A 68,608-nucleotide genomic window follows, 5' to 3' on the forward strand; every position below is an offset into this window, starting at 1 on the left:
TCCAGTTCTGAAGTGTTGACTCCTTAATCCCTGTGGGTGTTATCTTCATAAATGTTTTCAACTGATCTTTAGATTTTTAATCTTTTCCCAACTGTCTTGAAGATGCTTTAGTATCCTGGGTTTAGTGGTATTTCCAGGTCCTGTTTTTAAGTATGAATGTATCACATTACTAACAAGTCTTTCACAATTGTGAAATGTAGTTACCTATGTGAAGGCAAAAGCTCAAAACTTTCCTCTGAATGAAAGTGTCATTATAGGGGTGAGAGAGGGGACTACTCTAGCAAACCCCCAGGTAGGCAAAAATTAATCACATTCCACAGTGAATTTTCAAAACTGAAAATATTTTTAAACATACAAAGACACATTCTAGTGGAAACAAGACTTTAAAATGTGAAAATTAAGCATTTGCTATGTGAAGCTGTAATCATGAGGTTTTGAAGTCAGAGTGAACTATCTTCTAACTCAGAGTTGCTTATCAAAATGCAACTGATCAGTGGCTACAATATGTTAACATTAGCTTTTAATTTTCTGAGCAGAGATTATGTCACTAGAAGCTATTTTTAGTGGATATTAGGCTGTTTCTGCACTGAAATCAGTGTGTTCGGGATGTTTTTGTATACAGGTATACTTTTCTTGAACAGAAAATACAATTCTGAAGTACAGTTCTGATTATTTTTTATTGCTAGGGTTTAAGGGAGCTTATTTTTTAAATGACTTTAACCCAGCATTCTGAATTACACTAAAAAGATTGTTTAAACTTAGTACCTGCAAAGCATCTGAGGGATAAGTCTCGCCCCTGTCAATTTTAAAATAGCATTGTGTTCTTAAAATATGTATCATTCTGTTAATTATAGGCAGGTTGGATTTGTCTTTGTTGTACTATAAATTTTCTTATAAATAGGATAAAATGTAGACCTTTTAAAATATTCTCATCTCAAAGACTTTGAAGAGCTCTGAAAATGAGATGCGTCTAAAATCGATGTTGCATCATAGTTTGGTGGAAGCATTTTTTTTTTACTTGGTGGTATATAAAGCTAATGGTGCATATTATGACCATTGATGTTTTAGGTTTGATAAAAAGTGGTGGTTAACTTTTTGAAGGTGGTTGTGAAACTTACACTCACATAATTCTTTGATAAGAATGGTATACCTTTGTGATGAAAAAATACGTAAGTGGTGAGAATATACCATATTACTTGGAATTATAGACCTTTACCAGGTTTTTTTAGTGTCTCCTTTAGATCCTTTTTCTTTTTGTTCTCACTGCTATCAGTTAGATGCTTCACGTTAAACTTGTTCCCTATCTGAATCTCCTATTGAAAGATACTAGAACAATAAGAGAAAAATGGAGATCAAGAGAATGAGAAAAGGCATGGGGTGCAGGATGGGGTAGGAGTAGTGGGTAGGATCTCTAGGGCCAAGAGAAAAAAAAATGGGGAAAGGGAGGGCACTTCAGGGAAGTGGTAATAACATTTTCCGTTTATCCAGCTTTGCTTGTCCAGAAATCTTTACCTGCTTAAGTTTCTGACTGTAATATATTAGCTTGTGAGCTGCCCAGTAGTTAGCTCAAATCACTCCTAACGTATTCAGTCCATTCAGCTGATATAAACCCTTCTTGCTGAGGCCTTTGCTTATTCTGCAGAAGGTGCCCTGTTACCTCCTCCAGCATTCTGAGTAAATCATCTCCTGGTATCTTCTCTTATGTAGACCAAATAGAGTCTGTGTTCCTTCTTAATGTGCAGTCTCAAATGAATAATTAAAGGGAAGAACCACTTCTTATAGAATGAATTTTTCTGCAGGGTACTCTTACAGATAATGTACACAATCAAATTTGTTGGTTGGTTTTTATAGGAGGAATGGGCATATCAAACAAATACTTAACTTTAGAAAATGTCCCTGCCTTTCTGTTTCTTTCAGAATTTACGTAGAGATTGATGCAGTCTTTACCGTTTAGCATATTTGATTTTTTATTTTGAAAAGCAGTAATTTGTTTATTTATAATATAAATTCATATTGCATGTTCCTGCTTTAGCTTTCCATTCTGTAAACGAAGAACATATACTCTGGAGCAGTTTGTCCATGTTCTTCAGTAATGGCATGTTTTATTCTGCATTTAAAAAACAGTCACAAAGTAAATCTGGCTTACATACTCTATTTTAAGCAAACTGCTTTTAAAAATTAAAATTTAGCATTAGAATATAATTTAAATTTTCAGTATAAAACATGGATTGAGAGAACCTTAACATTTTTTCAAAAGGAACATTTGCATTATAAAGAGATTTACCCTTGAAGATTTTAAGCACACCATAGAGTTTTTTGTTTGTTTGTTTTTAAATACCCTGCAGATCCTTTTGGAAGCCACTCTAATTAATGCCTGGAGTAGGCTTGCCATTGTCATGGAAAAAGATTATGAAGAATTGCTGCATCCAGTTCTGAAATCCTCAGATTTCCAAAAGTCTCTTTCAGAATCTATACAAAAGTTTTGATATTCCTTTGCATTTTCTTGAGTTAAGCAACTTTTTAAAAGTCCCACATTTGGGGTGATTTCTTGAACTTACCCAATTTTATTATTTTATAATTTTTAAAATTATAATTTTATTTTCATGTCTTTTTAGCCACATTACACTGTAAAATTCTTTGAACTATCTTGGTCACACTAAAGGAAAATAAATTCATGGTACAAATAACTAGCTTATTGATAAAGTTATAGAGCAAAATCTGCCCAATTTGGGTGATTCTGTACTGTTTTTGCTTACTGTAATGCTTCAATAAAATAGAAATGAAAACGTGAGACAATGGAAGTAAAGGTAAACATTATTCAGTCATTTATGAATAGTATTTCAAATACACGTGCTGAGTTTTATGTATTTCTGGCGAAAAGATATGCCAAGTAAGGTGGAATCACAACTTTTTATCAGTTAGCATTCACGTAATTCTTTTTTCAATTTGATGGATAATTTTATTGTCCTGAATTCATTTTCTCTTTCTTCAGAGGATGTACTGAGTAAAGATGCTGGGGAATGTGCAATATGCCTTGAAGAATTGCAGCAGGGAGATACTATAGCACGACTGCCTTGTCTATGCATATATCATAAAGGGTAAGTTCACCAAGTTGGTATTAGAGTAAAAGATTGTTCTCACAGTTTCAGACATTGTAATTAGGGCTGAAAAGGAATCTTCGTTGAAACCACCCCCTCCCTGTCTCACACACACTTCTTAAAACTTAATGATCTTTTTTCTCTATTTGAACTAAGACTTGAACCCACATCTGTTTGTATCCAAAAGGCTACTATTTTTAAAGCATTTGCTATGACCCAGCTGTTGTCCATAGCTTCTTGAATAAATTATCTCATGTAAGCCTTGTAACCATTGCATTTTACAATTGAGAAAATAAGCTAAGGGACAGTATGGAATTGCCCCAAGGTTACAAGGCTAGTAAATGGCAGAGTTGAGATTCCAGTAGATTTGGAATCTGCTTGACTCCAAAACCTGTCTGCTTTCTCATATGGTCTTCTTGCTTTTAGAGTGATACAGGAAAAATTTGGGGTTAAAAAAAAAAAAGTTTAAGGTAACCACAAAAAGAAAACTATAACTTTCAACCTGATGAAAATACAGTACTTAAGTTAAGATGAGGTGGGGGAAAACTTAGAGAAAACAGAGGAAATAAAACAAAATATGGATACAAAAATATATCCAAATATATCAGTTATAATAAATACACATAGAACAAACCCACTGGTTGAAAAACAGATTGAAAGGTTGGGATAGGTAGTTGATAAACAACACATTTGAACATAAGTATACATAACATTTGAAAGTAAAAGGATAGAAAACTATATCCAGGCAAATATTAACTAAAAGAAACTACAAAGCTAAACTAGTATTAGACAAAGCAAACTTTACAGCAAAAAGCATTATTAGGGATAGAATTCCTATAGAATGACAAAAAGTATATAACATTGTATTTTTTTTTTTTTTTTTTTTTTTTGAGACGGAGTCTCGCTCTGTTGCCCAGGCTGGAGGGCAGTGACGTGATCTCGGCTCACTGCAAGCTCCGCCTCCTGGGTTCACGCCATTCTCCTGCCTCAGCCTCCCGAGTAGCTGGGACTACAGGCGCCTGCCACCATGCCCGGCTAATTTTTTATATTTTTAGTAGAAACGGGGTTTCACCGTGTTAGCCAGGATGGTCTTGATCTCCTGACCGCATGATGTGCCCGCCTTGGCCTCCCAAAGTGCTGGGAATAACATTCTATTTTTATGTATCTAATAACATCTCAAAATATTTATAAAACCCTCAGACGAAACTGACAAATTTATCATCATAATGGAACATTTCACTACGCCTTTCATTGAGTCAAGCCACATACACAAAAAATGAATCAAGACCTAGAAAAATAGAGCAATGCAGTTAAGTTTGATCTAACTGATGTGTATATGTATTTGTATCTGTGCCCATCAATTGATTAGAGAATACATATTTTTCAACCACACATGAAGTATTATAGAAATTGATCATGTCCTAGAACATAAAGCAAATCGCAGCAAAGTACAAAGAATTGGTACCATATAGGATGCTGTACACTGACTACTATTAGATGTCACTAATAAAAAGATAAATAACCCTCATACATACTTTTGAGTAACTTGTGGATCAAAGAAAAAATCATCATGGAATGAAGGAAATACTCAGAACTGAATAACAGTGATGTTTTTGGCAAGTACCTAGAGTGATCCTCACAAGGTTCATGTTACAGTAGAAAGAAAGGCTGAAAACCCAATAAGCCAAGTTTCTTACTTAAGAAATCAGAAAAGTAACAGGAGAATAAACACAAAGAAAATAGAAAAAAATAGTGAAGATCAGAGAAGAAAATAAATTTTAAAATGACACACTAGAGACCCACAGACCACCAGTTGGTTCAGAACAGGATTGTTCTGAAAAAATGAGGAATGTGAATTCAGACACAGAAGAAATTAAAAATAATGAGAAAAAACAGGCCTATAGAGACAATGTAACAATGAGTTCTACCAGATATCCAAAGAACACCATGCTAACAACCTTAGATTCTTCCAAGAAGTAGAAAAAGATGGAAGGTTCTCCCATTTATTTTATGAGAAAAGTATAAACTTGATACAAACTCAGATAAGGACAGTACAGGAAAGAAAATTAGAAAACAGTCTCATGAACATAGATATAACAGTCCAAAAACATATCAACAAACCCAACTCAACAATAAGTATCTAACAATATATATCTAAAATAATGCCTCATGACCAAGTTGCATTTATGCTAGGGAATGCAAAGAAACTGTAAGACAGAAAATGTATAGATGTAATTTACTACATTAACAAAGGAAAGAAACATTAACTCAATAAATGTGAGAAAGCTTTCAGTAAAATTCTATCCTTGCATATTAATGATTTAAAAATAAAAGCTAACAATAAATATTGGATAAATTATTAAAATTTGTGAGAGTTCAGCAGGGTTGCCAGATATGAGATCAACCTATGGAAATAAGTTGCATTCATATTGCAACAAGAAAAAAGGAAATATCTCTTAAACTATAACATTAATGTCAACAGAGACTAAAAGGACTATAAGGCTTATAAGGATTAAATTTTATAAAAGATATGTAAGACTTTAGATAAAATTTGAAAACTTTATTGAAAGATATAGGTAATCTGAAATTAATCTGGACATCTACCATATTGTGGATAGAAAGACTCAGTGTCATAATGATGTCATTTTACCTCAGATTGATCTATATAGTTAATACTACCTTAGTCAAATCTCAACTGGTTAGTTCATGTAACTTGACAAGTTGCTGCCAAAACTGCATGGGAACCAATGAGTGAAGGGCCAAGAACAGTTAAGACACTCATGAAGAAGAACACCATGTTGGTGGGACTTGTCCTGTACAGATTTATTATAAGACCATATTAATTAAGACAGTATGGAAATGGCACAGGTGAGCCAGTGGAACGGAATGGAGTCCATAAACACTTGTGCCTATCTGGAGAGACAGCATAGCATGAGAGTTAAGAGCATGGACTTTGAAGTCAAGACACTCAGCATTTGAATCCCAGCTCCTCCACTGATTCTCTGTGTGATCTTGGTCAAGTTGTTTTTTTCTCTCAAGTTAGTTTTTTTCTCTCTCGATTCATAAGATGAAGACAATAGAAACAACTTCATAGAGTATAAGGGTATAAACAAGTGCTGGCACATACATAATAGATGCTATATAAATGTTGAATAAATGAAAAAAATTGATTTGCCAGAGACGAAATTACAGTATAGGAGAGAAAGAATGAACTATTCAATAAATGGTGCTGGGATCAATTGGTTATTGATATGGAAAAACAGTTGAGTCCTTATCTTGCATTTGAAATAAAAGTCAATTCCAGGTTGACTAAATACCTGCCTCTGGAACCAAAATCTAAAGTGGTGAGGAAAGAAAATCGTGGAAATGTTTTTGACTTCTTGGTAGAGAATTATTTTTTGTCTGGGATACACTTCTCCCCAAAAAATAATTTCAAGATTGATAAATTTGGCTATATTAAAATTTAAAACTTATTTGTATCATGACCCAGCAAAAAAGTAAAAAACTAGACTTTATACTAGGATTGTTTTTCAACACACATAATAAAAGAGGTTTGGTATTGGAAATAGCGTTCTCCCTCTATGACTTTCTGTAATGCAGTGAACTCATTGCATTTGGTAAATGGGAGAGTGAAGACAATATAATAACAGGATCTTACTGGTTCTACATAAGATTTTCCAGCACATTAATGTTCTGCTTCATCAGATAACAGCAGATGAAAGTATATGCTAACAACGAGCTATATAAGAATACAGTATACCCATCTCCCCATGTTCTTACTCTTAGTTTAATTAGACCATGGGCTTTGCTGTGGAGTCCTAATATTTCACAGTTCTCACAATTTGTGCATTAGCTTTTTTCTTCATAACTCAGCAGTCTCAATCCTACCTTAATCCTCTTTCTGTAAGGCTAACTTCACCATTTTAAAAAAACGTATTTACAGTCGTGTTCTATTTATTAGGAATGAGCATGTCTTTGTTCTGGTGATAAAACTGTGTTATTTGAGTAGTCTGCCTTTAACCTGACTTTTCCCACAAGCCCTGTTACTTTAGCTTAAAGTTTTGTGGAAAGCAGTGTTTATCAAAAGCCTGTATATTATAACTGAAATACCTGGATAATAGTTTCCTAGAAAACTATCAGTTAATTCAGAAAAAAGGACCCTCAATTGGCCAATAAATAATACAAATAGGCATATTTGGTAGATAACCCTGTAATAGCTGTGTGGAGTACATATTCTACAACTCAGTAATTCCACCTCTACATATATGCCCTAGAGAAACTCTTGATCTTTTGCTCTAAGACAGTGCTACTATTCAAAGTACAAGTCCAGAAGGCAATAAAGAGTTTCTGCCAGTTAAATCAACACTATGCTTCTTTCATTGAGAAAGCCTTGCTGTGATTTTTTAAAGTCATTTGAAACAGTGTGATTAGTGAGGAAATTAACTTGTATTTGGGCGCAAACTCCTTATCTCAAAGAATGTTCATAGCATCATTGAAAATGTCCATCAGTGAAAGAATGTATATGTAAATTGTTTATATTTATATAATGGAATGTTGTACACAATGAAAATGTAAAAACAGGCCAGGCGCAGTGGCTGACACCTATAATCCCAACACTTTGGGAGGCTGAGGTGGGTGGATCACCTGAGTTCAAGACCAGCCTGACCAACATGGTGAAACCTTGTCTCTACTGGAAAAAAAAAAAAATTAGCTGGGTTTGTGGCAGGTGGCGCCTGTAATCCCAGCTACCCAGGAGGCTGAGGCAGGAGAATTGCTTGAACCCGGGAGGCGGCAGAGTTTGCAGTGAATTGAGATGTTGCCACTGCACTTCAGGCTGGGCGACAGAGCAAGACTCCGTCTCAAAAAACAAAAAGCGAAAATGTAAAAGCAAGAGACTTACTAACAATTGCAAATCTCAAATTGAGCAAAAAAAGCAAGTTACAAAAAGCATAATGCTGTTTTATGGTAGCATTTATATAAAATTTTAAACATGGAAGCAGTACTATATGTTGTTTTAGAATATACACATATATAGTTATATAGAGTAAGAAGATGCCTAGAAATGAAAAATACCAAATTGAGAATAGTGCTTTCCTGCTAGGTCTGAGAGAAGGGAATATAATCATGTAAATAACAAATGAATATAGCCTAGAATGGAACATATGTAGATTGACAGACGTTTATGTGAAGAGGACCTGGAGTTTTAAATGATTACTTTCTCATGATGAGCCAGAGTTACCTGGTTGTAAAATAAGGAGTACTCATGTTAGCTCGCAAATAGATACTATTCAGATATATTATGAATTAACACATCTGGAGTATTTTATTTGATGCTCAGAATTTTGTTTTAAGAGGTTTTCTGGTAGACACAGTGGAACTTCCAGGGCCAAGTGGTAGAGAGCAGGCTGAAAACAATGTCTTAAGCCAAACTGGCTATATATTTCGAGAACAAAAGTCTTAATGGCAGCTGAAATTCAGATATTTGAAAGAACCTGTTGATGTGGTACTCTACCTTTTTTCTTTTTAGTTTCATCTTATCACTTTTACCTACCAAACCAACCTATCTGGACATGAGGATGATAAATGTTAATTTTGCCCTTCAGTATATTAACCAAGTCTTGTAGCTTTGCGGCATATGCAAATTTGAAATATGTCACCAATGAAAATGTTGAACAGGTTGAATCCTGCTTGGATAACTTGCTAGCTGTTAGGCAAGTAATAGCTAGTTAGTAGACCTTGATTTTTTCACCTATCATGGTACTGTGAAATAGAACTTTCTACCATAATGGAAATGTTCTATATCTATGCTGTCCCCTAGAGTAGTCGTGAGCCATGTTGCTGTTGAGTGCTTGAAATGTGGCTAGTGTGACTGAGGAACTGGATTTTTTTATTTTATTTCAATAAATCTTAAATAACCAGTGTGTGGCTCTTGTCTACTCTGTTGGACAGTGCAGATCCACAATGACGATGATCATATGCACCCTAATATTTAGCTTCTAATAAAATAAGATCATAAAATACTTCCTAAATACAAATGATTAATGTATATTTATTTGTGTATGTATATGTATTACATGGTGGGATAGGATTTAAATATTCAATAATCACATATAAATATAGCTTTAAAAATGAAATATTGGCAAGGATTAAAATTTAAAAGCCGTTTTTTAATACATTTATAGGTGACATGAACAGGTTGATAATGTGCATAAATGAATAACTGTTTTGAAAAGAAAAATTATGCAAATTTGTTATTCAGTTTTGAATATTGGTAAAGTGGTAGTTCAGATTATCTTTTGGAAGTAGTTCTGTTTGAACTTTAAAGTACTTTATAGCATAATTTTGCAAAGGTTTTTTTCTTAATCGCTTAGAATCAAAATATAATAAACATTCTTATCTGTTGCTTATGTATGCCAAATATAATTTAAAATGCTCATTTTTTTCTGTAAAAAATATATTAAAGTCAAGTATTTTTACTGTGGCTCTCATTATATAAATAATTAGTATAAGTATCTCAATTTTTCTGGTTTTGTTCCTTTCTAGCTGCATAGATGAATGGTTTGAAGTAAATAGATCTTGCCCTGAGCACCCTTCAGATTAAGCGTCAGCTTCCTGTTTTATAGGTAATTTTTTTTGTAATTACTTTTTAAAGCGTTAGCCCAAATTATACATTCTAAACTATAATTTTTATTTATTCATTTACTCATTGAGGTGCATGAGTGTGTATGTGTATGTTTCAGACACTTAGGCTACTGCATAGAAAACTTACATTAAAAATATTGTATAATTCTAATTGTTGGCTGGGTATGCTGGCTCGCGCCTGTAATCCCAGCACTTTGGGAGGCCTCAGGCAGGTGGATCACTTGAGGCCAAAAGTTCAAGACCAGCCTGGCCAACATGGTGAAACTCTGTCTCTACTAAAAATACAAAAATTAGCCAGGCTTGGTGGTGCACACCTGTAATCCGAGCTACTCGGGAGGCTGAGGTACAAGAATCACTTGAGGCTGGGCATGGTGGCTCACACCTGTAATCCCAGCACTTTGGGAAGCCGAGGCGGGCGGGTCACGAGGTCAGGAGATTGAGACCATCCCTGGCTAACACGGTGAAACCCCGTCTCTACTGAAAATACAAAAAAAAATTAGCCAGGCCTGGTGGCGGGTGCCTGTAGTCCCAGCTGCTTGGGAGGCTGAGGCAGGAGAATGGTGTGAACCCAGGAGGTGGAGTTGGCGGTGAGCTGAGATCGTGCCACTGCACTCTAGCCTGGGCGACAGAGCGAGTCTCCTTCTCAAAAAAAACAAAAAACAAAAGAGAATCACTTGAACCCAGGAAGTGGAGGTTGCAGTGAGCCGAGATCATGCCACTGCACTCCAGCCTGGGTGACAGAGCAAGACTGTCTCAAAAACAACCAAACCAAAAAATAATAATTCTAATCATTTAGTATTATCATGTGCCAGGTGTTGTTGTAAGCATTTTACATCTATTAGTAACTTGTCTAATTGTTACAATAACCGTTTTGAGCTCAGTACCATTACTGTTCCTATTACGCAGATGAAGAAATTAAGTATAGAGAGGTTAAGAAACTTGACTTTTCAAGTTCAGATAACTAGTTTGTTGGTGGGGATGAAATTTGAACCCAGGTATTCTGGTTCCAAAGACTGTTCTTAGCAATTTTGCTCTTTTTAGGTAGGAACATTTTCTTCAAACAGTCGCATCATAAATTTATTCATTCAATTTAATCATTCACTTTTATATCTTTAGCATGTAATACAGTGCCTGTCTATATAGTAGGCAAAAAATAAAGTTGCATTTTACGACTGAAAAAAAAACTAGTTTTGTTCTACTGATTTAAGTTTTTCATGGTTCTGCATTATCTGAAAATGTTTAGTGAATTGAATGCTGACCTCAATTGGGTATTTTCATAGGGCTTTTTTTTTTCACATTTCACAAGTGCATTAAATTGACATCATTTAGCTTTGAAAAAATAAAGGTTAACTTAATTGCTATCTTCAAATATATGAAAAGCTTTTATGAAAAGACTTGGAGAGATGATATAAAGCATTGGATTGTTATATCAAGGCAGAGCATTTTAGCTAATCCTAGAATTGTTTCAGGAGTGAGAGTCTCTTTGTTCAGGGACTCAAGACAGTAACAGCCGGCTTTTCTAGGAGGCTGAGACTGATGGCAAGGAACTAGACCAGATGACGTCCAGAGGTCTAGTCCTGTGTGGTACCATTTCCTTTTATTTCAATAACTTCTCTTAAATTTGAGAATAAAAGTGTTGAGGTAATAAACACCCTCAAGGAATTCTGTTGCTGTATTGGTGGAAGATGATTTAAGAGTAGCAGATTAGAATATTGACAGAGAAGATTTGAGATAATAGCAGCAATAGCACCTGAAATGAGAACTGCAGTTGAGTGTCATAAGACTACGCATGTGCATGTGAAATGTGGAAGCCTTGGTAGACTGCAGAGTACTAAAAGACTGCCAATTTTAACCTTTCCTGTGAACTTACTTAGATCATGCCTTGACACATTTAAAATATGAATTGAGGCTGAACACTAATTGCTTGAGATAAGGAGTTTGAGGCTGCAGTGAGCTATGAACACACCAGTGCACTCCTGCCTGGGTGACTTAGCAAGTCCCTGTCTAAATAAATAAATAAATAAAATGTGAATGGAAGTAAGAATGCTAGGTAAGAGAAGTATAGTGGTGGAGTGGTATTTTGAATATATGTGCACATATGTTTTTATTTCACCATAGAAAAGGTTTGGAATGCCTTCATTGTCACCTTATGTTTGAGACAAAACGAAACTGTGGCTAAAATTATAGAAGCATTTTAAGGGAAGTACTGAAACTGATGCTAACAAAATGAAATTTTTGTCTTAGTATTTTACATGCCAAAGTAATACATCTAAATCCTTCATCTATAGATAAAATTTGTCTTTTTAGTCTTTCTTAGTGCATTTTGGGCTGCTATAACAAAATACCTTAGATGAGTAATTTATACATGACAGAAATTTAGTGCTCACAGTTCTGGAAGCTGGGAAGTCTAAGATCAAGGTTCCAGCCAGTAGATCTGGTGTCTGATGAGGGCTCATTGCTCATTTATGGCACCTTCTGTGTGTCCTCACGTGGTGGGATAACAGACTCCCTCAAGCTTCTATAAGGATACTAACTGCATTCATGTGGTCAGAGCCCTCATCACCTAATCATGTCCCAAAGGCCCCACCTCTTAATACTATAGCACTGCAGATTAGGTTTTAACATAGCAATTTTGGGAGTACACAAACATTTAGACCATAGAGCTGATAAGCTTTTTTTTTTTTTTTTTTTTTTTTTGGTGAGGTGGAATTATATTGTATAAATTTTTTTTCTTTCATCAGCTAAATTTTTCCTTTAGTGTCACAGTGAGCTTATGGGATATGTGGAGCATACATCTCATCTCATAGCTGAAATGCATATGTCTGTTGGTCTTCAACAACATTTCCATTTTCTTATGTTACATATGAGTGTTATATTTGCTTATTTGTTTGTTTTCGAATATAGAACCTGAATTTGAAACTAGCCTACTACATGGGCAGGGTGAACTCTGTTAATCAGGTGTCTACAGAAATCTGAACCAATGGAGTCTGCTTCTGTGGGTCTTGAAGAGTCATTTTTAAGAGTTTATAGACATGGAATATCTTGACTTGTACATTTTTGCTTCTGTCCTGACTGTTCTTATTTATCAAGTGATAAATTCTTGTATACCTTTTAATAGTCCTAGATTAAAGGTATATGGGTTTGAGGAGGATTCAGTGTTGTTAAAACATTTTGTAAGGCACTGTGTAGCCATAAAGCTCAACGTTTCTGATATCCTTCAGCATAAGAATTTAATAATCAACCCAAAATAGAGAGACATGAATATTTGTGGTCTTGATTAGTTAGAAAATTGCTGTACTTATTTTGGGGTTTTTAGTTATTTGGGAGAAATATTTTAAATCTCCGTGTGTGTGCATTCTTTACTTGCGTGTAGTCCTTATTGTGAAAGGGGGATGACTTTGTTATGTATTTTTTGTGACTAAACTTTAATTGATCCTTCTGTTTCTTAATCTGTTCTTCTCCAGATCACTGATTTTATGAGTTTTCAGAATAGTAAGTAAGGGTATGAAGACTTACAGTAACTAAAGCAATGTTCATGGGGAAATCTATTTTTACACAGGTTTTCTTGTCTTGACAAGATGCTTGAAAAACCAAGAGGATATGAAAATCTGTCTCTGGAGAAACAAAGACGCAGGCATACTCAGCCAGAAATCTGAGTTTTGTGAGACTTGGTAATACAGAGATGGACAATCGTACTGGGGTAAAAAAACCCTGCTGAAGAGAGGACAGTGACCACAGAACTCAGTGTACCAAACATGCATACAAAGGACACACAGGGATTTTGAAAATGCTGCACATCCCTTAATAGTCATCTACATAGGTAATACTGATAAACATTTTGTATTCAGACGCCAAAGTTAACTGATTTAAAAGTTGATTTACTTTTTATTAAGTTCTCCAGAGCTGCACAACTAGTTATGTTTTGATTTGTTTTGTTTTTTAATTTGGGGTCTCTTTGTTTTCCCCAACATAATGTTCATAATGTTTCTGCATTCATCTGTTCTTAAATTGAAAAACATATAATTTACTTCTTATAAATTGAAGTCTTAAATGTGAAACCAAGAAATGTAATCAAGCAGTAAAAACATCTGAATGTAGACCATGATCTCAAGTTCTTCCATTTTCTCCCCCACGAGTGGAAAATAGACTTCTACATAGGAAAGCTAAAATATGTTAATATTTTTAAATTAAAGGTTTAATATCAGAATGCAGTCCAAAGAGCAAATCATATTACATAATTACATTTTAATTAAATATAGAATATTCTACTGAATTGCAATTTATTAAATATTCTTATCCTCTTAAATAAAACTGCTCAACAGTTAATCAGCAGTGAATCATCTTGCAGCTATGCAATTTAAAAAAAATACAGATTACCAATTTCAAGTGCTGCCAGCTAAAATAACTGTTTTAACGGGTATCTTTTGTTTGTTCTTTTCACTTAATTATTTTATTGTGCTTTGCATCTCCAGGCAGTTCTCTCACATTTGGGTAAAATGTTTAGCAGGCTGTAAACTTAAGAAAAGGGTAAAATAAAATTTTCTGGAGAGGAACTTGGAATTTGAGGGAGATTTTATATACCTTTAAAAACTGTAATTTAATTGGGATGCCAGGTTTATAGCAATTTGCAACTTTAATTTTCCAGATAATCTGGAGGTTAGCATTTGATAAATGATTTTTTAAAGTAGATATGAAGATTTTGTTAATTTATAATTTATTCATGTGTTATTACTGTAATTGAAAATGTTATAGACACTTTTAAATTCAGTTTGTGTAGAAAGAAATGTGTTAAACAAAATTATGTTAATAAATATTCCCACATAATACATCTGAATGGTTAAAAATACTGGAAGAGTTGTCAGGGCTACAATAGTGAATGTCCTTTTTTTTAATATCAAAAATATCGATAAGTAGGTTTTGTGTTTTCAACGTAGGGAAAATGTTATCAGTGAATAGGTGGTGTACTTTACTTGGTATAATTTAAAGTTGCACAGTAAGTACTGTTTCCTTATTTTAATCTTTCTTTACTCATAATGTATTTAAGAATTTGCTGTTTTATTTAACGCTGCTACTCTTAATCTTCTCTAAATTTTTCCCCCTACTTTCTTGCTTCTGTTTCACATTTTTTAAAAGGGCAAGTACAGGAGCAACTGCTGCTACCCAGAAAAATGTGTGTATTATAAATAATTAAAGAGTTTTTAATTGCTTTCTGTATGATTCCAGCTCAGATAACATTTTCCCTGAAGTTATGCTGTGAAATGCCTTTTGTTATGCTGCAATTGCTAAAGGAATCCAAAACCTCCATTGTGACAGCTGAAGGCACAGTTTAATAGGTGCTTTTTTACTAGTTATGAAAAATATTCGTCCCTTAAGGAAACGATTCTTTTTCTGTTTTTTTCTGTTACCATGAAGTCTTAATTTGATTTCATTTTATTTCACATTTTTGATTTTGTAAGCTTTCATACCCTCCTGCTCAACCCCCTCAAGTAAAACCTCTTAGAATGTGAATAATTGGTTCATTTTCTATTGCTGGTATACTCTTGTGATGAGAATTATTTTGTTGTCTTCCATTCTTAAAGGAAGAGATTTATTACAGCTGTGGGGATTAACTGTATTCTCCTGGAAGTTGATTTTCTGATAGGTTAATGCAAAAGTCATTGCAAAAACTGCTATTACTTTTGCGCCAATTTAATAGTTCACTTGTTTACTTTTTAACCTATATTGGCTTAAATTCACTTTTTAGCCCCTCTTTGTCATAAGGTTCTGTGCTGCATTTGCTACAATAGAAGCTCCTATGGTTTTAAAGAAAGTTCAGTGTTTTGTCAGTGTCAAGTGCTACTTGATGATTATATTTGTCTGGAACAGTATTCACTTAAGTCTGTTTATAGCAATCCCTTTTTTGACAAAATTTACAAAGTTGGCATTTTTACTTTAAATTCCATCTCTATCAGTGACTTCCTAAAAAGAGCAACTTAGAAATTGGGGGAAAAATGTTTTTAAAGCCCAAATGCTCCAGTTTTTATTCAAAGTCAAAGTCGTTATTCTGGAAAATACAAGTAATGTTCTATATAATGTCACTTAAAATATTCGTAAATCTATTTTGCAAACACTGAATAGTATAAGTAAGATATAAAATCACAATAGATATTTAAATACTAAGCTGAAACTTCTGACAACTAATTATTATGGGGGACACAATAAAGATTGAAAGCCTAGGTTACCAAGTTGGTTTTAGCTTTCTAGAATCTTTGTAAATACTCACGTTCAAATAAGATCACACGTGCATATATAGAAAGCAATATGTTCTGAAATTTCACTTTAGTGCCACTGTTTGTCCATAATGGATTTATTGCCAATTTTGAATCCTCATCTTACTTTGATCTGGCTTTTTTTTCCCCCCCTTGCCAGAATGTTTAGGAGAAAGTAAAATTATTCCGTTTTACTTTGGCTTTTTGCCAGAGATACAAACTAAGAATAGTCTGAATATGTGTTTTTCAGATCTGGTTACAAGACGGATTATAGATTGTGTTTTAGAGCAATGTTGTGATTGAAATATAAATAATGGTATAACTTTTTTTGTGTTAGCAAAAACAACATTAAAAAGGTTATGTTACATAATATGTAGGTTTTGGTTTCTTAGTGCAAGACTTATATTTCTCTTAAATGTTGTATAATTATTTCAGTTTTCACTCACTAGCTACTTTACTAAAATGTAGCCCCAAAATGACGGGCCAGCCTCAGCGTATCTGCCATATGTATTTCAAAGATTACAGTCAGAATGAGTTAATGAAAATGGCAGGTTCCTTTTCAAAGTTTATTTGACTCACAGCCATATTGCTAAGTTTGGGTATAGTGAAGTTAACAACAATCACTTAAATTAATATCTTACAGCAAGATATACTGATACTGTTTTAAATGAAAAAGACTGTAAATTCAATGTAAATATTACCTAACTTTATGTACCAAGTTAGGAGAGTGGAAGAGGGGAATTTTTCAAAAAATAAGCTGTATTTGAACAAAGCATGAAACTTGTTGTTTTAAAATTTAAGAATAATTGAATTTACCATCTAATTGGCATCCGTACTGTGCATTGATAGTAATATCCAAATCATCTTATTCTTCCATAGAGGAAGCGCTCATATAAATCACATTGCTGAGAACTATATAAAACTACATAGAGGTAAATGGTGCTTATTAAATATGAGTATAGTTTGTTACTTGCTGGAAGTCTTCTAGTTCATTTGGACCATTTTCTTACCCTGAGGTGAACTCAATATCTGTTGGCAATGGGTGGTTAAATGTGAAGTGCCCTTGTTCAGTGTCCCTTGTTCTTGTACAGGTATTTTCTTAGTTTAAAAAAAAAATTCTAGCATGCCAACATTTGTCTTTGGCCTATTCCTTTTTTTCTGAAGTGTGTAACTTCTGATTTTTTCTTTGCTATGTTGTAAATAACAGTAGCTAAATTCTCTGTTTTACTATCTACTTTTCTTTTCTTCCCAGATCATTTCATTCTAAAATTAAATTGCTTGGTTTTCTTTAGAGGAAATTGCTACATGGTATACTTGTAGTAGTGATTCATATTAAAAAAATAGCTGGTAAATCTTTCTAGGTAGTAACTTATCCAAACAATACTTTGAGTATCATATTTTGTGAATGACTTGCTTAAACTGGGAAACTGAATATTCTTTTTAAATCATATAATTCCTGTATTAAATGTGAAACACACAGTCTCCAAAGTCACCTGATTCTCTGTGGAAAATGAAAGGCATTGAAGGAAACCAGATACATTAATACTTAGTTTTGGTTGAAAGTGCAACATTACTGTACTTAGAAGGGGCTTGGTTTATTTTTAGATATTTAAGCTATCATTAATTTTAGACCAATGGCTAATAATAAGAGAGATTTTTGGTTGCTCATTTATGGAGAGACAAAGAACAGCATGGCATAAACAAACATCCCAGAAATAAATGAAAAGTTTTAAGTGATAAAATTGTGTTTTCTATGAACCAGTGTTGTACATGAACCAACATTGTGTTTCTTAGCTCTGACCTGTACAGTGAGGTACCTGTCAGGACCCCTAGTCTTGGCACTGGAAATGACAAAGTTCTCCTATTACTAAATTCTCATGCCTTCCTTTTCTGACTTAGTAGATTGAAATTGGTAGGTACTAATGATTTATGTTTGATAAACTTAAGTTCTGCTGATATCCTGTTACTGGTAATTCTGGTACCAAAATTTCAAACGGTTTGATTATTAGTAGCATTTTGAGTACCTAGGTGCATATAATACAGTTAGCAGACCCTTACAGAGTCAAAAGAGATTTTGGAATCTGGTGATACTGTTGTTTATTACACTAGCCTATTACATTTTCTTTCTTTATAATAACTGTTTATGTGAGTTTCATTGAAAATCGTGGCTCTATTGCTTTATTCATGGTTTCCACAACTCTTTTTGTAACACCTTAATTTTCTCTCTTAGGTATTTTCCTGTTAAATAAGATATCAAAAGCATCAATCACAAGACAGAGAAAACGTATTAGGAAAAACTTGTATTAGTATATTCTAAACTGAAATGGAAAAACTCATTATTCATATTTTAATAAATAAAACTCCCAAATGATCTTGCTAAATTATCCCACTATTTAGAAGTAGAAAATAAGAGAAGAGTGCTTTCAAGGAAATTTGTCATATTCTCCCTTCTATCTAGAAGTTGACAATGAATTGCAATAAAACTAAGAAATAACTGAATGCTGAAAAATACCATGAATTAATGTTATGGCTTCTTTATTTTTGTATATCCATTCCCACAAAATTGAATTTAAGATTATTAATGAAAATTCTATATTAAGTAATAATGCTTGTATTAGTAATGGGTAAAGAAGTCTTTCTTTGTTACATTAACCGTTAGTAAAAGATGTACTTTGACATTTCTGATGTAAAACCTATATGTAAATATTGTAATTTAAATATGATTGGACAGCTGTTAAGTTTTGGGGAGGGAAGCAGATGCCAGCGTTCTCTGCTGAAAAGACAAGATGGCGCTTGACGGACCACAGCAGATGGAGCTGGAGGAGGAAAAGGCAGGCAGTGGACTCTGCCAGTATTATCTGTCCAAGATTGAAGAACTCCAGGGTCAACTGCAATATAAATTGGATGGGGGAAAGCCACAAGGAACAGTTCTGAACTCCAGGTGCATTTGCAGCTGATTTTGAATGATAAGACCCAAAACCTCTGGAGGCGGCAGGTGCACGGGAATGAACTAAATGTTAAAGTGTGCCTATTACAGGAGGAGCTACAGCTGCTGCAGGAATAGGACTCCTGTGTCAGGGAAGTAGTCCAGGCCATGGGTAAGAAGAAAGTGTTGGTCAAGGTGCATCTCAAGGACAAGTTTGTCATAGATGTGGACAAAAATATCAGCATCAGTGATGTGACACCCAGTTCCTTGGTGGTTCTAAGAAATGACAGCTACACTTTGCACAAGATCCTACCCAACAAGGTGGACTCATTGGTGTCACTGATGATGGTGAAGAAAGTACCAGATTCAGCTTATGAAATGATTGGTAGACTGGATAGGCAGATCAAGAAGATCAAAGAAGTGATCGACCTGCCTGCTAAGCATCCCGAGCTCTTCAAAGCACTGGGCATTGCACAGCCCAAGGGAATGCTGCTTGGAAGAGACTGTTGGCCTGGGCTCTGGCTCATCATAGGGACTGTGTACCTTTATTCATGTCTCTGGCTCTGAATTGGTACAGAAATTCATTGGGGAATTTCTGTGATGGCAGAGAAAATGCTCATCTGTCATCTTCATGGATGAAATTGACTCTTTTGGCTCCTCAGAGCTGGAGGGGGATGCTGGAGGGAACAGTGAAGTGCAGCAGATGATGCTTCGAGGGTGGCTTTGAGGCCACCAAGAGTATCACGGTTTATCACGGCTGCTAATACGATTGATATCCTGGACTCGGCACTGCTTTGCCCAGGGCACATTGACAGAAAAATTGAATTCCCAACCTGCAATGAGTAGGCCTGGCTGGTCACTTTGAAGATTCATTCTCAGAAATGAACCTGACCCAGGGGATCAACCTGAGAAAAATTGCTGAGCTTATGCCAGGAGCATCAGGCTGAAGTGAAGGGCATGTGCACAGAAACCGGCATGTATGCCCTGAGTAGCGAGTCCATGTCACTCAGAAGGACTTTGAGGTAGTCCAAAGTCCTATCTCATGCCAAAGGACAGTGAGGAAAAACATGTCCATCAAGAAACTATGGAATTGAGGGCACATCCTTTGTGTGTATCCCTACAATAAAACTCAGTGGGACAAGCAAAAAAAAAAAAAAAAAAAAGTTTTGGGGAGGGATGATCTGCTAGTGTATAATCAATAACTTTTAACATTTAGCTTGTATTTAGTAACATTTCATTGTGTTTTGAAAAAAAGTAAAAAATCTTTTGAAGCACAATTTTCATGATGTAAAAGGTATTGAGTTTCCTAGTGTAAGAACATGAATTCTGGAAACAGTCTTAGGGACACTGGGCAAGATAGAGGCCTCCACCCCTCCCCCCCCCACCAACTTTGTTTGTAAAAGGAGATAATACTGCCTACATCAGGGTTGGTGTGAGGATTAATTAGAAGAGTACATGTATGTAAGCACCAGACACATAGTAAGCACTTAATAATGTTAGTGGCTAGTATAAACAGTAAACATATTTGTGCCCATTTATGAATAATTTTAGTATTCGCTCCAGTCATGAGGTGTAGTAGTAATATCTAAGACCTTAACTGAAATGTTTAAAGAAACCTAGGTATAACAGAGAACATTATGGGTGCTGATTTCCACTCTCACTAAAAGCCAGTGACTTTACTATATCAGCAAGTATAAAGCACTACTTGACTCTGTAGATTGTATGGACCAAGAATGTAGATATGAGACAGCTGATCTCTACGAACTGAATTTTTAGTGAGTAAAGCAAGCAAGCATGTAATAGAGAACAATAAAAGCTCTGATAGACATATGTACAAGGTGTTGTAGAGGTACAAAGGAAAGTTATTCAGACTAGGCAAGAGAGTGATTAAACTTAAGTATTGAAGAACAAATAGATCATAGCTCTAGGGGATGTGGAACATACAAAGTGGAAAGTTTGGGAAGAGTATTCCCAAGGCAAAAAGCTTAGCACATACAAACATAGGAGGAAAGCGAGACACTCTTAAAGAGTTGCTATGCTTTGGGAGGTGGAGGCGGGCGGATCACGAGATCAAGAGATTGAGACCATCCTGGCCGACACAGTGAAACCCTGTCTCTACTAAAAATACAAAAATTAGCTGGGCGTGGTGCGCGCCTGTAGTTCCAGCTACTCAGGAGGCCGAGGCAGGAGAATTGCTTGAACCCAGGAGGCAGAGGTTGCAGTGAACTGAGATTGTGCCACTGTACTCCAACCTGGCAACAGAGCGAGACTCTTGTCTCAAAAAAAAAAAAAAAAAAAAAAAAAAAAAAAAAAAAGTTGGCCAGGCACGGTGGCTCACGCCTGTAATCCTAGCACTTTGGGAGACCGAGGCAGGGTGGATCACCACCTGAGGCCAGGAGTTTGAGACCAGCCTGGCCAACATGATGAAACCCCATCTCTACTAAAAATAGAAAAATTAGCTGGGCATGGTAGTGTGCGCCTGTAGTCCCAGGTACTTGGAAGGCTGAGGCATGAGCACAGGAGGCGGAGGTTGCAGTGAGCTGAGATTGTGCCACTGCACTCTAACCTGGGCAATAGAATGAGACTCTGTCTCCAAAAAAAAAAAGTTGCTATGTCTGAAGAGGTAAACAGGTGATAAATCATGAAGAGATTTGTGTCTGAAACTGTAATTGAAGGATTTCAAACAGGAAAAAGATAATCACATTTATACTTAAGATTAGAGAGGTATGATACTGGAGGCAGAGAGACCTGTTAGAAAATTTATACTAATTCAGGCAAGATGATGAAGGGCAGAACTAAAGCAATGAAAATAGGGAAAGCAAGTACAGAAGAACAAAACTTAAAGATTTAGAGAGCAGCACTGACCCAGCTGGGACAAGTTCTAGTTGTCCATTCTATTGCCAGTGCTGCAGAGTCCAGAGGCAGCACAGTGCATCATTTGGTGAGGGAGTTCACAAGGGAGAACCAAACTAGCTTTTATAACAGACCCATTTGTGGTAACTAACCCAGTCCCTTGATAATAACCATTAATCCATGCATAGATTAATCCATTTATGGGGACATAGATAGCCTTCATGACCCAATCACCACTTAAAGGCCCTACCTCTTCGTACTGATACATTGGGGATCAAGTTTAGCACAAGTTTCAGTGGGGGCAAACATTCAAATCATAGCAGTGTCTATTAGGCTGCAGGAGGTGTCTCTACCCAAATGTCGGTAAGTATGTGATAAGTGGGATAGTTGAGCTAGTTTAACGATGTCTAGGTTGGTTGGGTTGGACTTTTCCTCGTGTCACCTCCCTGCTTAGCTCTAGCTGCTTATTGGAATGCAGCCGTGCTTTCCTGGGTTTACTTAGGAAATGCTGAGATGCACTCTGAAGCATTCTTGAGGTTTTCCCTTTGGTTCATTTGTCCCATACTCTCTCCGTTATACCAGTCTTCTCAGATCTTCACAACACAAGTAAATCTGTTGGAAGCAAGGTCTTGTAGATGTAGACATATGGGAAAGATAGAGCCTGCTCTCCTGATGGATGCTGTTGTTGAGATAGGTTGGGTTGGCCTAGGTAAGAGGAGGACCAGAAGAGATTTATGATTTCTTGGAAGGCTATGAGTTGCTGCTGGCCCCATCATAATCTTTTTTGTTTAGCAGAAGTCAGGAAACGAATACTGGTACACTTACATTTCTTGGAAGAGCAGCAGAAACCTTGGGATATCCTTGTGGGTCAAGGAGGCAACTCTCCTCACGGATTCCCTGATTTGATAACAACATACTCATGGAAACACCAATCCAAGTTTTCACAAGTTTCTCTTAAAGTTAACTTAAGACTTCCTAGACCAAGAATTCCTACCACGCAAGGCCTGTGAAAATATTGTAAACTTAATATCCGACAGGGAGATATTCAAAGATGCCAAAGTACCTGTTTTTATAAATATTACCACATGGTTTAAGATTTGACTTCTCACATAAAATGAGTAAAAATAACAATGATTTTTCTGCAGTACCTTAATGATGCTGTAATTATGAAGCAGGGTTTTAAAATTCTGCCATGTAGTGCCTTATTTTTATAGTAATGTTTTCTATGAACCTTCTAATTTAATGTGTATTAAGAGATTTAAAGAGTATGTAATTAAAAAATATCTTTCCAACAAAGTCACCTTGAGATTTAATGCTTTCTAATTGGCTTGATCATTTGATGGCAAGATAACTAGTTGGGTAACTGAACATAGACTCTACAGTGTTAGCAAATATGAATTTATATTTCAGAAAAATATCAAATAACTAATATCAGAGCCTGTGTGCCTGCCTTTCAAGGTAGTACATTAACACTTGGAATATTAAATCTGTAAATACTAAGGATATTATCCAAATAGATGATATTCATCAAATGGTATATAAAGTTCATCCGTTGTTGGAATTCAAATGTTGCAAAGGCCAAAGGTATTTAATATCCAAACTATTGTTTTAGCATATATTTATTCTTTGAAATCTGGTGTGTATTTTACACTTACAGCCCATCTCTATTCAGGACTATAGCCACATTTTAAGTTATCAAGAGTCATATGTGACCAGTGGCCACTGTGCTGGCAGCACAGGTCTAGATGACTCTGGGAGACACTTCTACTCCTATCTCTCCTTACCTGAATATTTCTGAAGGCCTTCTAATTCCAACTTTGTGAAGACTCTTGGGTCTCTTTCAAAGTTTATTTAACTGCTGCACTTGAGCAGAACTTGTCCTAAATTATTACTAAAATTGAGGCAGTTTCCTCATATTTATTTATTTATTTATTTTTTAGAGACAGAGTCTCGCTCTGTCGCCCAGGCTGGAGTGCAGTGGCGCGATGTCGGCTCACTGCAAGCTACGCCTCCCGGATTCACGCCATTCTCCTGCCTCAGCCTCCCGAGTAGCTGGGACTACAGGCGCCTGCCACCTCGCCTGGCTAATTTTTTTTTTTTTTTTTTTTTTTTTTTTTTTTGTATTTTCAGTAGAGACGGGGTTTCACTGTGTTAGCCAGGATGGTCTCAATCTCCTGACCTCGTGATCCACCCGCCTCGGCCTCCCAAAGTGCTAGGATTACAGGCGTGGGCCACCGTGCCTGTCCCAGTTTCCTCATTTTTAAATGAAAGAGCTGGAAATACCTTTAAAAGGTTGAGGGTCTAATGAATCATCTTCATGTACATTCATAGATAGCATTGGCTTTCATTGTGATTATGGTTTTTGGTGAGGGCACATGGGCTTTTAATACCTGGTCAGTGATATAGTTAGGAATTGCAGTTTGTGACACTTTGGCCAAATAATCATCAGGAATTGTGAGTGATGCTGGTGAATAATAGCTGTAGTCAGATTTGTCCCTTGTGTTGAGTTCTATGGCGGCATTTTCATGGGTTTCAGACCTTCCAGCTAATAGTTGGCTTCCTGCCCACGTCAGTGCTTAAACTGTCAAACTTGTCCACCAAACCCTCAATTCATAAAGCTGAGTCTTCAAAATCCCGCATAAGAGGCACCAGTAGTCAAGTCTAAACTGTCTTCAGTAAGATGTTCCCTAGTTTGCCTAGAGATTCTGTGCTCAAATGCCATCTTGAATGGAGTCAGCAGGCAAGGGTTGGCAGGGAGGTTGTCTATAAGTTTGGCATACACCATGGGAAGATAGACATTACATTCGTCTTCTTTGGGATCCCTGTAAGCCAGTGGTTCTCAATACTTGGCTTAACATTAGGTCAACTCAGGAGGTAGGAAGGACGTATAGAGGCATCTCTTTAAATATATTAAGGTCTTGACCTCACCCCAGATATTCTGAGTTAATCTAGTGTGATTCTGTTGTATAGCCAGTGTACAACCTATCAAAGGTTTTCTCATACACCTCAAAAATAGGGGTTAAAGGGTGCCAAGAATGTCTCAGACCTCTGTAACTCAGCTGTAGCTATATTCCTTTCAATTTTCTTTCCTGCTTGATCAAACTCTTGACTCTTTTTGGATGAGAAAACTGCTCTGGCATCATTATGCATTCTCCCCAAATCTGGTTTATAGGACAATGCCTAATTCAGCCAGGCTCCGATCCTTAATTTTCACAAAAGAATTTGTAGATTCCCAAAAGCTCTTTTTACCTCCAGAATGGCTCTGACAAATCAAAAGCATTTGGCTTCCAGACACTTCTCTTCCTTTGGATTTAAAGAACTTGACTTTGACATTCAAAATAATATCTGATTTGTCCTCATTTTCTCTCCCTTCCGAAGCAGTGACCATCAATGAGTCATTGAATAAAATGCCATAAGCAACTAGGAACACAAACTAGGAATGAAAAATGTTCAAAAATAGTCTTCTGCTACACTCATATCAATCACTAGAAAGCTACTGAAGCCTAAATATATAACTAGTCTGATTTTCATTCTTACAGTTACCTGGTAATCTTCAGAAGTCTTATCTCCCTGAAGAAGAATGTGTATAGGAGTTACTTGAACTAGAATGCAGTCACTATCATTCATTCATTTAGCATTCATTCATTTAGCACATGTGGTTGGTTGTGTTGGTTCATTCATTTAGCACGTATTGAACGTTTGATAGATGAAAGACACTGTGTGAGACACTACATATACATTGATGGGGAAAATGAATAGTGCCTGCCCTAATGGGGCTTAATTATTTAGAGTATCACAAATCTATAAATAACAGGCTGTTTGAAACCTAGTTCTTGAATAAGTATTTGTGTCAGTTCTTATAAGGTATGAGGTTATTAAGGTCATTGGAAAACCCTTTATTTGACTCTACATCCGGTAAGACTTTTATACCTTGTACCAGACCTTCCTGTGTGTCAGTGCTACTGAAACAAAGGAGAAAGTAGGTGAAAGTACTTCAAACACTAGGATTGAGGTAGAGCCAGCCAGACACAGATTTCCTAACTTGTTTACATTTTTAGAGGGCTATTTCTTCAGTAAGAACAGTATTATGTTCCTAATCAGCTTTCTCTTCATTGCTTTGTAAAGGCAACTTTTTTTTTTAAATTAATTAATTAATATTTTTTTGAGACAGAGTCTCGCTCTGTTGCCTGGGTTGGAGTGCAGTGGCGAGATCTTAGCTCACTGCAACCTCCGTAAAGGCAACTTTATTAAGTTACAATTTACGTGCAACAAAAACATTATGCATGTACAGTCTGATTAATTTGGACAAGACATATGCACCTGTGTGACTATCACCACAACCAAAATGAGAATATTTTCATCACCCCTCAAAAGTTATTCAAGTCTCTTAATACTGGGTTCCCACCCATCAACCCACAGCCCTAGGCAGTCATTGATCTGCTCTTCATTGATCTGCTCTGTGTCACTGTGGATTAGATAAAATCATTCAGTATGTACTTTATTTGTGTAAATTTGTTTTGCTCAGCATAGTGTCTGAGAAACATCACAGATGCAATGATGTTGCCTGAATCATCGCAAGACATCGCTTGAATCAGTAGTAGTGTTCCATTAAATGAATATGCTACGGTTTGTTATTCTCCTATTGGTGGGTACCTGGGCTCTTTCTGGTTTGGGGCTACCCCTATGAATAAAGTGACTATGAACGTTTGAATATAAATCTTTGTGTGAACATGTGATTTCATTTCTCTTCAATAAATTCCTAGGGATGAAACTGCCGAGTCATGTGGTAAGTATTTGTTTAACTTTGTAAGATACTGCCAAACTGTTTTCCAAAGTAGCCGTGCCATGTTACATTTCCACCAGCAATGTATGAGGGTTGCAATTTTACCACATTATTGCCAACACATGTTGGTGTCCATCTTTTTAATTTTGGCCATTATAGTGGGTATGTAGTGGTATCTCGTGGTTTTAGTTGCAATCTACTTAACCACTAATGACATTAATCATCTTTTTATATACTCATTTGCCATTCCTGTAGCTTCTTTGGTGAAAGGTCTGTTCAGTTCTTTATACCATTATTTTTAACAGGTTTATTGAGGTTTAATTTACATACCATAAAAATCTACCTACTAAAAGTATACAATTAAATGGTTTTTCATATATTTTTGGAGTTGTACGGTCCTTAGCATAATCAGTTTTGGAATATTTATATCACCCTAAAGATACCTTATACTCATTAGCAATCACCCTCAATTTTCCCCTCCTCTAGACCTAGGCAACCACTAATCAGCTTTCTGTCTCCATTGACTAGATATTGTATATAAATGGTATGATACAAAATAGAGTCATTTGCATTTGGCTTCACCTAACATAATTATTTCTGAAGATCACCCATGTTTAGCATGTATAATTCTTCCTTTATTTTTTGCTGAATAGCAAAAATAATTTTTAAAAACTCATTCTATTGTATAGCTATACCACGTTTGTTTCTCCACTTGCCAGTTGATGGATTGTATCGTCTCCACTTTGGGGGCTTTTATGAATAATGCCTGTATGAACGTTTGCCTTCAGTTTTTTGTTTGGACATATGTTTTCATTTGTTTTGGGTAAGTATTTAGAAGTACAATTGCTGGGTCGTATGTGTGCAGCTTTACACACCATGCTCACTGTTATCTCATTCCCTAGGTCTGTTAAATTCCTGGCTGTTTTGCCCATCTGTGGCTTGCCCCAGCCATTATCTCAATCTAGGTATAATGTTGGCCTTCCCTGTTTGCTGTCCAGTTAGGTATTGTTTTCGACAACACTCCTGCATGTGTATTTTTCCCAGATTCTGCTCCATATCAGTTTAGCCTCCTCCAGCAGGGAGGCTGCAGACCTTGACAGCCTGCCCACCCTGGTAGAACTATAGTGCCACAGAACTTGAAGGACTGGGGGAGAGTGAGACGGGGGCAGCCTCAGACTATAATGCCACAGACTCTCACTGTTCTAACCAAGGTTCAGTAGGTTTTCTTGAGTAAATGTTTCTCAGCTTGTTGCATGCATTAGTGAGTTCTCAGAATTCTGAAATGAGTATTTTCACAGTTTTGTCAAGTTTTATCATTGCTTTTTTGGGAGAAAATTTGCCAAACTCATTACTTAGACATTCCTGAAATCTCATTGGGATGCTTTTTTTTTTTTTTTTTTTTTTTTTTTTTAATTATGCTTTAAGTTCTGGGATACATGTGGAGAACATGCAGGTTTGTTACATAGTTATACACGTGCCATGATGGTTTGCTGCACCCATCAACCCGTCATCTACATTAGGTATTTTTCCTAATGCTATGTCTCCCCTAGCCCCCCACCCCCCGACAGGCCCCAGTGTGTGATGTTCCCCTCCCTGTGTCCATGTGTTCTCATTGTTCAGCTCCCACTTATGAATGAGAACATGTGGTGTTTGGTTTTCTGTTTCTATGTTAGTTTGCTGAGAATGATGGTTTCCAGTTTCATCCATGTCCCTGCAAAGGACACGAACTTATCCTTTTTTATGGCTGCATAGTATTCCATGGTGTGTATGTGCCACATTTTCTTTATCCAGTCTATCACTGATGGGCGTTTGGGTTGGTTCCAAGTCTTTGCTGTTGTGAATGGTGCTACACGTGTGCATGTGCCTTTATAGCAGAATGATTTAATAATACTTTGGGTATATACCCAATAATGGGATTGCTGGGTCAAATGGTATTTCTAGTTCTAGATCCTTGAGGAATCGCCACACTGTCTTCCACAATAGTTGAACTAATTTACAGTCCCACCAACAGTGTAAAATTGTTCCTATTTCTCCACATCCTCTCCAGCATCCGTTGTTTCCTGACTTTTTAATGATCGCCATTCTAACTGGCATGAGAATGGTATAACATTGTGGTTTTGATTTGCATTTCTCTAATGACCAGCGATGATGAGTTTTTTCCCCATAAGTTTGCTGGCCACATAAATGTCTTCTTTTGAGAAGTGTCTGTTCATATTCTTTGCCCACTTTTTGATGGGGCTGCTTGTTTTTTTCTTGTAAATTTGTTTAGGTTCCTTGTAGATTCTCGATATTAGCCCTTTTCAGATGGATAGATTGCAAAAATTTTCTCCCATTCTGTAGGTGCCTGTTCACTGTGATGATAGTTTCTTTTGCTATGTAGAAGCCCTTTAGTTTAATTAGATCCATTTGTCAATTTTGGCTTTTGTTGCCATTGCTTTTGGTGTTTTAGTCATGAAGTCTTTGCCCATGCCTATGTCCTGAATGGTATTGCCTAGGTTTTCTTCTAGGGTTTTATGGTTTTAGGTCTTATGTTTAATTCTTTAATCTGTCTTGAGTTAATTTTTGTATAAGGTATAAGGAAGGGGACCAGTTTCAGTTTTCTGCATATGGCTAGCCAGTTTTCCCAACACCATTTATTAAATAGGGAATCCCTTCCCCATTGCTTGTTTTTGTCAGGTTTGTCAAAGATCAGTTGGTTGCAGATGTGTGGGATTATTTCCGAGGCCTCCATTCTGTTCCATTGGTCTGTATATCTGTTTCGTACCAGTACCATGCTGTTTTGGTTACCATAGCCTTGTAGTATAGTTTAAAGTCAGGTAGCGTGATGCTTCCAGCTTTGTTCTTTTTGCTTAGGATTGTCTTGGCTATACGGGCTCTTTTTTGGTTCTGTATGAAATTTAAAGTAGTTTTTTCCAATTCTGTGAAGAAAATCAGTGGTAGCTTGTTGAGATTAGCATTGAATCTATAAATTACTTTGGGCTCTATGGCCATTTTCACAATATTGATTCCTCCTATCCATGAGCATGGAATGTTTTTCCATTTGTTTGTGCCCTCTCTTATTTTGAAGAGGTCCTTCATATCCCTTGTGAGTTGTATTCCTAGGCGTTTTATTCTCTTTGTAGCAATTGTGAAGGGGAGTTCACTCATGATGTGGCTCTCTATTATTGGTGTATAGGAATGCTTGTGAATTTTGCACATTGATTTTGTATCCTGAGACTTTGCTGAAGTTGCAGTTGTATATCTTATTAATGAGTTGTAAGAGTTCTTTGTTTTTTATACAAGTCTTAGATACGTAATTTGCGAATGCATTCTCAATCTGTGCTTGCCTTTCCATTTTCTTAATAGTGCCTTTGAAAGAGCAAAAGTTTTAAATTTTGATGTCAAATGTATTAGTTTATTCTTTCCTGTTTTCTTGCCTTTTTTGTCCTAAGAAATTGTTGCCTAATACAAAGTCACAAAAGATTTTCTCTATGGCTCTTAGATTCAGATCTGTGGTAGAATTTGAGTTAATTATTGTCTATTGTGAGGATAAGGGCTGAGGTTCATGCTTAACCATATCACTCTCCGGTTTGTTCCAGGTCATTTGGTAAAATGAATACCTTTTCCCTATTGAATAAACTTTCCATCTTTGTTGCAAATCAGATAACCTTCTATGTGTAGACCTGTTGCTGAGCTCTATTCTATTCCATTAATTTATATGTCTATGTTAATATAACACTACCTTGATTACTGTAGAATTACAGTAAATCCTGAAATAATCACCTTCAGTTTTGAAAGAAATTTTTGTTAGGCCTAGAATTCTAGATTGTCTTTTGTTTTTGCTGTGTTTTCTTTCAGCACTTTAAAGTTGTGCTACTCTTTTGTCTTAAGTATAGCTTCAGACAAGAAGTTTGCCATTATCCTTTTTTTGACATGTTTAATATATTTATATGCCATAAAATTCACCATTTTGAAGTGTACAATTCAGTGTTTTTTTAGCATATTCACAAGATTGTACCACCATCACCATGGATTCCAGAACATTTACATCACTTTAAAAAGAAATCCTATGCTCATTAGTGGTCGCTCTCCATTTCCCCCTTCCCTCTTTGCCCCAAAATAACTAACCTACTTTCTGTCTCTATGGATCTGTCAATTCTGGACATTTTATTAAAGGGAATCATATAACAGATGGCCTTTTGTGTCGATTTCTTTCATTCAGCATAATGTTTTCAAGGTTCCCTCATGTTGTAACCCATGTTCGTACTTTTTTTTTTTTTCATGGTTGAATCATATTCCATTGTATATACCACATTTTGTTTATGGAAATTGGGACTGTTTTCACTCTTTGGCTGTTATGAATAATGCTACCATGAGCATTAGTGTATAGGTCTTGGTGTGAATGTGTTTTCAATTCCCTTGGGCATATACCTAGGAGTAGATTTGCTGGGTCATGGTAACTCTGTGTTTAACTTCCTGACAACTGCCAAACTTTTGACTCCACCATTTTACATTCCCAACAGCAATGTCATTATCAGGGTTCCAGTTTCTCCACATCTTTGCCAACACTTGTTATTGTCCATCTTTTTTATTATAGCCATCCTATAATAAAACAGCTATCAGGTTGCATCTCATGGCTTTAATTTACATATTCTAGTGACTATGTTGAGCATATTTTCATGCTTATTGGCCATTTATATATCTCTTTGGAGAAATGTCTATTCAAATTTGCTCATCTAAAAATTCTACTGTAGCATTTTAAGAGTTCTTTATATGTTCTAGAGTCACCGGGGGTGTCCAAGGGAGAGAATACAGTCGTGTTGTTAGTTTCTGTGTCTGGTTGGGTCAGTAAAGCCCCTTCCTCATCCCTCTTTTCTGCTTATCACTAGAGACAGAAACTAAAAACCATGGCTTCAGGCTGCTAAACTCTAAAAACAAAACAAAACAGAACAATAACAACAAAATAAGGTGGACTAGACAAAGTTGTATCTAGACCCTTATCATATATGTGATTTGCAAATATTTTGATTGTGTGGGTTGTCTTTTTACTTTTTTAATAGCGACCTTTGCAGCACAAATTCTCATTTTGATGAAGTCAAATGTATCTAACTTTCATTTGGCTGCTTATGCTTTCAGTGTCATCTAGGAACCATAGCCTAATCGAAGGTCATTAGGATTTGCACCTTTGTTTTCTTCTAATGATTTTATAACATTGGCTCTTATTTAGGTCTCTGATACATCTGCTGTGAATTTTTATGTATGGTACGAAGTGGGACGGGGGAGGGGTGTCCCACTTTAATCTTTTGCACATGGATGTCCAGTTGTTCCAGCACCATTTGTTGAAAAAACTATTCTTTCCTCATGAACTGTCGTCTTGCCTCTGTTGTTGAAAATCAGTTGACTGTAAATGTATGGATTTACTTCAGAACTGTTAATTTTATTCCATTGAGCTATATCTATTATGCTAGTACCATACAGTCTTGATGACTGCATCTTTGTAATATGTTTTGAGATTGGAAAGTGTTCTTGGGCTGAGAAATGTAAGAATTTTCCATGGTGTTTGACCTTGAGATTAGATCATTCCAGTTCATAAGTATTTGTATATGTCTTAGTCAGTTTTGTATTGCAATAAAGGAATACCTGAGGCTGGGTAGTTTATTTAAAAAAAAAAAAATAAAGCCAGGCCGCGGTGGCTGATGCCTGTAATCCCAGCACTTTGGGAGGCCGAGATGGGCGGATCACGAGGTCAGGAGATCGAGACCATCCTGGCTAACACGGTGAAACCCTGTCTCTACTAAAAATACATAAACTTAGCCGGGTGTGCTGGCACGTGCCTGTAGTTCCAGCTACTTGGGAGGCAGAGGCAGGAGAATCGCTTGAACCCAGGAGGTGGAGGTTGCAGTGAGCCGAGATCGCGCCACTGCACTCCAGCCTGGGCGACAGAGCAAGACTCCATCTCAAAAAAAAAAAAAAAAGAAGGGGGAGAAAGAGAGCAAGGTTAATTTGGCTCATGTTTCTACAGGCTGTACAAGAAGCATGGCGCACCAGCCTCTGCAACTAGTGAGGTCTCAAGCGGCTTCCGCTCGTGGTGGAAGGTGAAGGGTAGCCTATGTGTGCAGGTATCACAGGGTGAGAGAGGAAGCAAGGAGAGGGTGTGTGTCAGGCTCTTTTAAACAGCCAGCTCTTACAGCACCTAATAATACAGGAAGAACTCACCCCTGAAGGAAGGTATTGATCTATTTATGAGGGATCCACCTTCATGACCCAAACCCACCTCCCATTAGGCCCCCACCTACAACATTGGGGGATCATATTTTAATATCAGGTTTGGGGAGACAAACCAAACCGTAGCAATGCAGCTTTATATTTTTACATATAGTAAATGATGGTGATAATATCAATGACAGGAAAGACCTCAGTTGGGCATTCTTTAATAGGAGTTGATCACCATCTTGGCTTTAAAGAATTTTCATTAACTATACTGTGCTTTCCCTTGACTGACCAACTGAGAACTCAAACCGTGTTGATTTTTGCTGGTAAGTATTTGAATTGTTAGTTGACAGTCAAGCCAGTAGCTGTTTGAAAAACCTTTCTTTGGGACAACTACAAAAGCAAAAATATAAGTACCTACAAATGCAAAGAAAAATACTACTACCTGAAATCCTACTGTATATGGATAACCACTGTTAATATTTGATGAATGTGCTTTCACTTAGTGGTCTATGCAAATGCAATTTTACGTAAATGCTGTCATACCATACGTGCTGTCTTTCAACCTGCGCCCTCAAGAGAACATCATTAATATATTTGTCATTAAATGTGGGTCTACTTCATTATTTTGATGACAGCATTAAACCACTATTGAACTATACTATTTCATATAATTTCATTAATAGTTTTTTACTATTGAAATTTTAAGTTGTTTCTAGTTTATACTCTCACCAACAGAACGTGAATTAAAGTTTCCTCATACTTGAGGCAAAACAGAGTTTTGTCACCCTTTTACCATCTTTGCTATACTATAAGCAAAAAATAAGTTTCTGTTGCATTTCTTTTATGATGACTGTAGTTGAATGTCTTTCATTAGTGTCCTGGCCATGTGTATTTCCTAGTGAATTACTTGCTTATGACTATTGCCTGTTCTTTTTTTCCTTAGTGATTTATTTTTATATATTTTTAGTGTTAGACTGTTAATATATGTTGCAAATGTGTTTCTCAGTTTGCCATTTATCTTGGAATCTTCATGGCAGTGTATTTTCTTGTGGTGTTTTTGGGTATTTTGTTGCTGTCCAATATTTTTGCCTTCTTATAAAAGTAATCACACTTTTCAATCTTTGCTGTATGTTTTTGAACTTTGTGGTCATGCTTAGAAGGATTTTACCCATCTCAAGTTTACATAAACTTTCACTTGTATTTTCTCCTGGTACTTTTATATGTGGTTCATATTTAAAAACATTTAATCCATCCATTATAACAGCAGCTTTTTAAAACTGCAGAACTTTTTATTCTGCCCAATATGTTTGAGAGATTTGTGTCTTAGCAAGTGGATTTTTGCTTTAAAGTCCCATTGAACTAGTGCTGGAATAAGAACTAATAGTGAGATACAGTTTTTTGTATTATAATATTTATGCTCTTCCTCCACATCTTCATTTGGCTGGCTCTTTCTTTGTTCAGACCTCTGCATAAATCTCACACCTCAGAAAGGCCGCCTGTGGCCACCCCATCTTTATAAAATAGCCTCTCTCTGATCATTCTGTCTAAAGAAGAAGACCACCCCCATTGTTCTGCATCCTGTTCCCTGTTAAACTTCTTAGCACTTAGCACTGCCTACCTCATCATGTTTGTTTCCTTGTTTATCTTATCTCCCTTCTCCCACTAGAATGAGGACTCGATGAAAGCGAGATTTTTTTCTGTCTTGTTCATTGCAGTATCCCAGAACCCAGAAAAGATTCTGACACAAAATAGTCATCTATAAATATTTAAGTCAATGACTGAATATTTAGAAAATTATTGTGGTATTTTTTCAGAGTGTTAACTTCTTTTGAAGTGTTGTGTGAAAGACATCCATTAGTATCTCTGAAATTATGAATTAAAAAGAAGGCAATAGGCTGGGCGCAGTGGCTCATGCCTGTAATCTCAGTACTTTGGGAGGTAGGAGGATCACTTGAGCCCAGGAGTGCAAAAGCAGCCTGAGCAACATAGTGAGACCCCATCCCTATAAAAAATTTAAAAATTAGCCAGGCATTGGTGGGGCATGCCTGTAGTCCCAGCTATTCTGGAGGCTGAGATGGGAGGATCACTTGAACCCAGGAGGTTGAGGCTGCAGTGAGTCATGATTGCGCCACTGCACTCCAGCCTGGGCAGCAGAGGAAGATCTTGTCTCGAAAAAAAGGCAGTAGGCGAATATAATTCAATATAAAATAAAACTTTGTGGAGTCATCTAATGCCAGGGACATAGGTGGACCGCACCTAATGATGATGAAAATAAGACTATTAATGAAGCAGTTCACATCAGCCTTTTGATACTATGCTTTTATCAAGTTTGTGTAAATGAGATTATGCAAATAATAGTGATGGCTCTCACTTTGGAGCACTTATCTGAGGTCAGGAGTTCGAGACCAGCCTGGCCAGCATGGCAAAACCCCGTCTCTACTAAAAATACAAAAATTAGCTGGGTGTGGTGGTGCACACCTGTAATCCCAGCTACTCAGGAGGCTGGGGCAGCAGAATCGCTTGAACCTGGGAGGCAGAGTTTGCAGTGAGCGGAGATGATGCCACTGTACTGCAACCTGGGACAGAGTGAGACTCCATCTGCAAAAAAAAAAAAAAAAAAAAAAAAAAAAAAAAAAAAAAAAGAAGCAAAATCTGAATTTCACTCATCTTGAGTATGAACTGGCCCTAGTAACTTGTTTCTAACTAACAGAATGCAACAGAAGTGATGCTGTATGACTTCCAGGGCTTAGTTAGAATAGGTAATACAGCTTCTAACTGGCTTTCTCTCAGGAAGGTTCTCCGTGGAACCAAGGTTCTATGCTGTGTGAGAAAGCCCTGGCCACGTCAACCACCAAACATGTGAGTGAGGAAGCCTTCTAGATGATTCCACCCTAACCACCATCTGGCTAGAGCTGGATGAGAGACCTGAGGGAGAGCTGCCTAGCTGAGTCCAGTCAATCCCCAGAATTGTGAGAGAAGATGATATATGATTGTTGTTTCATCTCACTAAGTTTGGGATGGTTTGTTACACAGCGGTTGATAACTAGACCAGAGACCTTTCCTAGAAACGCTGGAGAACACGTGCCAGGATGGTCCTGGACATCTCCATTGTTTGCTGCTTGCTTCTCTACTGTGCCCATTGCCTGTGCTTTCACCAAACCCCCTATTAACCAGACATTGTCAGCTACCAGAAGTTTCCTGTCTTAGGATCTTGACACTTTTGAGACTCTTTGAAGTTACGAGACATGATGGACTTACTATCAAAAACTTGGCAAGCACAGTTACATCAGCAAGTGTTACTTTGTTCAAGTAAGAGGGGAAATAGTGCAGCATGGCAGTTAACCCTGTGCTCTCTAAGCTTTTACTGAATTTCAGTGGGTCATTCTAGAGACTTGGTAGCCACATGCGTGTCAGTTTGTTGATATTCAGTATTGATTATTCTCATAGGAGCTGTATATAATTGTTTTGAGCTTAAAACAAAGAAAATGATTAGTTTATGGTTCTAATCTTTTGGATTTTTTTTTTTTTTTTTAGACGGTGTTTCACTTTTGTCGCCCAGGCTGGAATGCAGTGGCGCGATCTCGGCTTACTGCAACCTCCACCTCCCGGGTTCAAGCGATTCTCCATCCTCAGCCTCCTGAGTAGCTGGGATTACAGGCGCCCGCCACCACACCAGGCTAATTTTTGTATTTTTAGAAGAGACAGGGTTTCACCACATTGGCCAGGCTGGTTTTGAACTCCTGACCTCAGGTGATCCACCCCCCTCGGCCTCCCAAAGTGCTGGGATTACAGGCGTGAGCCACCACGCCTGGCCTTGGATGTTTTAAAGTAAAATTTTCCCCACTGCAAAATAATAGATATGTGTTGTAGGAACTTTTGGAAACACAAGGCACAAAGGAAAAAATACCTTCATATTTCTCCTTTTCCCATCTCCCCAGAGACTTTTTTCTCCTTATTTGTTGGCATATGTCTTTCCATACTCTTCAATGCATATATATTCACAGGATAACATTATATGTGGTATTTTAGAACCACATTTCTAACATTCCATTTATCATGTTTTGTATTTGCATAGTATTCCATTTCGTAGTTGTACCATAATATCTTTAGACAATGCTTGTGGTCAAATAATTTCCCCCAATATTTTACTGTTACAAAAAATGTTTCGATGAACATTTTGGTCTAAAGTTGATGGATCAAGGAATATAGGGGTCATTATAAGTTAACAAATACAGCGTCAGATCATGGTACTACTCTGCTGAAAATCCCCCTTGGCTCCCATCTTACTCAGAGCCAAAGCTAAGGTCTTTACCATGACCTAAAATACCCTCAGCCATCCGGAGTGTGCATGTATGCATACACACAGACATGTACATGCCACTCACTCCTGCCTCTCTAGCTCATCTTCTCCTGCTCACCCCTGACTTGTTCCCCTGAAGCTATTCCTGGAATACACCAGGCAAGCAAGCCCCTGTGTCAGGGCCTTGGCACTTCTTCCTTCTGCCTATAACAATTCCTCCAAGTATCCACAGGCTTCCTCTTTCACTTCCTTTGTTGCGTTGGCTCAGATATCGCCTTATCTGAGTGCCCTTCCTTAACTATACAATACAAAATAAGTTCATGAATCTGCCCTCACCCCTACATTCCCTGTTTCCTTTACCTTGTTCTATTTTTCTATAACATTTACCTGACAAATCTTATGTTTGTTTATTGTCACTCTTCTTCCAGAATGTAAGCACTGTGAAGTCAAGGACTTTGTTAGTTTTGATCACTATTGTATCCATGGGTTCTAAAGCACTGCCTGGCACATAGTTGGCACTCAGTAAGCTAAGAAATAATAAGACTAACATATTGGGATTGTGGCAAGGAGGTAAGTATACTCCACTTTTTCAAGGGGATTATAAAGGGCATCATTTTTAGGTGGGAGATATTGGACATAGGAGTTTGTGAACCAAGAGACAGAGAAAGATGTTACTTGGAGATATGGAGGTTATAAGTATCAGAAGATTAGAAGTTCCGGGGATGTTTTAAAGTAAAATTTTTCCCATTGCAAAATAATAGATATCTGTTGTAGGAACGTTTAGAAATACAACTAAAGCACTTTTTGCTTTACTTGGAGTGGGTGGGACTGGAATTGGGAGGAGGGGCCATGGAGAGGCTGCTTTTTTTCATTGTGCATCTTTCTGTAAGACGTGAATTTATACCATGTACACCAATTACTTAAATAATAAGAGCATGTTTGGACTTCCAGTTTCTGGTGATGGCTGGTTATGAAAACTTGAAGAAACAAAATAATGGCTTTTTTTAAGTGAAGAACTAAAAAAACATTGAACTTCCAGGCCAGTTTTTGGATAAAAGTCTATAACCAGGGAGGGAAATGGAATACTGGAACAAAAAGCTGCCTGTGCTGAGACAGCAGTTGCTGATACCACAAACACTTGTCTGCTGTTTCTGTGGCCTGGCTGAGCCAAGAAAACATGTTAAAGCACAGAGCCCACGCAAGACAGTGTGCTTGCAGGAGACCCTACCAACAGGAATCGGATAACAAGGAGCTAAAGGTAAGGAGGAGTCAGAGCTGAACCCAGTGCCCTCTTCCCAGCAGTTGTAATGAACTGTGGCTACCTTGGTGCTCTTGGAGCAGGGAGGAAAAGAAATAGAAAATACAATTTCCCTGGAAGGCCTGTGCATATCTGCTTCCCTGAAGATTAGCTTCTCAAATATACATAGCTGGTTGGGCCAAGGATTCTCAAAATCTGAATTCGGCAGAAGCACAGCAAGATCTCTCTGGAAGAGGGCTCATCTCAAGCGTCAGGAGACTCCCGTTAAATACTTATTCAAGAATAATGTGTGGCAAGCGATAAAGATTACAAGTTACCCAAGCAACTTGAATATGAATGAGAATAGAAAATCACAGAAGCCCAGCTTCTTCCACTTAGCATAATCATTTGAGTCATCCATGTTGTCATGTGTATTCAGCAGCTTGGTCCTTTTAATTGCTGAGTGGCAATCCATAGTTTACTCATCCATTTACTAGTGGAAGATTTGTGTTGGTTCCAGTTTTTAGTGACAGTGGTTAAGCTGCTGTTAACATTCACCTAGAAGTTTTTTTGTTTTGTTTTGTTTTGTTTTTGAGACAGAGTCTCGCTCTGTCGCCAGGCTGGAGTGCAGTGGTCCGATCTTGGCTCACTGCAACCTCCGCCTCCCAGGTTCAAGTGATTCTCCTGCCTCAGCCTCCCTAGTAGCTGGGATTACAGGCACATGCCACCACGCCCAGCTAATTTTTGCATTTTTAGTAGAGACTGGGTTTCACCATGTTGGCCAGGATGGTCTTGATCTCTTGACCTCATGATCCGCCTGCCTCTGTCCCGCAAAGTGCTGGGATTACAGGCGTCAGCCACTGCGCCCGGCCTCACCTAGAAGTTTTTATGTGAATCAAAGATTTTGTTTCTCTTGAGTACATTCCTAGGAGTGGGATAGCTAGTTATATGATAAATATGTATATATACTTAGTAGGAAATTGCCAAACAGGTTTGCAAACTGGTGGTGCCACTTTGCATTCCCACCAAAAATGTATGAAAATTCCAGGTGATTGGCATCCTCACCAGAATTTGATATTGTCTGCAGTTTTGATGTTTTTGCTATTTTTTTGTTTTGACTTGGGTATACGGTGCATTTCATTGTGTTTTTCATTTTCATTCTCCCAATGCAAATGATGTTGTGTATTTTTTCATATTCTTCTTTGCTACAGGTATATTTTCTTTAGTGAAGTGTCTATTCAACCCTTTGGCACATTTTTGAAAAACTGGATTGTATGTTTTCTTACTGAATCTTGAGAATTCTTTGTATATTCTTGATACAAATCCTTTATCAAAAATATGGTTTTGGCCAGGTGTGGTGGCTCACGCTTGTAATCCCAGCACTTTGGGAGGCCAAGGTGGGCAAATTGCTTGAGCCCAGGAGTTCGAGACAAGCCTGGGCAGCATGGTGAAACCCCATCTCTACAAAAAAAAAAAAAAGTACAAAAAATACAAAAAATTAGCCAGGCATGGTGGTGGCACACGCCTTTTGTCCCAGCTACCTGGGCGGTTGTGGCTGTAGTGAGCCATGATTGTGCTGCTGCACTTCAGCCTGGGAGACAGAGTGACACCCTGTCTTTAAAAAAAAAAAAATTATATATATATATATATATATGTCAAATATATATATATATATGTCAAATATATATATATGTCAAATATATATATGTCAAATATATATGTCAAATATATACATATATATGTCATATATACATATATATGTATATATATACATATATATGTCATATATATAACATATATATGTCATATATATACATATATATGTCATATATATATACATATATATGTCATATACACATATATATGTCATATATATACATATATATGTCACATATATATACATATATATGACATATATACATATATGGCATATATACATATATATGGCATATATATACATATATATGGCATATATATACATATATGTCATATATACATATATATGTCATATATATACACATATATGTCATATATATACATATATATGTCATATATATACATATATATGTCATATATACATATATATGTCATATATACATATATATGTCATATATATACACATATATATATGTCATATATATATACGACATATATATATGTCATATATATATACATATATATATATGTCATATATATATACATATATATATGACTTGCAAGTATTTTCTATTTTCTCCCAGTCTGGCTTGTTCTTTTGTTTTCTTAGCAATGTCTTTTGAAGAGCAGACATTTAAAATTTTGATGGAAGTTCAATTTATTGGGTCTTTTTCTTTTTTGAATTGTGCTTTTGGTGTCAAATCTAAGAAATGTTTGGTAAACCCAAAGTTACAAAGATCTGTCTTCTAGAAAAGAGGTGAGCAAACTTTTTCTGTAAAGGGCCAAATAGAAAATATTTTAGGCTTTACAGGTCATAGTCACTGTTGTAGCATGTAAGCAGCCATAAAATACATAAATGAATAGGTGTTCAGTAAAACTGTTTTTACAAAAACAGATAAAGATTTGGCCCATGAGCCTTAGTTTGCTAACTCTTGTTGTAGAAGATTTAGGTATTGCAGTTAAGGTATGATCCATTTCTAGTTACTTTTTTTATGTGGTGCAAGCAATGGGTGGAGAGTTTTGTTTTTGTTTTTGTGTATGTATATACACTTATTCTAGCATTATTTGTTAAAAAGACTGTTCTTTATCCACTGTATTATCTTTACACCTTGTTTAAAATCAGTTATTCATGGGTGTGGATTTATTTCTGAATTTTCTTTTCTGCATCTGTGTCTGCCCCTTCTTTATGACTATACTGTCTTAATTACTGTGGCTTTGTAGTAAGTTTTGAAATTGGGTAGTGTGAGTCCTCCAGCTTTATTTTTTTTTTCCTCAAATGTTTTAGTTTTTATAGCTCCTTTGCCCCTCCATATAAATTTTGGAATCAGCCTATTAATTACTACCAGACTTCCTACTGGGATTTTGATTGGGATTGCATTGAACCTATAGATCAATTTTGACATCTTAACAATATTGAGTCCTGTTACCAGTGAATGTAATATATCTCACCATTTATTTCAGTTTTTTGTTTGTTTGTTTTTGTTTTTTTTGAGACAGAGTCTCTCTCTGTCACCCAGGCTGGAGTGCAGTGGTGCAATCTTGGCTCACTGCAACCTCCACTTCCTGGGTTCAAGTGATTCTCCTGCCTCAGCCTCCTGAGTAGCTGGGATTACAGGCACGTGCTACCACGCCCGGATAATTTTTGTATTTTTAGTCGAGATGGGGTTTCACCATGTTGGTTGGGCTGGTCTCAAACTCCTGACCTCGTGATCTGCCAGCCTCAGCTTCCCAAAGTGCTGGGATTACAGTCGTGAGCCACCACACCCAGCCTATTTCAGTATTTTAAAGTGTCTTTCATCAGCGTTTTATGGTTTTCAATATACAAATCTTTTACATAATTTGATAGGTTTATACTTGAGTATTCATGATTTTTAGTGCTATTGTAAATTGTAAATAATACTGTTTTAAAGTTTTTAATATTCAGTTCATTGCTGTTATATGAAACTGACTGATTTTTCTATATTTCCTTTTGTATCCTGTGATCTTCCTAAACTCACTTACTTGTTCTAGTAGCTTTTTTTTTTTTTTTTGTAGATTCTCTGGAATTTTCTGCATAGACAATTATGTTGTCCACAGATCGAAACCATTTATTCCTTTCTAATCTGTACGCCTTTTCTTTTCTTTTTTTCTCTTTTTATTGTTTGCTCCTCCTTCCCTTCATGTGTCACTTTCCACCTCTGTCCCTTCTCTCCCCTTCCCTCTCTCACTCCTCCCTTATTACATTGGCTAATATGAATAGATCTCACTACTAACAGCCGAGAGCCTTGCGTGTTCTTGAACTTAAAGGGAAAGCATTCAGTCTTTTGCTAAGAGGATTTATTATGACTGGATATTGAATTTTGGCAATTTTTTTCCCCATCAAATGAAATCATATGATTTTTCTAATCAGCTGATAGGATGACTTCCTTGATTAATTTTTGAATGTTGACCCAACTTTTTATGTATTTATGGATTCAATTTGCTAAAATGTGGTTGAAGACTTTTTATATGTATGTCTGTGAAGGACATGGTCTGTTGTTTTCTTGCAGTATCTTTGGTTTTGGTGTCAGGGTAATGGAGGGCTCATTAAGAAAGTTGAGAAGTGTTCTCTCCCCTTTCATTTTCTGAAAGAGTTTGTATAGAATGCTATAATTTCCTCTGCAATCTGTTGTACTGCTTTAGCTGCATCTCTCAAATTTTGATTTGTTGGTTGAAAAGAAGCCATGTAGGAATGTGGGGTCATCTGTATTGGGAGTGCAAATGATATGGTTTGGGTCTGTGTTCCCACCCAAATCTCACCTTGAATTGTAATAATCCCCACGTGTCGTGAGAGGGACCCAGTAGGAGGTAATTCATTCATGGGGGCGAGTCTTTCCCGTGCTATTCTTGTGATAGTGAAGAAGTCTCATGAGATCTGATGGTTTTATAAAGTGGAGTTCTGTACACGCTGTCTTGCCTGCCACCATGTAAGAGGTGACTTTGCTCCTTCTTGCCTTCTGCCATTGATTGTGAGGCCTCCCCAGCCATTTGGAACTGTGAGTCCATTAAGCCTCTTTCATTTGTAAATTACCCACGCTTGGGTATGTCTTTATTAGCAGTACGAGAACAGATTAATACAGTAACATACATCACAGTAGGTATGAGCCAACTACTTGTGCCTTGAGGTGGGCAGATTTCCTGAGTGAATGTAAACAGTTCTCGCAAATCAGTCTGGAGAATCTGAAGAGAACCAACTGACCATGGCCACAAGGCTAGCCCCAGTATTTGTTTCCACTCCTAGTAAGCTGTGCTAAAATCATTTCAGCAGAAGTATTTTGTTGACTTAAGGTTAGATTCCAAGTTTTAAAAGTTCTGAAGGTTGGGGCTAACAAATGTGAGGAAGCTTCGAATATGGGAAGGGACCTGTAGAAGAAAATCAGCCATCTAAGTTATTTAAAGTAACAGCTGTTAATTTTTATCAGTGAGGTCAGTTTAGAGATAAAAACAATCCAACACCTGTAATCCCAGCACTTTGGGAGGCAGAGGCAGGCGGATCACCTTAGGTCAGAGTTTGAGACCAGCCTGGGCAACATGGCGAAACCCCATCTCTACTAAAAATACAAAAATTAGCTGGGCGTGGTGGCGGGCACCTGTAATACCAGCTACTCGGGAGGCTGAGGCAGGAGAATCACTTGAACCCAGGAGGCAAAGGTTGCAGCGAGCCGAGATTGTGCTAATGCACTCCAGCCTGGGTGACAGAGCAAGACTCTGTCTTAAAACAAACAAACAAACAATCAAAAAATCCAGCAACAATTGATTTAGATTTGTAGAGCAGGAGCTATAGACTGAGAAGAACAAACGAGAATTTGCCTTTTTTACATGGCGTAGAAGGATCATGGGAGAATCAAATTATAACAGTGAGAACATGTAAACACAATCTGCGAGGCCTTTCGGTGCTTGCTAGGGGGCACCACAGTACAATAACATAAAGATCAGCAATAAGGTGGGAAAAATAAAGAAAAGCAGAGCTATCAGAAAAGTAATCTTGTTCTTCCGTGTTGGGTAGACGCCAACTACTTTGTGTCACCATCTCTTCAATCTGAGGGTCTTGGGTTATAGCGGCCTTCATCTATCTGATCATCTCCTCCCAGAGATTTTTAAGACTCAAGAGCTTCAGATCTCCTGAAAAGGTCCATTTCATCAAGACTCAAAGGGGTTTTTATTTTCTGATATTAAATGATTGTTTAAAATTTCTCATGTGATTTCTCAGATTTTATTATTCTATGTTTAGACAACTAAAAAGACTTTTTTCATAAGTTTTAAGGTAATTAAAATTTGGAAATGCCAAAAAAAAACCTAATTATTTCGTAGCTTCCTCCCCACCCCACACCCCCCCACCCTCTGTATAAAAAATGGCTTCTGGTATGTTTGTTTATTTTCACAGAAAAGTCTGAGAAGTGTGTTATGATTATTTAAAAAAAAAAAGTCTTAGAAAAGTTGAGGTTAGCTAAATAGAGTAGTAATAATTGAAGACTGTTTTCATATATGCCATCACACCCAAGGCTATCAAGAGGCAAATCTCAGGGTTGCCTTGTGGCCATTCTAGGATACCTGAAGAACATTTAGTTGTAAACCACACATTGGCAATTTTATTATTCTCAAGTTGGAAAAGGCAAAATAAGAGTTAACAAGCAGACAAAATATGAACATAAGTAAGAAGTACTAACTGCAGAAAATTTTTACAATATCATGAACACATAGCAACAGTAAGAATGATGGTGATAAGAAATTTAATTTTTTCAAAAAAACTTTATGTTAAAATGATTGAAGAGTGTGCTAGAGATTTCACACTTTTATTTTTGAAAAGAAACTCTTTGGGGATAGAATGAGATTGGTCATTTTACAGGAAGAGTATACTAATTTGAATTTGACTGTTTTGTTCTATCATCCAAATAATGATTTGCTCTGAAGGATTTTTCTTCCATGAATGTACCTTCCTAAATATTTGTTTAATGTAATATTTAAATATGTAATAAATTTGAAGTCTTAATTCAGGTTTAAAATACAATTACCTTTATGAACATATTAAGTAAAACAATATATATTACTGAATTTACCATCTTAATCAAATTGTTTCTCTAATAAACAGATAAGCCACGTTTGTTATCTCATGAGATACATATCTCATGTATTATTTTATAACTATGTTATTATCTTAACTGTTTTGTCAGTTACTACCTCAATGAAAATAACTCATTTCCTCTAAACACAGAGAACTGGAATACATACACCAAAAACTAGTTTTTTTCTCCATTAGTATACATTTTACATCTTATAAATCTTAAGATAGTAAAAATAAATTAATATTATCCAAAGGCAATTGCACTTGGTTTCTCTTTACTCATCCTTTAAAATAAAGGGGACAAGTATAAAACCAGGTTTCCTGACCAGTTTTGTATATTTTTCTTACTTAGAAATTGTCAAAGTATCTAAACATTGTTTATTAACTCTATTTAATATTAGTCTAAACTTGTAAAGTTAACTGTGGATCTGGAAACTAAAGCTCATATTAAGTCTTTATGGTTTGCAGCATTAATAAGAATTTCACATGATTAAATCTATTTGACCCATAAACCAGTGCAAGAATTTTAGAGATTTTAAATCCTAAAAACATTAAATCCAATTCTCATACAAACTAGCACTTTGTACTAACATTTTTACATGATGATAAAGTCAATAAGACAATATAGAGCTGTTTTTTAAACTAAAATCATTTCAATTTGTCCAAAGGGATATGATCATAAATGTTACATGAACTCTTTTAATAGAATTCATTCTAATTTTGATACATGATGAAACTATGTATTCATAAACCAAAATTTTAAATCATGTCAAAAGGTTTTAAGTTTCCTGCTTTTTGTATCTTCCAACCTAGTAACCAAGACCATTATTCAAACTAACAGTTAACTTTTTTCTCCTATATTAGTTTTAGGAAGAAAAATTTAAAGAACCAGTGCCAGTAAAACTTGACAATTTTTAAAAACTCGTTTGAATTTTATCTGGACTGTATGAGTATGTAAATAACATCATAATACTTTTTTATTAATTCACATGTTTTTCTAAGAGCAGGAGACAGAGAAGTAGAAGGCAGAAAATGAGAGCCAGCTATGGGAAGGTCAGACAGGGCAAAAGCTAACCTACCACCTGAAAATGTTACAGTTCTGAAAAATTGAATCTTTTAAATACAATTGTGGGATTTATAGTATTACCCATGTCAATTTGAAGAGTTTGTTTCTGTCCTACTATTAAAGATACTTATCTTCTTGGGCTAAGTGGATCGTTGGAATTTGGATGCTACAGTACCCGTTTGGTGACCCCTTTTATAATCACTCAGAGGCTTCTGGTTCTTTCTCTTCTTGACTAGAATGGAACCATTTTCCAGTGACTTTTTAAATTCACAATATGAAGTTTTTGTATCCTAGACCCACAAAAAGATGAGCTGCTTGACAGAGGTCAAGAAGGTTGTGGAGTGGGTGGGCTGGGACAGGATTCGGGAATCCTTAGCAGTGGCACAAAGTTCTGAATACAGCCTGCGTTAGACATGGACATATTGGGAAGTATTTGGGTCTTCTTCGTATGGAGACTGCCATTTTAAGGGACTTTGAGTTAGACTGTATATTTCAGAGGCTGGAGGAGGAGGAGGGAAGACGAGAGATACAAACAGAAAAGTGTGGAACAGTATTTGGGTGGATCAGCAAGTGAGGCAGATTTTAAGTATTTCTTATTTTATTGGCCTAAATGCAGTCTTCTAGGGAAGGGTAAAAGTCTGGATTATATTTAGAAGCCTCTTCATACCAATTTTTTAAGCTGTATTTTAAAATAAATTTTATACTCATGAAGAATTGCAAAAGCCAATACCACCAATTCCTGTGTGTCTTCACCCAGGATTCCCCAGATGCCCCAATGACAAGATCTTAGGTAACCTTGATACATTATCAGTACTAAGTAATGGGCATTGATTAATGCTGTTAACTACACTGCAGACTTTATTCGAATTTTGTTACATGTCTTTTTCCAGTGTATATTTATATGAAATTTAGTTATGTTATAGATGCATGGTAACTACTGCCATAATCAGTATACAGAATATCCTATCACCACAAAGTCTCTTATGCTACAGTTTTATAATCATACCTTCACAGATGTGACCCCCAGCAACCACTGATGTGTTCTCCGTCACTATCATTTGGCCATTTCAATAGTGTTAGGTAAATGGCATCATGCAGTACATAGCCTTTTAAAATTGGCTTTTTTTTTTTTGTACTCAGCAAGTATCCTTGAGAGTCCTTCAGCTTGTCACATGCATCAGTAGTTTCTTCTTTTTTATTGCTGAGTAGTATTCCATTGTGTGGACGAACCACTGCTTATCCATTCACTTATTGTAGGACATTGTGGTTATTTCTAGCTTTCAGCTATTATAAATAAAGTTGCTATAACCATTTGTGTAGATTTTTGTATGGAAATGTGTTTTTATTTCTGTAGGATAAATACCCAGCAGACTTATGGCAAGTCTGTGTTTAACTTTATAAGAAACTGCCAAAATCTTTTTCAGAGTAGCGTTTTATATTCCCACCATCAGGATATGAGAGTTCTAGTTGTTCTACATCCTCACTAACAGCATTGTGGAGTTTTGGGCATTATTTATACATATTATTCTAATAGGTGTATAGTGGTATATCACCATGACTTTAATTTGCATTTTTTAGTAGCTACAATGTTAAACATCTGTGTTTAACATTGAATACCACATGCCATTTGAATATCCTCTTTAGTAAAGTGTCTGGTTTTGTACATTTTCTAATTGGATTTTTTGTTTTCTTACTGTTGTATTTAGAGTTATTTATATATTCTGGATATAAGGTCCTTGTCCGAACTGCGAATTGGAAATATTTTCTCCCAGTCTATACCTTGTATTTTCATCCTCTTAACGTGGCCCTTCTCAGAGCAAAAGGATTTGGTTTTGATAAAGTCTACTTTATTGATGTTTTTCTTTTATGGTCATGATTTTAGCATCATGTCTAAGAACTCCACCTAATCCTAGCCTATTAAAAGATTTATGGTTTCACTCTTCACATTTGGATCTGTGATCCATCTTGAGTTAATGTTCGTATTAGGTGTGAGGTTTAGGTTTAGGTTTGTTTTTATGACCAAGAATGTGCAGTTACTCTAACACCATTTGTTGAAAAAATCTTTTCTCCTTTGAATTGGATTTGCCCTTTTGTTAAAATCAGTTGGCCACAGTTGCATGGGTCTATTTCTGGACACACTATTCTGTTCCTTTGATCTGCATATCTGTCCCTCCACCAGGACTTCATTGCCTTAACTGCTATCACTGTATAGTATTAGAAGACTGAATATTGTGATTCCACCAGCTTTACTTTCTTTTGTGTTTTTTATGCTTTCATGTAAATTTGAAAATTTTCTCATATCTACAAAAACTCCTTCTGAGGTTTTGATGAAAGTGGTATTAAGCCTCTGGATCAACTTGAGGGGAATTGACATCTTCAATATGTTGAATCATCTTTCAATCCATAAGCACAGTTTGTTTCTGTATTGACTTAGGTCTTTTTAAGATTTTCTTCATGAGAGTTGTGTAATTTTCTCCGTACAAATCCTATGCATAGTTTGTTCAATTTAGATTGAAGTTATTTTTTTGGAGCAGCTGTATAAAGGGTTTTGTGTTTCTAATTTCAGTTTCAATACATTTGTTGCTAGTGTATAGAAATAAGTTCCATTTGTGTGTATGTGTGTGTGTGAACTTTGTATCCTGCAACCCTGCTAACTCACTTATTAGTTGTTCCCTTCCCTGTTTCCCAGAAGAGATGGTATAAAGTTACTGTTACTTATTCTTTTAATGTTTGTTACAGTTCAGCAGTGATACCATCTGGGCCTGGAGATTTCTTTATCAAAAGGTTTTAAACTGTTAATTCAATTTTTTTAGTAGTTATGAGACTATTCAAGTTATCTGTTATCTTGGGTGTTTTTATAGTTTGGAATTGGTCCATATCATCTAAATTGTCAAATTTATGTGCATAGAGTTGTTTGTTGTATTCCTTTATTATCCTGTAATGTCTGCTGGGTCTGTAATAGTATTCCTTCTTTCATTACCAATATTGATCATTTATGTCTTTCTTGCACTTTCCCCCTTCTTAACTTCCTGTCTCCCCTCCTCTCCTCTCCTCTCTCCTTCCCTCTTCTCTTCTTCTCCCCACCTTTTGTCAGCCTTGCTTGAGGTTGATCAATGTTATTGATCTTTTCAAAGAATAAACTTTTGCTTTCATTTTTCTCTATTGTTTTTCTGTTTTCAATTTCATTGACTTTTTACTCTTACGTTTATTCCTTCCTCCTACTTGCTTTGGGTTTATTTTGCTCTTCCGCTTGTAGTTTCTTGAGGTGGAAGCTTTGTTTTGGATCTGAGACCATCTTCCAATATAAGCATTTAGTGTTAAATTTATAAATTTCTCTAAAAGTGAAACTGCTTTAACTGCATCCCAAAGATTTTTATATGTTGTATTTTCATTCCCTTCAGTGTATTTTTACATTTCCTTTGAGACTTTCTCTTTGACCATTGGAGTATTTAAAAGTGGGTTGTTTAATTTCTAATTGTTTTGTGATTTTCCTGGTATCTTTCTGTTATTATTGATTTCTAGTTAGATTCATTATGAACAGATAATATATTTTTTATGATTTCAGTCCTTTTAAATTTGTGAAGGTTTGTTTTACATGACCCAGGATAGGATGTGGTCCATCTTGGTATCTATTTATTAGTTGCCAAGGCCATTTTTTCCTTGCTGAGGGGCTTGGCTTAGAGATAACTTACATCTCTTTTGCCCACATTCCAATAGTTAGAGCTAAATCATATGGCCACACCTAACTGCACAGAAGGCTGGGAAATAGATTTTAGCTGTGTGACTTAGAAGGAAATGGGAATCAAGTCTGGAAATTACATAACACTCTCTTGTTTTTGACTTTTTTAAAATTTTCTCCCTTTATTCCCATTCCCAATCCTATAGTTATTTAACTACATACCCTAGTGTATTTAATATATGTCCTTCTGATCTACCTTCTGTACATTGAATTAGATTTTTATGAATCTTTCAAAAATACCTAAGATTTCTTTTAGTTTTTTTTTACATGTTTATAAATGGTTATTGTCTGATATAGTTTGGATGTTGTATCCTCTAAACCTCATGTTGAATTGTAATTCCCTTTGTTGGAGGTAGAGCCTAATGGGAGGTGACTGGATCATGGGAGCAGAGTTCTCTTGGATGGTTTAGCATTATCCCCTTGGCGCTGTCTTTGCGGTACTTCTAGCAAGATCTGGCTGTTTAAAGGTGTGAGGCATCTTTCCCCTCGCCCTCTGTTGCTCCTGTTTTCACCATGTGACATGCCTGCTCCTGCTTTGCCTGCTGCCATGAGTAAAAGTTCCCTGACGCCTCTCCAGAAGCTAAGCAGATGCCAGCACCATGCTTCCTGTACAACCTGCAGAACTGTGAGCCAATTAAACCTCTTCTCAGGTTTTTTTTTTTTTTCTCAGTCTCAGGTATTTTTTTATAGCAGTGCAAAATCGGCCTAATATATTGTCTGTATAGCATTCTGATGATTAGTTCTTCACTGTGTATTAAGATTGACTTATGTTGCTGCATGTATGGCTAATTCATCCCTCTGACTGCTTCAGAAATATTCCACTTTATTCATATTTATTCAACATTTTACTTATCTATTCCCCCGTGTACTAAAAGTCAAAAGCATTACTAATTTAATAATGTCATATTTGTTCTTCTAATTATTTTTTGCTGCATAACAAAGCACTCCTAACTTAGTGGCTTACAATGATAACAGTCATTTATTTTATTCAAAAATCTGCAATTTGGGCTACAATTGGCAGAACAGCTCATCTTTGCTCCTTACAGTATTGGCTGGAGTTGGCGATGACTCAGCAGATCAAGGCTGGAAGACTCATTCTCGTCAGGTGGTTGACGTTGGCTGTCAGTTGGAACCTCACCTGGGGCTGTTTGCCAGAACACCTACACATGGCATGTCCATGGAGCTATTTGACTTCCTCACTGCAATGGCTGGGTTCCAAGAGCAGTTATCCCAAGAGAACAAGGCAGAAGTGCATGACTTTTAGAATCTTGTCTCACAAGTCACACAGAGTCACTTCCACCATCCCCTGTTGGTCAAGGAGGACATGAAGGTCTTCCTAGGAGCACGGGGAGAAGACAGACTTCTACCACCTGTTGGAAGGAGTGTCAGTGTTACATAGCAAGAGAAGCACATGGAATGGGATGTATTGTGATGCCCATCTTTGGAACAGACAATTTGGCATATCTGTGAAAATTAAAAGTCTGATTTGGATATAACAAATGAGACTGATTAGCAAAGATGTCTAATTATAAAAGTTAAAGTTAAATTCCAAATATACTTTTTTTTTTTGCCAAAGACCAAAGACTAGGTTATAGCCAAGGAATTCTGGCTCCCTATATCCCTAGGCTTTTTTTATTTTTATTTTTATTTCTTTTCTGAGATGGAGTCTCGCTGTGTCACCCAGGTGCAGTGGCACTGTCTCGGCTCACTGCAACCTTCACCTCCTAGGTTCATGCGATTCTCCTGTCTCAGCCTCCTGAGTAGCTGGGATTACAAGCGCACACCACCACACCTGGCTAATTTTTTGTATTTTTAGTAGAGATGGGGTTTCACTATGTTGCCCAGACTGGTCTTGAACTTCTGACCTCATGATCTGCCTGCCTTGGCCTCCCAAAGTGCTGGGATTACAGGCGTGAGACACCGTACCCAGCCCCTAGGCTTTATTTCTAAGGTTATCAATACCTTCTTCCCCTTGATCCTTATTTTTTATGTGATCAACATAATACATGAGATCAACCAGTTCAAGCAACACGATTACAAAACCTATGCACACCTTGAGTGTAATAAAGAGAAACAGAGCTTTTTTCTCTTTAGAAAATATATCACATGAGAAAACAATAGTAACTAGTTCTCAACCTCTTTATCCTTTTCTTTTGCGCCGCTGGCCAGAAGATCTCTGATGTATTGGGCATTCTGACTAGATACCTTCAGTATACACATGACTATTCTGAAAGCTTATTATCTACATCACTAGAAAATAGATCCATAACTTTTGCAGTCCTTGTGCCTTTTTCTCTGAACTTGTCTCTCCTGAGACTCTATTAAATACAATGGTGCTTGAGGAAAACACTGCCAGAATAGCTCTGCCTCTCATAAGGTGATGTAAGAAAAATGGGAAAAGTGTTCTAGCAAAGTGGTCATGAAAAGATTGTAGTGAGTTCAACCCTGTCAAGTCCTGATTTATGTATATCATTTTACCCATTTCTCTTAAAGTCCAGAAAGTTCATACCCAAATGGATGAAAATGCTGATCACTCTTCCTTTTAACTACATAAAGCTTTCACCAAGGCAGAAAATCACAGCTAAAAAATTAACATAAGATGGACCAACCCGATTTGTTTCTTTTCTTGAATTGCTAAGCCAAGACGAGATGAGTGTTGGGCCTTTGTTTTTATTTTTTAATGGGTAATTTCAAATATATATGAAAGTAGAGAGGATGGTTCAGTCATTCCTCAGTATCTGTGAGGGATTGGTCTGAGGACCCCCTGTGAATACCAAAGCCTGCCGACACTTAAGTCCCTGCTATAAAATGGCACAGTATTTGCATATAACCCATGCACATCCTCCCACATACTTTAAATCATCTCTAGATTACTTGTAGTACCTAATACAATGTAAATGCTATGTAAATAGTTGTCATACTGTGTTGTTTAAGGAATAATGACAAGAAAAAAAAATCTGTACATGCTCAGTACAGACACAACCATCATAGACCTAACTACACTTTTGATCTGATTTGAATCCGCAGATGCAGAACCCTACAGAGGGCTATGTAGTGAAATGCCCCACCCATCCCCTAACTTCAGCAATGACCAACCCATGGCCAATCTTGTCATCTGCACTCATCCCCAAATTTAATATATTTGGGGATGTCATCTGCATCCCCAAATATATTAAAATGTATTTAAAGCAAAACCTTGATATCATTTCATCCATAACTGCTTCAATGTGTATTTCAAGAAAGGGACTCTTTAAAAACATAACTACAATACCATTATCGCACATTTTAAAATTAGCAGTTGTGGAGGCAAAAGGTGTGTCTATAACTGGGGAGAATGAAGCAAAGAATATAAGTGGACATAGAACACGAAAAACAAAACAAAAGACTGAGTCTCTGAAGTCCTGAAAGGGGTTCCAGTCCACAGGTCTCCCTTTGATGTTGAGAGTCACCTCATCTCTTTGTATCATTCTAATCCCTTCTTTTTGTATTACACTGAGTTGGACTTCAGTAATTTTTTTTGAGACAGTCTTGCTCTGTCGCCCAGGCTGGAGTGCAGTGGCACGATCTCGGCTCACTGCAAGCTCTGCCTCCTGGGTTCATGCCATTCTCCTGCCTCAGCCTCCCAAGTAGCTGGGACTATAGGTGCCCGCCACCAAGCCTGGCTAATTGGACTTCAGTAATTTTAATTTGGAAGCATCATGGCTAATACTACTGCTATCTGGACAGCTTAGTGTTACTCTTCCCTCCATATTTTTTGATTTGTTTATCATACCATTCAATTTAGTTAATGCCAGTAGCTACCGTTTATCGAACACCGATCATGTACCCGGCACTCTACCACGTGTAGAGATTAAACTACACCAATTTCACAACAACCCAATGAAAAAAGTATTTCCCTATCTTGTAGATAAAGAAATGAAGGTCTAACTGGATTAGGTAATATTCCCAGGTTAAACACTTAACAAGTGTGGAACCAAAATCTCACGCAGATCTTTCTGGCCCTCAGCCTGTTCCCACTATGCCATGCTGCATCTGACAAACGTGATTTTTATTTTCTAAAAAAGCCAGTACAATTCTGTGGTGCCTGCTGTTCATCATATTGTTTCCTCATCTTCCTAGGCGCGCAACTACTCCTTCATGGCACTTAGCCTTGGTCCCGTGATTGGGTTCTAGCCTATGGAATATGAGTAGGAGACATGTCATGTTTCTTGGCTGGGCCCAATAAAACTTCCCATTTGCTGTCCTTTTTGCTCTCTCTGCTTTTGCCGTCTGGCTGATGATGCCCAAGGTGACCTTGGGAACCACACATTGGCGATGACAGACGGACATCCTGAGTCTCTGAGTGACTGTATGGGACAGAGCCGCCTGCCACCAATCTGAAACCTCTTTGGACTGTTCACATGAGCAAGAGATAAACTTCTATTGTATTTAAGCCGTTGTATATTTAGCATTCTATTTATTATTACAGCAGTTAGCCTTCCTTAACTTTTATGTACTGTTTCAATTATCTTTTACTGGGTAACAAACTACCCCCAACATTTAGCGACTTAAAACCACAGTCTTAAATTAACTCATGATTCTGTGAGTCAGAAATTTGGGCTCTTGCCCCTACTTGTTCATGCGGCTACAGTGAGCAGGTGGGAAGCTGGGGGCTAGTTGGTCCAGCATTGCCTCACTCACATGTCTGGAAATAGGTGCTGGCTGGACTGTGTGTCTCCAGCAGGCCTGCCTGAGATTTTTCACATGTTGGTGGAAGTGTTCCCAGCAGCAAGAGAGGGCAAGCCCCAATCTGCAAGTATGTCTCAAGCTCCTGCTTGCATCGTGTTTGCCGATGTGCCATTATTTAGTGAGTCACCTGCGTAGAGGGGAGTATGATTTATTGGGGACTATTTACTGCAAAAATCTGCCATATGTACAAGAGTTAGGCAAATCATTTACGTATATACAACATATTAGTCACATATTTAATACCAGAGTCCCACTCTGAGACTGTTTTCATAATCCCTGAATCAAGTTCTATTTAATAATGTAATCGTTTATTTTTTACTTTTCAGGTCTATATATGAGAATAAAATAATTACCAATACATCATACATTTAGGTTAGTAGAATTGGGAATTAAAGAAATGAACCCAGTTTCATCTTTGCCATTAACATTGAGCTCCCTTTGTTTTAAGTCAGATGCAGTTGCAGTAACCCTCCCTAGACTCCATAACCCTCTTGAGCTACTGTCATATCCTGTCCCTTCCATATCATATTTCTTTCTTTCCTTTTTTTTTTTTTTTTTTTTTGAGATGGAGTCTTGCTCTGTCACCCAGGCTGGAGTGCAATAGCGTGATCTTGGTCACTGCAACCTCTGCCTCCCAGGTTCAAGCGATTCTCCTGCCTCAGCCTCCTGAGTAGCTGGGATTACAGGCATCCACAACCACACCTGGCCAATTTTTATATTTTTAGTAGAGACGGGGTTTCACTGTGTTGGTCTTGCTGGTGTCAAGCTCCTGACCTCAGGTGATCCACGGGCCTCAGCCCCGCAAAGTGCCAGGATTACAGACATAAGCCACTGTGCCCCAGCCCACATTGTATTTCTTGAAGGATATCCTCATCTTCCAGTTATTTCTCAATCCTTTTCAGTCTGGCTTCCTTGCATTAATTTATGAAAACAGCTCTTATGAGGGTGACCCATGACCTTCCTGTCACTAAATCCATGAGCATGAAACTTTCTTACTGGTGGTTGACTTCTTCTCAACACCACGCCACCATCCGTCTGCTTTTCCTTCAACCTTTCTGGCCTTGTCTTAGTTTCCTTTGAAGACTCATCCTCCTTTACCTTGTCTTTAAGTGACAGAATTCCTCAAGACTTCGTGCTTGGTCTTTTCTCACTCTACTCTTGCCCTAGGTTGGCCTCATCTTTGACCATGTCTTCAATACTATCTATATCCTGTTGAGTCCCAAACTTGTTTCTCTACCTCAGGCCTCTGTTATGCCCCAGCCCTGTGTATCTCCAGTTGTTTATCTCACATGCACCTCAAACTCAATTTATGTCCACACCGGCCCTGTGCTTCCTCCTCATTCACCCTTCCCTCCAAACAAAATCCAGTTCTTTTCTAGTAGTTTCAAAATGACCCCACAATCCAAAAGCCCGTGAATCATTCTTGACTCCCTGTACCATCAGTGCCCCCTGTGCCATCCTTCACCCATTCCGGTGGTGCCCCTTTCTATTCTGGGAAAATCTCCCACTGTGAGTCATCTGGGTGGGTGACTGCCCCAGCTCCCACTATGAAAGACAAAGGGGCTAACATCCTCCCTCTCTCTGTCTCCTGTCAGCTAAGGCATTGCCTGTGACCTGACCTTGGTTGATTGGCTGTGTCTGCCAAGAACTTTGAATATTAAGAGTAAAACCAAGACGGTACTATTAGAAGTCATTCATGAATGTATCAGTGGAGTACTGGTGGTGTTGATCCTGCTTCCTGTATTTCTTAGCCTTCCAGAACTATCTTGGTTCCTGCCCCCCCCACCACATTTTCCATGCTGGTGTGCTAGCCCCCAGTGGATTTATCCTATAAATGCCCCCATTTGCTTAAGATACCCAGAGAAGGATGTTGTTATTTGCCACCAGAGAAGCTGTGACCAATATAGGCACTGATGTTCCAGGTAGATTCAGATGCCATCACAAAATTTTCTCCACTAATCGGCGACCTAGCCACAGAATGCACAAAACAGCTCTCAAGATCTCTGCATGCAATATCAGTGCCTATGGGTCCCTGTGGCTATTTCTTAGTGCTGCCCATGAGCCACCATCATCTCTGCCTCAACTTCTGCGAGAGCCTCCCAGCTGGTTGTCTCATAAGGTCCTCAACTTCATACTGCAGCCAAAGCCATCTTTTCGGAATGTAAACCTGTTGGTGCCACTCCTCTCTGATGAAATCTTTCAGGGGCTTCAGATTTCTGTGAAAGACCAAAATTCTTAAACTTTTTTGACCTTTACTCGCAATAAAGACAGTTTATATTGAAACTCAGTACACTTGATGTATATTTTATAAAAGTGTCACAAGACAATACTTACCCTTTATTTGATTAACAAATACTTGCATGGCAGTTACTGATTGCCAGACACTGTTCTTGCTGTGCTGTGAATAGTAACTCATCTAGTCCCTGTAAGAACCCATGCGATGCACATGTTCTTATGACCACTTTAAAGCTGAAGCCACTTGGGCACAGAGAGGTTCAGTTGCTTGTCTGAGGTTGTACAGTTAATGAGTGGCAGTCTGGGTCCAGACCCGTGCTTTTCACTGCTTCTTGGTGCTACTCTGTGGTGGACTCTGATATTCTATTCTGTTTCATTTTTTAAAAACAGAGGTTGGGCGTACACCCCATTGCTTTCACAACCTCCTAGCAGGTCACAGTATACAGTTTAAGAAACACTGGCCTGTCTTGGGGTGGGCCCTTACCTTGTATTTCCCAGCTCCACCTGTGCTGTGCTCCTCCTTGAGTTCTATGATCCAGTTTTCATGGCCAGGCTCCTCGGAGCCATGGGGCCTTGGCCCATGCTGTTCATTTACTGAACCTCACTGTCCTCCCTGCAGATTGTGTCCTTGATTTCAAGGGAGAACGGTACGCCTATGATAGGCCCTGAAAGCCCTTGCACCTTTCCTTGGGCACTCATCATGGTTGCAGTTTGGCAGTTACCCACTTGGTGGTTTGAATAAATATATCCATCTTCCCCACTAGACCGTATGTGCTGCGAGTGTAGGCTCTCTGCGTGTTTTTAGTTCACTGTTGAGAGAGGTGATCTGCCCTGAGTCCTGAGCATCCAGCACATTCTTGCTGGGTAAGCACACAAGGCGAGGCCCTGACCACTCTACTCAGACTGCTTCTCAGCAGACATTATGTTCGCAGCAGACAACCTTGAGGATAAAGTAGTAGCTCCCTCCAGTTCGGAGAGCAGACTTGCTACTGCTTGCTATAAAATGGCAGGCTCCTCAAGCTCAGTGTTCTTCAGCTGCCATGCAAAGCCACTGTATGTGTAGCATCCACCTGTGCCCCAGCACACTGTCTTCGTGGGCTACGGGGCACAGGGGCTGATGCAGACATGCTCGTGCTCATGTTGTCTACTGTTCTGTCGATCATAAAGTCCTGTGCTTCTGACCCAGGAGGCTTGCGTCCTGTGCCAGCATCCACAAAACAGTAACAGTCTAACTTACTAACTTGCAAGTAGGGTAAAAAGTCCAGACATGACACTAACCATTTCCTATCAGCCAGCACAGTACCTGGCCTAAAGCAGATGTTCAGTATTTATTTGTGAAACAAATGGATGGTTGGATAGATAGAAAGTAGATGGACTTTGAGCTCTGCTTAAGGTGTTGCAGGGATCAAACCCTTTCAGAAATGCCAACCATACCCTGGAATGATTCTGGAACTGTGGGGAAGACAATTGAGGAGAAATGAAGATTATCTTGACCTGAAGTTTCTCATCCTTTGTGTTTCTAAGTAGAGTTTTTGGATCAGCCAGCTCCTCTTCTGATATTAAACTATCTGACATGGGTAGTCCTGTGAGACAGTTGCGTTTTATTCTGAATTGCCTGAATGAGTCTGATGTCCCCAACACCTAGCGAAGCTCAGCAATGATGCATGGGGTGGGCTGATGTGGGAAGTAGGCAGCCCGGAGTGGCAGAGGCCTGGGTTCTATTTTAAAAGGGAATTCTGGGTATCACTGGGTCTCTTAGAGGGGGAGTTAGGGAGGGGGAACTGGAAAGTGAGAAAGGGAAGTTTGCACAGCAGCAAAGCCAAAGTTAGCCTCAAGTTCTCCCCAAAGGCCAGGTGGCAGTAATTCGGGACATGTTGCAGAAATTCATCTCTGAAGCAACTGGGACCAGAAGGCTTCAGGCAACAACTGTCCCTGCTAGGAGGGCCTGTTCCCCTTTCACAAACAGCACTGCTTTTCCTAATATAAGCACAGTTCTTGCACATAGATAAAACTGTCTTTAGGATAGAGTGAAAAGAGAATAAGAATGTTAAATTTATAACTATTAAGATGTATTGAAAGTTGAATAATGTGCAGAAAGCAAATCGCTCTACACAGAAAGAGAGGGTGATAGAAGGGTTCTTGGAGACAACAAGCATGAGAAGACTTATCTAGGGTTTGATGAGATTTTCAGTAAGAGCTTTATCATCCCCACAGGGGCAAAATTAATTCTTGGGAGACAAAAAGGAACTTAGTTATTCGATGGTTTGTGGCCTTCAGAGGGTTGCAGTTGTACATAAACAGAAACACAGTATATCAGTGGTATTAAAATTTCAAGATGGGAGAGAGATTGGGGAAAATATCTAAAATGTCTCCTTACAGGGGTGATAATGAGAAGCAATGGACTAGAGGATTCAAGTGGAAGAGTCTTCATCACCCGTGAGTTCTCCTGGGAAAGTGAATTGGAAACAAGCTAAGTGCATTTTCTCAGCAGAAGGAAGATCTTACACATCACCTAGTGAATATCCAGTTGGGAATCTGAAAGCAGCAGTGGGCAGGTGAGCTGTCCCCACAGCTGTTCAGCAGGTGATGAGCTTACTGGCTCCAGGAAACGTCAGTGTGCTTAGGATGCAGCTGATGGCCTTAGGCACCAGGCCAGTCCTCCCTGGACACATCAATAGGATGGTGGCAATAGAGGGTGGAAGTTAAGATTCCAGGAATTAGCCCACCCACGTCCTTCCTTGCTGTTCTATTCTGTTCTCATCTCCTTCCTTCCTACTCTCCTCTCCGGCTCACTCATTCATTTTTGCTGCAGGCAGGGGAATCAGGAGCAATGTTCATCAGTGAATGAAAGGAGTGCTGGAAAGAGAACCAAATGCTGACATCAAAGAACCTTCAATCATATGATTTTAGTGTGGAAAGCCAGATGATACACTCTAACATCTGTGAAATCAAATCAAAATGCAAATTGGTTTTTGGCTTTCCTGATCTATGTTTCTGGATATGTGTTCACTGGGACATGTGGCTTCTTGACAGAATAAGACTGAAGACAATTTCAAGTATAGACAATAGTTAGTTCCAATCCCACAGGTATTCAGCCTTGGAAATGGGTTCCAGTCTCTGGGCTTAAAAGACTGGACTTTGCTATCAGTTTGAAAATGGCAGTGTCGTAGAGGGGCTCTTAATGTTAGGAAGGATGGCCTGGCAGAGTCTCTTTTCTTCTCTTGCCCTATCCCTGATGCTCATTAAGGCAGTGCTAGAGGAAAAAGTTCTCATTAGGTAACAGGAGTTGCTACTGGGTACCGTTTAAAGTGCTTTACACCTATTAATTCATTTACTCACAACCAGACAATTCTGCAAGGGGAGCACTGTTTTATAAAACTCTTATGGATGGGGAGCTCAGGTACAGAAATGCTAAGTCATTTGTCCAAGCTCACACAGCTTCTGGTAGTACCGGGATTTGAACCCAGATCCTCAGTCTCCAGAGAACTTGCCACAATAGTGTTCTTTTAAGGTGCCCTCAGCCAACTCTTGCACTTATTGATATCTTTGAACTCATGGATGAATGGGCTTAAAATTGTTTTTAACACAATGTACTTTGGTTTGAGCCTTATTTAAATAGAACAATGTGCCAGTCACCAGACCCCATGCACGGTTGAATCCTTTGGCCACTTACATAATGGATTAATTACTGGACACATGCTGCCCTCTTGTGATGAAAGTCACTCAATTGCAACCTTCTCCACTTCTCTGGAATGTACCCAGTTACTTCCTTTGTTCCAGTCTCATGGTTGGGGGATGGAGGATCTGTAGCCAGTGACGAAGCTGTTGGCTCTGTAGAGCCAAGATGTCACCTGCCATTCTGTGTGGTGCTCCCGGGCTGTTGGCTCTGTAGAGTCAAGATGTCACTTGCCATTCTGCAGGGTGCTCCCAGCCTGTGACTCCAGCCATGAGACATGACCCCAGAGTCCTGCAACTTGTAGCAACTGAATATAGGAGAAAAGACCAGGCTTCCTGAAGAAATCCTAGGAACATTAAAGAGACCCCATCTGTGTCCTTGGGGAAAGAGCTCTATTTTGCATAACTTGCCCTAGCAGATTGGAACCAGTGATAGTGACAGAAGGCAGCCAAATGCCTAGGTAAATGGGACAGGTCCCAGGTGAAACCCCACCTTAAAGCCAAAAAACAGCCTGAGGGGTGAAAGGCCGGATTGCTGGTCCCTGATGAAACCCGCGACCTAGAGTGAGAACTTCTGTTTCTGTTTGCCCGCCCTTTCCTGATTGATTCTTTCTGAATAATGCCTTTTAACCAATCGAATGTTGCCTTTTCCAATACTACCTATGACCTGCCCCTTTCCCATTCTCAGCCCATAAAAGCCCCAGACTCAGCCACAGTGGGGGGACTTTCCCACCTTCAGGTAGGGGGACCACCCCTGTATCCCCTCTCCGCTGAAAGCTGTTTCATCACTCAGACTCCTTGCCTTGCTCACTCTTCGATTGTCAACATATCCTCATTCTTCTTGGGTGCGGGACAAGCACCCGGGAACCAGTGCACAAGCCAGACTTGTCCCGGGCAGGCTGTCTCCTGCAGCAGGGTAGCATGGCTGAGCAAGGCCCAGGTGGGGCGTCGCTGGCCAGAGGTCCCTGGCTTACAAAGTGGCCAAGAAAAAAATCCTGTGTCACCAGGTGATAGACTTGGCAGAAAGATGGTCAGTTGCAGAGTGAACTGAAGGTCACAAACCCTATCAGAACAGAGGGAAAATAAAACCAGACAGAAGCCCTGTTCTTGTTCTACCAGTAGTTAAAGTGACCTTGAGTGAGTATCTTTTGCTCTCTGACACCAGTTTCCTCACTGGGAGAATGAGGAGATTGAAATCTTAGATACTGCCAGGAAAAACATTCTGCATTTGCCTAGATCCCTTCCCTGAATAGATTTGATAGTTTTGTTTTGCTTTATTTTATTTTATTTTATTTTTTATACTTTAAGTTTTAGGGTACATGTGCACATTGTGCAGGTTAGTTACATATGTATACATGTGCCATGCTGGTGCGCTGCACCCACTAACTCGTCATCTAGCATTAGGTATATCTCCCAATGCTATCCCTCCCCCCTGCCCCCACCCCACCACAGTCCCCAGAGTGTGATATTCCCCTTCCTGTGTCCATGTGATCTCATTGTTCAGTTCCCACCTATGAGTGAGAATATGCGGTGTTTGGTTTTTTGTTCTTGCGATAGTTTACTGAGAATGATGATTTCCAGTTTCATCCATGTCCCTACAAAGGAGATGAACTCATCATTTTTTATGGCTGCATAGTATTCCATGGTGTATATGTGCCACATTTTCTTAATCCAGTCTATCATTGTTGGACATTTGGGTTGGTGCCAAGTCTTTGCTATTGTGAATAATGCCGCAGTAAACATACGTGTGCATGTGTCTTCATAGCAGCATGATTTATAGTCCTTTGGGTATATAGCCAGTAATGGGATGGCTGGGTCAAATGGTATTTCTAGTTCTAGATCCCTGAGGAATCGCCACACTGACTTCCACAATGGTTGAACTAGTTTACAGTCCCACCAACAGTGTAAAAGTGTTCCTATTTCTCCACATCCTCTCCAGCACCTGTTGTTTCCTGACTTTTTCATGATTGCCATTCTAACTGGTGTGAGATGGTATCTCATTGTGGTTTTGATTTGCATTTCTCTGATGGCCAGTGATGATGAGCATTTTTTCACGTGTTTTTTGGCTGCATAAATGTCTTCTTTTGAGAAGTGTCTGTTCATGTCCTTCACCCACTTTTTGATGGGGTTGTTTGTTTTTTTCTTGTAAATTTGTTGGAGTTCATTGTAGATTCTGGATATTAGCCCTTTGTCAGATGAGTAGGTTGCGAAAATTTTCTACCATTTTGTAGGTTGCCTGTTCACTCAGATGGTAGTTTCTTTTGCTGTGCAGAAGCTCTTTAGTTTAATTAGATCCCATTTGTCAATTTTGTCTTTTGTTGCCATTGCTTTTGGTGTTTTGGACATGAAGTCCTTGCCCATGCCTATGTCCTGAATGGTAATGCCTAGGTTTTCTTCTAGGGTTTTTATGGTTTTAGGTCTAACGTTTAAGTCTTTAATCCATCTTGAATTGATTTTTGTATAAGGTGTAAGGAAGGGATCCAGTTTCAGCTTTCTACGTATGGCTAGCCAGTTTTCCCAGCACCATTTATTAAATAGGGAATCCTTTCCCCATTGCTTGTTTTTCTCAGGTTTGTCAAAGATCAGATAGTTGTAGATATGTGGCGTTATTTCTGAGGGCTCTGTTCTGTTCCATTGATCTATATCTCTGTTTTGGTACCAGTACCATGCTGTTTTGGTTACTGTAGCCTTGTAGTATAGTTTGAAGTCAGGTAGTGTGATGCCTCCAGCTTTGTTCTTTTGGCTTAGGATCGCCTTGGCGATGCAGGCTCTTTTTTGGTTCCATATGAACTTTAAAGTAGTTTTTTCCAATTCTGTGAAGAAAGTCATTGGTAGCTTGATGGGGATGGCATTGAATCTGTAAATTACCTTGGGCAGTATGGCCATTTTCACGATATTGATTCTTCCTACCCGTGAGCATGGAATGTTCTTCCATTTGTTTGTATCCTTTTATTTCCTTGAGCAGTGGTTTGTAGTTCTCCTTGAAGAGGTCCTTCACATCCCTTGTAAGTTAGATTCCTAGGTATTTTATTCTCTTTGAAGCAATTGTGAATGGGAGTTCACTCATGATTTGGCTCTCTGTTTGTCTGTTGTTGGTGTATAAGAATGCTTGTGATTTTTGTACATTGATTTTGTATCCTGAGACTTTGCTGAAGTTGCTTATCAGCTTAAGGAGATTTTGGGCTGAGACAACGGGGTTTTCTAGATATACAATCATGTCGTCTGCAAACAGGGACAATTTGACTTCCTCTTTTCCTAATTGAATACCCTTTATTTCCTTCTCCTGCCTAATTGCCCTGGCCAAAACTTCCAACACTATGTTGAATAGGAGTGGTGAGAGAGGGCATCCCTGTCTTGTGCCAGTTTTCAAAGGGAATGCTTCCAGTTTTTGCCCATTCAGTATGATATTGGCTGTGGGTTTGTCATAGATAGCTCTTATTATTTTGAAATACGTCCCATCAATACCTAATTTATTGAGAGTTTTTAGCATGAAGGGTTGTTGAATTTTGTCAAAGGCTTTTTCTGCATCTATTGAGATAATCATGTGGTTTTTGTCTTTGGCTCTGTTTATATGCTGGATTACATTTATTGATTTGTGTATATTGAACCAGCCTTGCATCCCAGGGATGAAGCCCACTTGATCATGGTGGATAAGCTTTTTGATGTGCTGCTGGATTCGTTTTGCCAGTATTTTATTGAGGATTTTTGCATCAATGTTCATCAAGGACATTGGTCTAAAATTCTCTTTTTTGGTTGTGTCTCTGCCCGGCTTTGGTATCAGAATGATGCTGGCCTCATAAAATGAGTTAGGGAGGATTCCCTCTTTTTCTATTGATTGGAATAGTTTCAGAAGGAATGGTACCAGTTCCTCCTTGTACCTCTGGTAGAATTCGGCTGTGAATCCATCTGGTCCTGGACTCTTTTTGGTTGGTAAACTATTGATTATTGCCACAATTTCAGCTCCTGTTATTGGTCTCTTCAGAGATTCAACTTCTTCCTGGTTTAGTCTTGGGAGAGTGTATGTGTCCAGGAATTTATCCATTTCTTCTAGATTTTCTAGTTTATTTGCGTAGAGGTGTTTGTACTATTCTCTGATGGTAGTTTGTATTTCTGTGGGATCGGTGGTAATATCCCCTTTATCATTTTTTATTGTGTCTATTTGATTCTTCTCTCTTTTTTTCTTTATTAGTCTTGCTAGTGATCTATCAGTTTTGTTGATCCTTTCAAAAAACCAGCTCCTGGATTCATTAATTTTTTGAAGGGTTTTTTGTGTCTCTATTTCCTTCAGTTCTGCTCTGATTTTAGTTATTTCTTGCCTTCTGCTAGCTTTTGAATGTGTTTGCTCTTGCTTTTCTAGTTCTTTTAATTGTGATGTTAGGGTGTCAATTTTGCATCTTTCCTGCTTTCTCTTGTGGGCATTTAGTGCTATAAATTTCCCTCTACACACTGCTTTGAATGCATCCCAGAGATTCTGGTATGTTGTGTCTTTGTTCTCGTTGGTTTCAAAGAACATCTTTATTTCTGCCTTCATTTCGTTGTGTATCCAGTAGTCATTCAGGAGCAGGTTGTTCAGTTTCCATGTAGTTGAGCGGTTTTGAGTGAGATTCTTAATCCTGAGTTCTAGTTTGATTGCACTGTGGTCTGAGAGATAGTTTGTTATAATCTCTGTTCTTTTACATTTGCTGAGGAGAGCTTTACTTCCAAGTATGTGGTCAATTTTGGAATAGGTGTGGTGTGGTGTGCTGAAAAAAATGTATATTCTGTTGATTTGGGGTGGAGAGTTCTGTAGATGTCTATTAGGTCTGCTTGGTGCAGAGCTGAGTTCAATTCCTGGGTATCCTTTTTGACTTTCTGTCTCGTTGATCTGTCTAATGTTGATAGTGGGGTGTTAAAGTCTCCCATTATTAATGTGTGGGAGTCTGAGTCTCTGTGTAGGTCACTCAGGACTTGCTTTATGAATCTGGGTGCTCCTGTATTGGGTGCATATATATTTAGGATAGTTAGCTCTTCTTGTTGAATTGATCCCTTTACCATTATGTAATGGCCTTCTTTGTCTCTTTTGATCTTTGTTGGTTTAAAGTCTGTTTTATCAGAGACTAGGATTGCAAACCCTGCCTTTTTTTGTTTTCCATTTGCTTGGTAGATCTTCCTCCATCCTTTTATTTTGAGCCTATGTGTGTCTCTGTATGTGAGATGGGTTTCCTGACTACAGCACACTGATGGGTCTTGACTCTTTATCCAATTTGCCAGTCTGTGTCTTTTAATTGGAGCATTTAGTCCATTTACATTTAAAGTTAATATTGTTATGTGTGAATTTGATCCTGTCATTATGATGTTAGCTGGTGATTTTGCTCATTAGTTGATGCAGTTTCTTCCTAGTCTCGATGGTCTTTACATTTTGGCATGATTTTGCAGCAGCTGGTACCGGTTGTTCCTTTCCATGTTTAGCGCTTCCTTCAGGAGCTCTTTTAGGGCAGGCCTGGTGGTGATGAAATCTCTCAGCATTTGCTTGTCTGTAAAGTATTTTATTTATCCTTCACTTATGAAGCTTAGCTTGGCTGGATATGAAATTCTGGGTTGAAAATTCTTTTCTTTAAGAATGTTGAATATTGGCCCCCACTCTCTTCTGGCTTGTGGGGTTTCTGCTGAGAGATCCGCTGTTAGTCCGATGGGCTTCCCTTTGTGGGTAGCCTGACCTTTCTCTCTGGCTGCCCTTAACATTTTTTCCTTCATTTCAACTTTGGTGAATCTGACAATTATGTGTCTTGGAGTTGCTCTTCTCGAGGAGTATCTTTGTGGCATTCTCTGTATTTCCTGAATCTGAACGTTGGCCTGCCTTGCTAGATTGGGGAAGTTCTCCTGGATAATATCCTGCAGAGTGTTTTCCAGCTTGGTTCCATTCTCCCCATCACTTTCAGGTACACCAATCAGACGTAGATTTGGTCTTTTCACATAGTCCCATATTTCTTGGAGGCTTTGCTCGTTTCTTTTTATTCTTTTTTCTCTAAACTTCCCTTCTCGCTTCATTTCATTCATTTCATCTTCCATTGCTGATACCCTTTCTTCCAGTTGATCGCATCGGCTCCTGAGGCTTCTGCATTCTTCACGTAGTTCTCGAGCCTTGGTTTTCAGCTCTATCAGCTCCTTTAAGCACTTCTCTGTATTGGTTATTCTAGTTATACATTCTTCTAAGTTGTTTTCAAAGTTTTCAACTTCTTTGCCTTTGGTTTGAATGTCCTCCCGTAGCTCAGAGTAATTTGATCATCTAAAGCCTTCTTCTCTCAGCTTGTCAAAGTCATTCTCCATCCAGCTTTGTTCTGTTGCTGGTGAGGAACTGCGTTCCTTTGGAGGAGGAGAGGCGCTCTGCGTTTTAGAGTTTCCAGTTTTTCTGTTCTGTTTTTTCCCACCTTTGTGGTTTTATCTACTTTGGGTCTTTGATGATGATGATGTACAGATGGGTTTTTGGTGTGGATGTCCTTTCTGTTTGTTAGTTTTCCTTCTAACAGACAGGACCCTCACCTGCAGGTCTGTTGGAGTACCCTGCCGTGTGAGGTGTCAGTGTGCCCCTGCTGGGGGGTGCCTCCCAGTTAGGCTGCTCGGGGGTCAGGGGTCAGGGACCCACTTGAGGAGGCAGTCTGCCCGTTCTCAGATCTCCAGCTGCGTGCTGGGAGAACCACTGCTCTCTTCAAAGCTGTCAGACAGGGACATTTAAGTCTGCAGAGGTTACTGCTGTCTTTTTGTTTGTCTGTGCCCTGCCCCCAGAGGTGGAGCCTACAGAGGCAGGCAGGCCTCCTTGACCTGTGGTGGGCTCCACCCAGTTCGAGCTTCCCAGCTGCTTTGTTTACCTAATCAAGCCTGGGCAATGGCGGGCGCCCCTCCCCCAGCCTCGCTGCCGCCTTGCAGTTTGATCTCAGACTGCTGTGCTAGCAATCAGCGAGACTCCGTGGGCGTAGGACCCTCCGAGCCAGGTGCAGGATATAATCTCGTGGTGCGCCGTTTTTTAAGCCGGTCCAAAAAGCGCAATATTTGGGTGGGAGTGACCCGATTTTCCAGGTGCGTCCGTCACCCCTTTCTTTGACTCGGAAAGGGAACTCCCTGACCCCTTGCGCTTCCCAAGTGAGGCAATGCCTTGCCCTGCTTTGGCTGGCGCACGGTGCGCGCACCCACTGACCTGCGCCCACTGTCTGGCCCTCCCTAGTGAGATGAACCCGGTACCTCAGATGGAAATGCAGAAATCACCCGTCTTCTGCATCGCTCACGCTGGGAGCTGTAGACCGGAGCTGTTCCTATTCGGCCATCTTGGCTCCTCCGCTTTTTTTTAATTTTTATACAAATCCTGATTAGTAAGATACATATTCATATTATTAGTCCTCAGTTTCCTCATTCAGGAAATAATTCTACTTCACAGGGTCATTGGGAGGAAGTTTTTATTTGGCCTGATGTTCATGGGTTTAGCCAGGCTGGGTTTGTTTAGGCAAAGGAAGGACACATACACATATTTATAAATAAAAAGGTTTTACATGAAGGAAAACTGATTTTAAAGATTGTGACACTTGCCCACTAGTAAGTGGTTATCTTCAACAGTGCCACTTTAAAACAGATGCTGATGTGTTCATTTATTCTTCCCTGCAGCCAGTCATTGGCATAGCACACGTATGTGTATGGGCGGTGCCTGAACACTGGTCTGGTGTGAAGGTTAGGGCAGGGAGTTTTATTCTATTCAAAAGAGACACTGCTGGCTTCACATTACATTGGTCTCTAATTTTCACTTGCTTCCAAACTTACTACACCCTTGACATAGGTTAAAAAATAATATTTCATAGCAACGGTCTGGGTTTTTTTGTTTGTTTTTGGTTTTGTTTTTGTTTTGAGATAGGGTCTCACTGTGTCACCCAGGCTCACTTACAGGCTAGACCTCCTGGGCTCAAGCGGTCCTCCCACCTCAGCCTCTGGAGTAGCTGGGACCACAGTTATACATCACTATACCTGGCTAATTAATAGCAAGAATCTTTGCCTTGATAATCTCATTCCAAAGAAATAACTATAAAGAATTTTTTAATTCCATAGAAATATTGTCTATAGTGACCACCACCACAGTCAATCTGGAAACTTGAAGGTCTAACCTGAACGTCTGGAATATTATTAAGCAA

At 38.2% G+C, this 68,608-nt stretch overlaps 1 protein-coding gene, 1 long non-coding RNA gene and 1 pseudogene across 5 annotated transcripts in view, besides 3 other annotated features; all 3 read left to right on the top strand.

Annotated features, from left to right (window-relative positions):
* Positions 1 to 14,954, top strand: part of ZNRF2 (zinc and ring finger 2) — an 83,093-nt gene extending 68,139 nt beyond the window's left edge. Inside the window, exons 3-5 of one of the 3 annotated variants that reach the window (NM_147128.4) lie at positions 2,993 to 3,098; positions 9,642 to 9,721; positions 13,300 to 14,954. In NM_147128.4, coding sequence (NP_667339.1) covers positions 2,993 to 3,098; positions 9,642 to 9,699 — 164 coding nt within the window. In that variant the 3' untranslated portion in view covers positions 9,700 to 9,721; positions 13,300 to 14,954. Of the gene's footprint in view, positions 1 to 2,992; positions 3,099 to 9,641; positions 9,722 to 13,204; positions 13,270 to 13,299 lie in introns of those variants that run through there. The other 2 variants (XM_047420048.1, XR_007059991.1) reach the window with 2 other exon arrangements.
* Positions 14,955 to 17,314: 2,360 nt separating this feature from the next.
* DKFZP586I1420 (uncharacterized protein DKFZp586I1420) lies at positions 17,315 to 20,074 on the top strand (annotated as a pseudogene). Its single transcript, NR_002186.1, is given in 1 exon segment — positions 17,315 to 20,074. The product of NR_002186.1 is annotated as an uncharacterized protein DKFZp586I1420 (transcript).
* Positions 20,075 to 38,149: 18,075 nt separating this feature from the next.
* Positions 38,150 to 51,320, top strand: LINC01176 (long intergenic non-protein coding RNA 1176). The gene is made up of 3 exons (NR_108081.1): positions 38,150 to 38,300; positions 50,177 to 50,287; positions 50,867 to 51,320. It is a non-coding gene; the product is annotated as a long intergenic non-protein coding RNA 1176 (long non-coding RNA).
* Positions 38,332 to 38,950: an enhancer, noted in NCBI's record as "NANOG-H3K27ac hESC enhancer chr7:30430683-30431301 (GRCh37/hg19 assembly coordinates)". NCBI's record gives its function as "activates a minimal SCP1, AML or CMV promoter by ChIP-STARR-seq in naive H9 embryonic stem cells {active_cell/tissue: H9 hESC(naive)}" and the evidence as "EXISTENCE:reporter gene assay evidence [ECO:0000049][PMID:30033119]".
* Positions 60,657 to 60,726: an enhancer, noted in NCBI's record as "active region_25811". NCBI's record gives its function as "activates an Ori minimal core promoter by ATAC-STARR-seq in GM12878 lymphoblastoid cells {active_cell/tissue: GM12878}" and the evidence as "EXISTENCE:reporter gene assay evidence [ECO:0000049][PMID:35858748]".
* Positions 66,880 to 67,483: an enhancer, noted in NCBI's record as "NANOG-H3K27ac-H3K4me1 hESC enhancer chr7:30459231-30459834 (GRCh37/hg19 assembly coordinates)". NCBI's record gives its function as "activates a minimal SCP1, AML or CMV promoter by ChIP-STARR-seq in naive H9 embryonic stem cells {active_cell/tissue: H9 hESC(naive)}" and the evidence as "EXISTENCE:reporter gene assay evidence [ECO:0000049][PMID:30033119]".

This window comes from Homo sapiens, chromosome 7 (assembly GCF_000001405.40).
Source record: "Homo sapiens chromosome 7, GRCh38.p14 Primary Assembly".
In the NCBI taxonomy this organism is placed as follows: Eukaryota; Metazoa; Chordata; class Mammalia; order Primates; family Hominidae; genus Homo; species Homo sapiens.